General features: G+C 43.6%; 1 protein-coding gene across 1 annotated transcript; it reads right to left on the minus strand.

The window, feature by feature from the left end:
• Positions 1-7,472: 7,472 nt before the first annotated feature.
• Positions 7,473-59,375, minus strand: LOC146189836 (fatty acid synthase-like). Its single transcript, XM_084605355.1, has 24 exons — positions 59,237-59,375; positions 48,519-48,845; positions 46,719-46,919; positions 42,099-42,221; positions 39,270-39,503; positions 38,630-38,931; positions 36,314-36,700; positions 35,528-35,717; positions 34,430-34,659; positions 33,673-33,876; positions 31,259-31,525; positions 30,463-30,670; positions 29,407-29,661; positions 27,488-27,661; positions 25,301-26,525; positions 24,810-24,964; positions 24,019-24,219; positions 23,437-23,766; positions 20,196-20,315; positions 18,604-18,959; positions 17,076-17,429; positions 14,181-14,424; positions 9,896-10,138; positions 7,473-7,684 (listed from the first exon to the last, which is right to left on the minus strand). The coding sequence occupies exons 1-24, from the start codon at positions 59,373-59,375 to the stop codon at positions 7,473-7,475; spliced, it is 6,681 nt and encodes a 2,226-aa protein (XP_084461481.1).
• Positions 59,376-72,089: the final 12,714 nt, after the last annotated feature.

Here is a 72,089-nt window from a genome sequence, read left to right on the forward strand (position 1 = left end):
GTTGGAAAAACGGCCCTGGGAAGAAGGTAACTTCCACAGTTCCGGAAGGGGTAAATTATCTTGGCTCTCTCCGCACGGTTTGCAGTTTCGGAATATTTTCCTCCATTTTTTAAACGACAGCTTATACAAATCGTACGGTCGAGACGATGTCGGCATCATAATGGTAATTGGCGCCGCGTGTCGGAAATGAATGGACGGTGCTCAAAAAAATTACGTCATGGTGATTTGTGCTTCTAATGATAGATGATATTTTGGCGTGCGATAGGCGACACGGTAATGAAATAATTGTTAGTAATTATTAAATAAATACACAGATAGGACTATGTAAAAAACAGGAGAAAAAGGGGGGACATGTTCAGAATAAAAAGTCAGTGCTTGAATTTGAACATTGGCAAAATTTGGAGACTGAAATTGGTTATTTATTGCGTTGAAATAATTGAAAAAATGAAAAATACAAGGGTGTTGAAACACGTCGAAATGTTCAGAATGAAAAGACCACGGTTGATGGTGATAATGAAGATAATTTAAATTTTGGAAATGTTCAATAAATTGATAAAAAAAATGAAAATTGGAGAATTGGGTTCAAGGGTGTCTAAATTCTCACAATAAAATGAAAATGCTAGATGTTGCCAATTCAGAATTTTAGTGCGCAATTATTCAGTTAATTTGCAAAAATTGGAAACGTAAAGAATAGGGAAATGGGTTTTCTATGGTTTCAAAATGCTCAGAATAAAAAGGCAATGCTTGTTGATGATAAATAAGTAATTGTAGAGTGCGTAATTGGTCAATTAATTACTAGAAATATTTAAAGAAGTTAAAAACTAGTTCATAGGTGTCAAACTGCTCAGAATGGAATGCCACTGTTTGCTGACGCTAAGCATCGGTGTATAAAGTAAAAGAGTTAAAATAAAATTTACAAAGTGGCAAACATCGCCCCTGTATCTGAAACGCTATCGAATCATGCCCTTAACGGTGGTGCTTAAGGGTCTCCCTAAATGTTTCATTCATACTGTCCACACTTAAAATATAATTGGCTATTAGTATTAGTATGAAAGCACTAATCCATCAATCGCTCTTCTCAAGTTTGCTATATGCCTCCATGCCTGGTTGCCATAACAATGAACACCCCAACAGTTGCTACAGCGATTATGGCGCCAGCCTTGTCGCGCCACTTAAGCAGGGATAGGACGACGGTATTCCGAGCGGATATCTTTGTGGCAGGTTATTCAAGCGTACTGCTTCTTGATGGATATTTGCTCGTAGGACATGGCAAACGAACCTCCAGTGGCTCCAGGATTTCGTTCTCCCGTAGAAAATGTTTGATGAAACGACGTATACGCATGCAATTGTATACCGTGGAATAGATTTACCACTTTTCCAAACTCTGTGCCAGCCTCTCGGGGCTACACCACCAAGTAAAACGTTTCGGCTGTGTCGACAGATCTTCAAGATTCGGCTAAGCGACGAGAACTGTAGAAGAACGTGATGAGCAGAAGGTATGAGCTGCTGAAACATATTGAAATAACGTGATCTGAGGCTGGAGGCTGGCCTATGCAATAGGAAGCATACCCGCTGTTCAACCGGAACATTGCACCGCTTTCTCAACATATTGGTGTAATCCCGCTTAAACCAGCCTCACCTTGATGCTCTGAGTTCACATACACGCATGGAAAGCATCATGTCATACTTCATGAATGATTCATGTCAAGCTAATGTCGTTTATCTTAAAGCTTTCGCATCCGTCGCAATTTTCGGTCATCCAGCAGCTACTGTACAGGTGTTAGTTGACAGGTGACATGACCAAGCACTGTTTGGTCATGAGTTGAGTGGTGTAACGCGACCACATTGCATCACAAAGTTGGAAGGGACTCTCATCTCGGATTGCTCATATCAGGTGGGAGAAGAATTAACTGCTCAGATACGGCTCTTGGATGCTCAGTCGGACATCCAACTTTAGGGCATGCATAGGCATATTCATTCATACGGCGTAATCAAAACAGTGATTGTAATTTATATCGTGTCTCCACTTACGACCGGTACTTCGATAAAGGGGTAGCTCAGGATGATAACCTTAGAAAAATGTGAGCCATTAGATCCATGAATTAAGGGATCGGTAATTAATCCAGCAGAGACCATGTGTATGAACGTACGACATAAAGTACAGATTCAGAAGGAAGCCATTAACGCTATCCTGCAGTGCCCTTAAACGCTGAAATTGTGTGGCCTGCATTTAATTTGTTGTACTCTACTCGATGACCTATACTTCAAATTTTAACTTTAGATACAGTTCAATTTTTTTTTACATATTGATATGTAAGAAGCGGTGCCTTCTCCATCTCCTTCTTTTATGTCGAAGCCATTTTGCATTATATGATAAATTCCTATAAATGTTGATTACCATCTCGTTATTTTTTCCTATTCTGTCGGTTGTCTTCATTCTTTAAAAAGTTGCTTCCTATTTACTGTTCAAATTATTTAAAATCCCCTTTTCCAAATGGAGCTACCTTACTTTTTCCAGAATGTATTCTCCTTTTGCCGTGACTTCTCGCTTCCATTTGGTCGCTCTGTCACTCCCAGCATGTTATGTTTGAGCGAGCCACCTCATTAATAGGCACATATGGGTGTGACCGCATCTCGAACTCGTTCTCCATCGTAGGTTTCGAGGCTGCGCAGGTTCTCTGCCATCTTTCGAGGGATGCGAAAACATCGCGTTCAGTATTCCCTATATACTCCACAGAGGGCAGCACCCAATGCACAGAAACTCGCATTCAGTTTTATTCGTATACAGGTTGCAAACTCTTTTCCTTATTTTTATGTGCAATCTAACAGTCGTTTTGGACACAGATGGCACAGATGACGCTCGATTAGAATTTCTGTGAGCCGCTAAACCTTAAAATTTATCAGCTATTTAGACAGAGTACCATTTAAACGCACAAAGACGGCATGATTGGTTAGCAAAGAAAAGTAGTTATATATTTTTGTACCATCAACGCAGAAATGAAAGAAAAAAAAGTTACCTGCTGATTTAACTCTGGTTTGGGGTTTAACTCTGGTTAAACCTGTAGGGAAGCGAAAGCTGCATGTAAAGAGCTACGCTCATTGCCAAGCTTGAATTAAACACACTGTACGTTTCTCCAAACATTAAGCCTCTTCTTCATCCTTTTCAGGGCTTCATTCCGACGTGCCTTTTTACATTGCCACGCACTACTGCAGCGTGGTGTTCGTCCTCCTCCATCTCGCGCAGTGTTGTAACCTATTTAATATGTATCGCCCCTCTAAAGAACTCTACTTCGACGTCGTAATAACATCACTTCACGTGACCTTGACCTTTACAATGGTCAAGGGCCATTTGGTGGTCTACGTGACTATGCCCCAAAGTCACATGGCGACCACCAAGGCACGTGACCTGGGCCTTGAAAGCGTTCACGGGCCAGTTGGTAGCCTACGTGACTATGTCCCAAAATCACATGGCGACCACCAGGCTTAACACAGAAGCTTGACCACTAGACCTCTACAAGGAGAAAACCGTGCATACTCGCCGGCTCGAACTACTTGGCGTAGGGAATCTTCTAACATCGGCCGTCATTCGCGTAGAAAAGGGCAGCCAGATAGCCAGACAAACTTCGATTAATCAATGTGCTGGGGAAATATCTTCGAATTCTAGACGTTTCAAACATTCAGCAGTTATAAGAGAGCGGGAAATTAGCTCAACAAGTGTCTCTAGGCGTTTTCTTCTGCGCTGCTTCTGGTGCTAATTAATGTTTGCGGTTCTTTAATTTAGGTGTTTTCTTGCTGCTCTTGCTGTTAAAACAATGTCCGAATGCGATGTTTCAGCCAGCACTTGTGGGAATTATTTGTGTGGCCCCGCGCAGTGTTTAGGGCACTCGACTGCTCTACGCTAGGGTGATGGATGGAATCCCAGCCAATTTTTGTCACGTGAAAAGCAAAGCACCCGTGAGCTGGGCGATGGCAGTGCTCGTTAAAGATCCTCATGTGGTCGGAAATGTTGGAGCGCTTCACTACGGCCTCTCTCAGAGCTTGAGTCACTTTGGCAGGTTAAACCCAACAAACTAAATCAAACAAACGAAATAATCTGTGCTTCAACAGTGATCGGAAAGTATAATCGTGACATATTTTTGGGGCTATGCAGGTAAGGCTGCCGGCACAGCATTTCCTCGCGCTCTTACTAAATCGCGTAGTTCTGAGATATCAGGCTTTAGTATATATGATTTCGGTTTGAGTATGACCTTCGCGCAGAATTATTACATTTAAAGACATATGCAAAACGTTGTTCATTTACTCTAGTGAAGGCCCGCGTGAACGTAAATTTGCGACCATCCAGTAGTCCACACAACGTACGTTGTCTAAATGTGTACACTGCGAAAGCATACAAAAGCCGGCGGCGAAACTGAAGTAGGCTGCCCCACTTATGCCTCTAATGACACCCGTTCGCTAGATCAACGATCAGCGTGGGCACGGAGTATTGTAACACCATTATTATGCTCTGTGTTGAATCTGAACTGATTAATATTGGACTGTAACGTTGGTGTAATAATAACGTGAAAAATTTAATGGTGCGATGTTTTTTAGCATGGTTTGCGAAATTTCTTACGGAACTCCATTCGGCATCATTGTGAACAGGTCGGTTTCGGTTCTGCAGCTTTCCCCGCAAAGCCACAGAAACCTACCACAACCTCCTCGAGTGAGTGAATTGTGCTCGCGTTTACAGCAGTGAGAGACAGCAACGCAGCACTACGTAGTTCTCACTAGAAGCGCTGTGTTCCTCGAAATGTTGGGAAATGTAAGCTTAGTCGATATCTACACAAGCTTCGTTTCTTTTCCTTCCTCTTGCTTCAGAGGTGATGTCACAGACCCTGAGTGGGTAGGTGATTTGCCAGGGTTTGGTGCAGACATCACCAATGATTTATAAACTTTTTTTTTTTATTTTTGCTCCTTTACATGGACTCAGCGTTAATTTTGAACAAGATGGTTGCATGACCAGAGTTATTTCGTTAATTTATAGGGTTCCTTCGCCATTTTTGCCGGTTTTTTATAAGACTTTTTCTCACCAGCATGATCAAACAAATCGCCTTGTATGGTCGTTTTCTAGCTGAAATATTCTTAGAGGTTAAACCTCCAATTTGCTCTTTAAAACATGGAAGTTTGCAATATGACAATTTTGTTTTGCTAAAGGTTACTATCGCGTTTTTTCTCTTCTTCTTTAGTATATGGGAACCAGCTGTATTTTTGCAAAGTATATAAAAAGACAGGAAGAATAAGAACCAAAATATTGTTATTTAACTGCGCACTAATTTGTTTCATTTTTATGCATATAAACGAATTCTAGGTCTCATGATTTTGGACCTCTAGAATTTAACAAAAGGCTACAAATTCAGTTATTCTCAAGGTGGTGAAATAGTTGATACACTTGTGCACGGCTTTTCAATTGTTAAAATGTGCTTTATAGGTTTCGAAAATTGTTTAACTTCGACCAACTTCTATGAAATAAAGCCAGGCTGCATTTAGATGGATGCCAAATGCAAAGAATACTTGCGCCATGTGAGACGTCAGCGCACATTAAAAAAAAAAAACGACATGCTGTCGATTAGGAGCATTCTGGTACAGAGTTTCTCAAAAAGCTCAGATAAGGCAAGGAGTAGTAAATGGAAAATACGATATCGAACAGAAAATACGCGACTGAACAGCGCACTGAAGAGGGGGCAAAATGTAATACATTAGGGCCGGTTTTCGTGAGAGAAATTGAACCATCTGCTATTCCGGAAAACAGTTATACTTTGTTGAGATGTTGCCACGTGGGTACTGCACAGATAACTGCACCTTGTTACTGCAAAAAACCCTTTGGATTCCTTTGCGTCAATTTCAATACCAAATGACAAAATCTTCATTTCATGGTTGTTGGAGTTCTAAATCTATACTCTATCATCGAAGACTTCTCCCCCCCCCCCCCATTTAATTCATAATCTCACTATACGCCTCCTTGAATGTTACATTCCTTTTATGTATTTGAAGCCTGTTTGCAAGGGTGATATACAGAATAGGATATTAGCGGAGTTGGGAAAACAACGAAATGATCTTTTATGGTCATGAAAAGTTTTCATTTTGTCTTATGTTATCTGTCAGCTCTATCTCTCCATTCATAACATATATAAATGTACGCTTTTGAAGCGGCAGTCTTAGACTCGTTATCCAGAAAATCCGATGTCAACGTCAGCGTTGGCATCGGCGTTAAAAGCGAAACTCACGGGCTTGCCACCTTCCAGTGGCTTGGCGTAGTCGACTATCCATTCTTTCATGGCTTGTGCGTCTTTACGAGACCATATGATATCAAAAGGTTTGGAGCAGCTACCAAATTGGGTTCCTCATTTCAGTTAGGAAGTTGGCATATACTGTAATACTGTATTAGACTTCGGCGTTGGATTTGAGTTTTCGACCTTTAACATATTTATGAGGGGTAGGAATGAAAACAACAAATGACAGAATAAGAGCTGCAATCACGGCATAGAAAGTCAGGAGAAAATTATAGGTTTGAGCACGTTTAGGTCGAACGCGCAAGCTTGCGGGCATGCTCTTCGGAGAACCAGGGCTCACAAAGATCTGAGTGCTGGTGCTACGTGGCACATGCCTTGAGAGAAGTTGTGCTTTAAATTTCCCCCATATAGCTTTTAATCATGGTTGCGACGCTCGAAATGGTCTGAAGAGATTGCGGCTAAGCAGTGGAGTGTTTATCCTAAATGATAACGCATCTATATTTGCGACAAATTGCATTTTAATTACGTTATCTTAAGTAAATCTATAACAAAAAACGCGCACTAATGTTGGTTTGACCGCTCGTCGCAAAAAAGAACTAGATATCTCAAGACACGATACATACCCTAAGTGATGAAGCATACGGCTTTGGGCAGCTTCAGCCCTAATACACAGGAGATTCATTACCCATTTACAATGTAGGGACAAAGCTGGATAAAGCTAGAGATCACGTTCCCATAACCGTGATTCTAAGGGTAAATACCGGCTTTTCAATTCACAAGAAAATATCGCTTAAAGCAGTTTTCGCTTTACAGGAGCGCAGATTCTTGTTGAAAAAGGCATTTGATTAGTTTAAGTATGCGAGAAAGTCAGCACAATTTCGTAAAGCTGTTTTTGCAAGGTATAAGTAATGGTATCAGTATTTGTACAAGGGAATCGTTACCAGTGTAACTAGTTGATGGAAACTAGGGATCCTCGGTTCACATATTCTGCTGCTCCATAAAGTGCAACCTCTAGTTTATTTTTTAGCAGAAAGAAAAACTTGAATCCCCAAAGCTTTAATTGGGGAACAGCAGTCGCATGCTGTTTTATTTTTTGAAGCCCCATTGGAAATGTTCACTGATTTGAAACGTGATTCGCCCAACATTATCACACGAACACGTCAAACTTGAGGAATTTATTCACAGGTGGTAATCTATTTATTGCTACGGGAGCTTCTTGTCAGTGGTTAGGCCTTCGATAAGGACTCCCCTGATCTCCTTCAAGCGACTGAAGGTAAGTTGCCGTATCTCTGACATGGAAAGTGGCAGGTCGTAGTCCCGTTCTAAGGTGCGCTGCACTTCTACGCCCACCAAGGAGTCCATGCCGAGTTCTCCAAGAGTCATGTTCATGCTCAAAGCCGATGGATCCTTGAAGCCTGCGTCATACCACCAGTTTAAACATTCCGATTAACACTACGTTCTCCCAGAGAGCTTGACATGCGTCCCAGTCTACTGCTACATTAATGACTAAACATACAGTCATTATGCAAGAAATATAATGAACGAAAATGTAATAATAATGCTTCTGCAATAGTATGAATTAAAAGATGTGCTATATGAGTAGATTCTTCATGAGGCGGATGACAAGAAGATGAAAATTTTCTGCAAGCCTCATTCTAGATACGATTCAGTGCGTTAGACGATGTGATGCCGGTCTTTTTCAAATAAACGTATTGAAAATCAATATTGTAATCCACATAAACTGTATTGCTGAGAACATCAACAATATGCAATGAAAGCACGCGAACATTTTACCTATCGTTTCAAGGATGCCAGTTTGTAATTCCCAAAGCAAGGCTTCCTGAGATATGAATATCGCTTCCGCTGCACAATCGCAGCAGTGCTAGTAGACACCAGAATAAATGTAAATAACGTTAACTATTAAAATGGCATGATATATTTATATTGCAGCTCTTATGTGACAGTTCGGGGCTTTATGCGCGCGGCGTTGTTCTCGATGGAACCGAGCAAAAAATGATTTGCGAACCATGAGAGAGTCCGGTTCTAAATAGAATTTCACAGAATATGAAACAAACACAAACAAACAAGATTTCCACCGTTTCCTCGTGGCCCATCTTCATCGGGGGAATTCTTTTTAGATTGTGAGCAAAAGAGTGGCTTAGTATGGCCTACATACATACGATATACAAGCATCCCTCAAATACATTGCACCAATATATCGGAAAATAGATCAAAATAGCTTCGCTAATGTTTCGCTCTAGGGGGTATGGTATTTGTCGTTACAATTTTGTTATTAACTTTTGAAACCATAATTTGTAGTCGCAATTAGTGATTTAGTCGGCCATTATTAATAGTGATATCACCGTTTGAAATTTCGAATAAGTAATCAACATCAACCCGGTGGCTTGACAAATGTTGACATTCATATGTGAAAAGACGGGCGCATTCGAAAAAAGTTCGTTCTGTAAGCACTGCGCTAGCCCGGTTGTCTATCATCAGCGCAGATACCGTGCGGTGTTCCTCGCCTCTGGATGCTCCAGCGCAAGTGAGACGAAAAAGGTCACGTGGCGCATGGGTTGTTGGTTGACGGTGCTGGCGCAGGGCATGGAGCGAGGGTTTTTAGAAAGAAATATTAGGAAAAACTTTATTCACTGACATCGCTCCCGTGTGCTGTACGATGTCAGTGCACGTTAAAGAACCCCGGGTGGTCGAAATTTCCGGAGTCCTCTACTACGGCGTCTCTCATAGCCCGAGTTGCTTTGGGAGGTTAAACCCTACAAACCAATCAAACCAACCAATCATTCGACTCAGATAATGCGGCGAGGGTCCTTAGTTCAGCAGCCAGGAAGCGTTCGTCTTTTGACGCGAGATATCAATACTCGATGAATCAGTGGATGATTTCACAGTTTTAAAGGCTGATATGACTATTTAAAATATAGGACGGCTATAAATTTATTATGCAAAAACATGCGTAACTAAATCTGTTAGAAGTAAAAATTAGTTATGCAGCTTACACATCAACATTTCCTTGCGTGCTCATGCCCAGCATCCTCAGACCATACAGTGCTGTTGCTCTGCCACAGAAACTTTATTCATGTCTGGTTTCCAAAAGTCGTTTTTTAAACAAATCAGTAGCTGGCTTTCTGAAACATCCTGTATATAGTCTCTTTTCATTTGTGTGCCGTTCATGTCTCCTTTTCTTCGTGATGTTATTTGCAATAACCAATGCTTTCTGGTAAAGGGAACTCATTTTTCCGCAGAATAAGTTGGAGCGGGGCACGATTAGTATTCTTAAGGAGCACTATCACTGAATATTTAGATGAGCTATAATTAGGCTCCTTTCACCGCCGCGGTAATGCAGTGGCTACGGTGCTCCACTTTCGTGCCCAAAGAAGCGAAATGTAATCCCGTCCACAGCGGCCGCTTTTCGATGGGACGAAAAGCCAGGCGCCCACGTGCTGTGCGATGTCGGTGCATGTTAAAGACCTGCAGGTGGTGGAAATTTCCGGATTTCTCCAATATGGTGTCTCCGATAAGCTGTGTCACTCTGGGAAGTTAAACCCTAAAACTAAGCTGAACAAATCAAGCTCCTTAAGAGCCTTAGCAATGGCACTTCGCCCACCTACCCAATATTTGCGCAATGGTGTCGACAAGATGACTTGTCCTGATCAGACTGTTCTCACTTTTTGCGATCACATCTGCCCTGACCAGACTTGATACGACGGGCTGATTCTGGTTCAGGAACTGGTCCATCACGTTCATGCAGGAACGGATTTTCTGCGGAGCGTAGCCACCGACGTCCATGTCTCCACCCTTCTCCCGGTGCAGAACACCTACTTCACCAACGGGGCCCCACTGGATGGCAAGACCTTGGAGAAAAAATGTCAGAATTTCCATCGGTTAGCGGGTAAGAAAATTACTTTCGCTTTTGCTGCTCCTGCTGCTGCAAAAAAGCGTCATATGTTAGGTACCCTGCTTTTGATTCTTTGTGCAGGCTACAATGTATACTGAGAGAGTGACTCAAAAGGCGAGAGCTGATGACTGTTTCAATGCATCTTTAAACCATGCGCTAAAATAAAGTAACATGTCAGCCCAGTCTTTCTACCGAATGTGCAGTGAAGAGCTTTGCTGAAGAAAGCGAGTGGCATCTGTGTCTCGTCAATTGAGAAAAAACTCGAAAGGCATATAGTTGTGTCTAGCCTCAAAAATAAACAATAAATGATACCCCACCTACTTCAATCGCTGTCATATAGGACTAGACACAAGTCAACAAAATCAAAAATAATTACAGCAATTGGTCACGCAGATGCGTTCGGGAAACACGTGTTTGCATTTCTTATGCAAAAAAGGCCTCTTTGCAACCGTGAACCTTATCCTCGGTAACGAAGGGATAAAAATGACATGAAAACCGACTTCAAATATCGAACATCTCCTAACCGGACCAAATGATCGCGACCAGAAGAGAAGACTCAAAGCGCAGTATGCAAGATCTCCTGGCTGCGTTTCTTAGCATTACGTTGTAAGAACTCAACCGCTTCCTTGATTGGGTGAAACAGCAGAAAGATGGCAAACAAACAGGTATCGAAGCGCGGTAGACGAAAACTGAGGCATATGTGGCCGCAAGGCTGACATTTAAAAACTATTGTACTGAAAGCCGACGCGTACTCATGCAGGGATCTGTTGCTTGAGTAATGAAATATTCACCAAACATATGCCAATTTTAACGAAATACTAGAAACGCTTTCGCTATCTTATATGCATGGTCTACGATCAATGGCCCTACAGATTATTTACGAGGTCGAAAAGACTGAAGTAAGCAATTGCACACATTGAGAACTGATGAAGGAGTCGGATAGTTCTGAAAAAAGTGGTTTTTCATTTCATTTTCATTTGGTGACATTTAAACTAAAAATAAGAGCTGTGCATAATGTTAATGAAAATCGCCAGAACATATATTGTATAATTAGGTATCAATGCGAAGTTGATTGCTATCAGGCGACTAAAACAGCAAACGCAAAATTTTGATTGACGCGACGATAGCTAATTTATTGAAAGACATAGCAGTGGACGATGTGAGCGAGCGTTTCAATTCTTCGTCATTTTATTTTTGTATTGTTAATGCTTTGATAGAGAATTAAGCATGCTAGTGAAGGTTAGTCTTGATATTGAGTGCGACTGTATACATGCTTTTCCCGGCGCATAAAAATCTAACTATATGCACAGTTATGATCACTGAACTCGAGAAAGATTAGCGAATGCTTTGCACATCGTGAGTACAATTCGTTTACTTCGCTCTAGACAACGCCTACGCCATTCCCTAGCGAAAGAAGAGCGAAGCTCAATATGTCTAACATTCTGGCTTTCGGCTTGAGCAGCGTAAGCCCTCACGGTGGCTAGCCGAAGTGAGAGCCCCGTTCATGTCCTAGTACGCTTGCCCGCGACAAATGCGTAGGGCGCCAACGCCCAATCTGCCTGTGCGGTATGGAAACACTTGCAGATATTAACAGCAGGGGAAGATAGGGGTTCTGGATGTTACCATGCCCCGCCCGAGCAATGATATGAACGGATGGTTGCATTTGGCCTTGTTGAGATGTTGAACGTCTAGAATATGCAACACCAGTACTGCAGATCATTTTACGTCTATGTCTCCTTTCGGCACCATAAGTGGGCGGGTTTAATAAGAGCAGCTTTTGTTGCCTGGCTTCTGCTTCAAGCCAATGCATGCTACAGCGAGCTTGCTAATACTCGAGCATGCAGAAGATGGTGGCGTGTGGAGGAACTCGGGAATCTCAGTTTTCAAAATTAATAACAATCCTAGCGGAGCACCCTCTAATCGAAAGGTCCCAAAAAGCGTTCGATCAATCGATGGGACGAGTTCATTTAGGAGTAGTCTTGGGTATACGACTCAAATAATAATCCTGTGCTTGAAGTTATAACTAAAATAATTTTGAGGCTAACTGCTCGGACCTGATTTGGGCGACATTTTAACGCGCTGTTCTCAGCCGCCCACCTCCATTTTGTGTAAACGAGGAGTCGAGTTGAGCCTTTTTTCGGCGTGCGCAATGGATATTAGAGAACAGGAAAGAGCAAACTCTACCTGTTTCCTTTCTGACGTTTTTTCTATAGGGCGCAATAATATGTACAGTAGCTGGCCACATGCTTCTTTTTGATGAATGATGTTTGGCTTGCAGTAACGTTTTATTGATTTCTTAAGATAGAAAACATGAATTCTGAAAATAAGATTGCTTCCTTTTACTAGAAAAGTGGTCCTCAAACAAAATAATAATTGTGGCCATTACTACTTACTCGAAAGTCCTAGCGTATGAAATGACGGATACATCTACAGGCACGTTTATTATATTGAAATCATTGGGCATAGAAGGGTGCACAAACATGTTGCCTTCTATATCAAATTTCTATATTTAGAAAACTACCAATAAAAACTACCAAACTACCAATTTGAATAAAACACAGCTATGTTGACTAGTTTGCATACAATTCACGCGCTGTACTCCTTTACTGGCCTCGGGGTGTTCGACGTTGTAATGGGCGACTCTAACAAAATTTTCACAGCAAAGAATTATTCATGCTTAATGCAATAATAATGACAATACTTTTACACTGTTCATTGAACTATAATGCATCCCGTTAAGCCGCGAAACAAATTGTGAGGTTACTAGGACGCATTTGTTCTATTGCTTCCATATTTTAAGTGAGTAGTGGTTTCTTACAATTTCAGGTGCTGCTACAGAGCGATTCTTAATGGTAATTTTTGCTTTTAACCAGGTGGGAATCATAGCACGTGTGTAATTCAACGTGTCTTCTGTCATTTCCCCGTGCTTGTCAAGCGAATGTTAAGCTGAGCTCACAGCTTTCACCCTGGCCTTGCTTTCACATGGAATAAATTATCAATGTATCAGTTGGAGCTTTACTTTGGCACGAATATTTTTTCACATGTTTAGCATTTTGTAGGTGAGTATTGTTTGCAATTACAGCCAAATTATGCAAAAATCATTCAGCTAAAAAATTGATGGTATATGTTTATTTATTCTATATTTCAGGGCTGTCATTTCCGAACGGGTTAAAATGACGTCATGCTTTTCCTGTCACTGGAATGAGCCATCACAAATAGAAAACGTAAAGGGAGTCACATCCTCCCAGTCAATTGCAAGAAAAAACAAAAACGAAGAAATATTAAAACGTATTGGCTGACTAACACTACAACACCACTAGTGACGTTTCTTGCGCGGTGTGGCAGAAAAGCACTGAAATCTTAACAAGATAATCTTGCACAACATTACGTTTCCTCTCGTTTGTAAGAACATATCGTCCACGATGGTATTACTGCGCGAGCTCTAATGTTGTAATGCATCCGGTGCGGAATTTGTTGTTAAAGTTGGAAAAAATGAGACAGGAGAAGCTACACAAAATTTGTCAAACTGCTTAGAAAAACTTATAGGAAAACTTCCCGTGATATTGGATTTTCACATACCATTTCCATCTGTGCAGGCTACTGTATAATATTTCTATAGATGACACTCACTCTGGCATTTTAGGCTGCAAAAATTCTCACAAAGCGGCTTGCAAGTCTCTCTATCAGCGGTGCCTCCAGAAGGCTTCTTTTGCCAAGCCAGACATATCCTAGTGGAAAAATAACAATTTATTCACACAGATCTTCCCCTTAAGAAGAAGCTACTGGTATTGCTTAGGGTAAGCTAATCGCTCAAAATATGACAACTGCGGCTAATATAAGACAGTGAAGCCAATATTTTTTAACGCTCAACCTATGCATATGGGCGGTCATCCTTTGAGCAATAAATAAAGATGGCACCGAACATTCCTCATCTATAAGAAATATTACGAAACTTACATTCAAGCAGAAAAAGGTCCCATGAAACAGTTAAAGCTAACCGGGTAATCCGTCGACGACCCGTCGCTCGCAGATACGTTCCATGGCTGAGTTGGCGTAGCCGTAGTTTGTCTGTCCGGCATTGCCTCGACCGCAAGACACGGATGAGAAGACAACGAAGTGGTCAAGATCCGGGCATAACTTTCGAGACACTTTGTCTAGGTGTCTGGTGCCGTCGACCTTCGGCTTAGAAACGTATTTGAAGGACTCTGCAGTCTGAGATTCAAGCATGGCATTGCGGAGGACCTGCAGATTTGAGCAAACGCCCCAGCTTTGCCAGCTTCCAAGAAACTTTCTAGGCTCCAAATAATTTCATGCTGGCTCGCGAGAATGATAAGCAACCCTTGTACAGGATTAACTTCTTAATCGCTTACAAACTTGAGTTTAAAAAACTAGAAGAGATACGTCTATGCTGCAAAAGCCAAGGGTTTTGGAGCAAGCCAGCATAGATAAGTACATGTTTCAGCATTCTGAGTATGTGATGGAATACCTATATTGAATAATCACCTTTTTACCTTGAAGCACTAGTTCTCCGGTTAGACCTAATTTCAGGACACATATAAGTATGTGCATGTGTATAAATGCATAAGCACTGTAATCCCATGAGTGAACATTTGTGGATATGTGCACCTGTTGAACATGTACAGCCGGCCAAATCTTTACCGGGCGTACGTACGAAGGCCGCATTTTCTGTGACTTTGAGCATTACAGAGCGGCTACGCTGCGAAAAGTTTAAGCAAAGGCAAAGGCGCACCAAGCCCTTGCTTAATCATGACCTTCCTTGAAGTTTGAGCCGCACTGGAGGCGCAAGTGAACAGAAGAAACGGCTGTCACGCACGACAGTTTGTGATTTGGCCGGCTGTACTCTTATTTTTCATGGTATTTTATTTAGAGTATGTTCTCGTCTTTTACGTAAAGTAGCATGCTTCGTAGAGTATCAGAGCTGTAATTGCCAAAAGCCGGGTTGGAAGGTCTGCAATTGCAGCTACTCATATCTTTGGTTCGGGCCGTCGCTGCTAGCTTAACTCTAACTTATTATAAAATACATGCTATACAAAGAAATGTATCACCATCAGCAGCAGCACCAGCATCAGCAGCAGCTGGATTATACCTACTGCAGGGCAAATGCCTCTCCTGTATTACTCCAACTAACCAGGTCTTGTGCTAAATGCATCAATTAGACCCCTGAGAACATTTTAACCTCATCCGCCCACCTAACTTTCTGCCGCCCTCTGCAACGCTTACCTTCTGCTTGAATCCGATTCGTTACCCTTATTGACCATCGGTTATCCTTTTTTCGCACTACATGCACTGCCCTTCTTGATGCCCTGTGCTTCTTTATTTATATTAGAACATCAATAAATCGAGTTCTTACTCTGACCCACTCTGCACGCTTCATATCTCAACATTACACCAACCGTTTTCTGTACCATAGCTCTTTGCGTTGTCCTCAGCTTAAGTAGAATCCTTTTGGTTAGCCTCCACGATTTAGCCCTATGGGTGAGCACAGGTAAGATGCAACTGTTATATACTTTCCTCTTGAGCGATACCGCTCATGCTTCTAGTCATTATCAGCGAGAACTGGCCAGATGCGCTCTATCCTAATCTTATTCTTCTTGTTATTCCCTTTCATGGTCCGATTCTGCTGTTACTAGCTGTTCTAAGTGTATGTAGCAAGTATAACTGTATAAGTAGTAATGCAGGGTATGCTTCAAGCTATTGTCCTTTCCGCTAATACCAATGCAAAGCTGCGTGTAATAAGCACTAACTGTTTTAAACTTTCTTTAGCAACGAATGCCACATGCGCACATTTTTAAAGCTGATATTCCGTCTTTTCAATAATACATTAAGACGGTTGCCCAGCAAGCCGACGTTTCGAGACTAAAGCACTGGCAGAATTTCATGCACTTACTTTCGCATGAATGTCTAAAAATACCGCCCAATCCCAGCATTTTCGTATGCTCATGCCGCAATCGAGTTCAACACAACATTTCTGTAAATACCTCACTGCCTAACGCCCAGGTTAATCCCTCATCTTACTAACATGTCAAATCTTCCAAAAAGCGTTTAATCACTTTTATACTGATCGTCCATTTAATATTTCTTACGTTAAGCCTGGGCTCTCATTTCAGCGGTAAACAGGAATGTGCAGATAGGAAAAGTGAATCTCTAAAGCACATTCCTCCATAGTGAACTATACCGGCGGGGATACTCTGTTTATGCGTATTTTTTTCAGATAGACGTTGAGAATGCACTGTGTTCGTTTATCGCACTGAACAAGGAACCGTATTGTCAACAGCGAACATGTGCACCGAAGACACTAATCCAATACGCCGTCAGCCATTCGCTTCTTTTTAGGTGGAAGCAAGCAGAGGTTAGGGGTTAAGTGAAATATGCGTGAACGGAACTCGGAAGACCACTGTGCAGCCAAGTGCTCTTGAGAAGCTCATTTTCCAAACTCCAAACTTACACTTCAGTAGTATGCGTTTTCGTTTTGAGAGTCACTAAGCATTCCTACTATGGATATAAAAGGTAATATATGCATTTATTGGAATATTAGGTCACTTAACAGTATGTAAGGCTTAAAGTGTTAACCTCAACGGGTGTTTTCACATGCCAAAGCTAAGTATTTACTTGAATGACACAGCGTGGAAATTTCGTGTCGAAAACATTGAATTGAATAGGAATCAAGAATAGGGTCCCGATGCGACAGTCTTCTTTCAAGACAATAAAACCATCGTTGCTTGCATCATTGGCAGTATTTATATCTGCGATCTTCGCGACGTATATTGGATGCGCATTTATGCATGAACGGAGCAGTAGATGGTAGCTTTTGATAAAGAGGCATATCAGGTGCGCGCAAATAAGCCTAATGTTGTCGAAACATTGTCACTTACCACGGCGAGGTTAAAGATACCACCAACAGGTCCCATGTTCAAAGCTCCTTCAATCACCTTCCGAGCGCCTTCCTCCGTGGAAATGTCGGAGTTGCACACAATAATTTGAGCACCACTGTGCTGCCATCTTTTGAGGCAGAGGCGCTGGTATCCCGTCCGTACTCCAGAGCGGGAAGTGAGGAAGAGCTTGCGACAGCCGCGACCCACCATCCAGTCAGCAAGCTCGAGGCCCATGCCACCCAGTCCTCCGACTATAACGTATGACTTCTCTCTGTCGAAATATGTACGTGCCGCGGCCTTCAAGGTCAGGATCGAAGGTAGGCATTTCTTGCGTGTGCTTTCCTCTGGCCGCACCTAGCCGGAAACAGTAGCGTAATCTATTGGCCGCGAGTACAGAAACTATGTGTCTACAAGGAGACACATGCATTTGCATTTTTATTTTTTATTTTGATATACTGTCAACCCGAATGGGGTTTTTACAGAAGTGGACATGCAACTGCATGACATGGACATAATTGCTGATGTGGCCGATTCAATATGGAAAACCTTCATAGAATAGCACAAAGAACACCAAAAAATCAGTTATACAATATAAATCATATATCGCCGGAGCTTTGACACAAATTCAGACAGCTTCATGATAACCAAGTAGGCTCGGCAAGCTCTAAGAACTTTTGGACTGTAGGTTGCCTTACAACTGAGGCGTCAAGTGCATTCCAATCGCGCACTGTTTGCGGAAAAAAAGAAAAGTAAAAAGTGTTGTTGCTACAGAAAAATTCCCCAAGAAAGAGGGGATGTTTATGACGTGTTATTCTGGACTGGCTTTTTTTCACGAAGTCTTCGGGGTTAATCTTGTATGAATTGTGCAGCAGTAGGTATAATAATTTCTATAAGAAAGAAACAATAGACTGTGGGGCGATTGTTCGCGGTGATAATTATACTTATGACCTACTTTTCTAGCTCAGAGCAAAATCTGAGCTAAAGAATGTTTCTTACACTTGCTCCGACAACCTGAGATGGTAAATCACAATAGACTATTCCTCAGTCGTTCATTTTTGAGATTGTTGAGAATAATTTCTTGAGATTTTTTGGGCCTGATAAAAAGAACAAGAACTTGAGTGAAAGAGACAGCAAATAAAGCTTAGGCAGATTGATGGGTACTTTGATGTTGCGCCCGAAAAAGAACCTATGAAAAATACGAAGCTTTCGCAAGAAAGCTGACGTTGAGTTCTTTACCTATAGCACCTAACACCGCCGTGTTGTCATTAGCCAAATGATTAACAAAATGAATAGACAGCTCAAAAATAAGCACGGTTCGTGCCTTACCTCATCAAGAATCTTTTGTTTTAGAAATTACCATAGCCTACCGGTAGTCGTAGCCATCGCAGCTAAACGCTAATGTCTCACTAGTGCGCATATTTAGCAGCGAGGGTTAGGTCTGCTGGTTCTAAGCTTTCTTTCTCGAGCTCAACTGTGAATGAACTAAAGTTTGTGGGGGCATAAATAGGACTTTAAAGGACACGGTTACCTCAAGCACAACTTTTCTTGAATGCTCTTTGGAGCCCATGAAGCGGAATGCCTCCTCGGCTTGATCCCATCGGAATCGTTGTGTGTCCAGAGGCCGTACTGCCCCACATCGAATGCCTTCTAAGACGTGCTGCCAGACACGATGTTTCTCTTCTGTGCTTACAGGATCATCATCGTGCAGCGTCTGTAGCGATATGCCATGAATGGTGATGCTGTTCGAAGACATCGCCTTTCCAAAGGGGTAGTCACTTGAAAGGTTGAACATGCTGATCTCCAGGAAACGGCCATGCTTGGCCAGGCATCGAATGCTTCCCCGATGCGCCTTACCGGACTCAAAGCTCAGCACTAAATTTACGCCTGTCGAGAGTGGGATAGAGAAAAAGAGTGCAAAGGAAACTCAGATACGTTGTAGCAGTGATCAATGATACTCGTCAACGTGTGCATCGCCGGTGCAGGTTCCTTCAATGAAAATGAGATAAGCTAGAAAATACAGTGCCTTGGACGCCTTGAAAATTGTAGGTCTTTCTTCTGGCTATCCTATGGCATTTAAATGCACCTTCAAAGCGTGTAAGGAGACTAACGTACACATTTAATTGCTGTTCACTACCAACTGTCGGACAATGAAAACCCTTTATTTAAACTTTTCTGTTTTAGAACAATACATATACTACTAGTGCTGCAGAACAGGGCCTACCTTCATTAGCCCTGGAAGGCCATCTAGCGCTCCCAGGGTCAAACTGGGCCTACCTAGGGACAAGTCCTCTTAAAATAGTGTGCTATGGATAACTGGTGCCCGACTGGATAACTTACTGGCCGTTTATAATCACATGACGCACTTACTGTTTACTAAAACGCATCGGAATAATTACAGCTAATTAGTTATTCTTGAATAAAAAGTAGACGTTTAAGGGCATTAAGAACTCATGTATCATTGGACAGCCTCTGCCGAGTATCGCTGCACCGGGCCAATTTTAGGTGCAATTATCTTTACTTTAATGATTGAAAACACTTTACTTTGTGGTACAGAATTAGGTCGCACATCGTTATATAGCTTATGTCAGGTATATATGCACGGACTAATTTTAAACCCAATAAATACTTTATTTAGCTGTGGTTAAAACTGAAAAATCAAATGTAGGTTACTGCGTCACCTCACATATTTTTGGTTAGCTTGAATCGAGCGCAACTTTACTAAAATAATTGTAGAGCTCAACAATTACTGGTATTTAGCTAAGTGAATAAAAATACAACGTCATCAAATATCATTAAAAAGTTTTCGATGAGCAGAATCCCGAAATGAAATATATATCATGGTACAGATTCAGATATATCTTGTTTGTATCCAGGGCTAAACCCTCGTGAATTTTTCTGTTCTGCAACTTGTCCCGCTTCCACGGTGCATATTTTAGCTTCGCGTAAATATAACAAAATATTTGGTCCGCTTGCAGCATATTTCAATAAGTGACTGTGATCTTGCACTAACAAACATTTTTATTTGATTAACAGATTTCTTACCAGCTGGCCATGCATTTTTGTGTTATGGCCGGGCAGTATACTGCTCGGCTCGCAACTATAGTAACGAAGAGTACTTACCTCTGCCTTTAGTTTCTCGAAATATATGTTCCTTGGTCGACCCCTTAGAAGAGTTTACAATGTTTAGACGGGACAGTTGAGGGTAACGAGCTTTCAGATATTCTTCTTCTCCTTCAGAATCTACCGGCCGGAAAAAAAAAAATCAATAGAAACTGCGCTGTCAAAGCACATATATCAGACTACGGTGAGAACAATGGCGCTTAGGGCTAAAAGCTAGAAACGTGGTATGTTAATGAGAGGTGCCTGAAATAGCTGAAATAGGGACTTCTGAAAACCGATTATTTGTATTTTATTCTTACCATAACAACTATTTATTCCGCAGAAATTGGGTTTTACGCTCCGCGCGTGTTTCAGGCGAGAGCTGTGATATACTGGCTAGTAACAAAGGTTTTCAATCCCTAAACTGGACAGAGAATTGTATTGTTGGCAATATTACATTACTGAAGAACTTGCGTAGCAGCATATATTTTTCTAGACAAGCTGAGCGCTTTGATATGACCGCTAAGTAAAATGTGTCAAAAACCTAGCTTAAAATACTTTCATTTGAGGCGACATCAGCTTGCGCATCAAACATCACCATGAAATTTGCCAGAAAAGTGCGATAATCTGCAACAGGGGAAAAAAGTATCTGCCTCTGCTCTTAAACAGTTACGATTGAATCTGAAAGATGTAGGAGTGTTTTGTTTAACAAAGCACAATCGACGCACAAAAATACGCTAAATGATTTTCAAGTGCATACCATGAGGACGATTTTTAATGGTCGATTTGAAGTTGTGCGCTAAATATAATTTAATCAAGTATGCTACAACAGTGAAATTATGAAACAAAATACCTAATAACAAATGATTCAGTTAATAAGTGGCATATCTAGGGAGTATGCACCTAGGGTGTAGTGGCGGCCATTACGTGGTGCATGAAGCAACGCGAAAGGCTGCAGCCATATTGAATCAGTTTATCTGCTCTGGCTTCCTCTGTAGAAGGTGCGTTCTGCACCACAAAATGGCGGCCGTGACGTCACTTGAATACCTCCTATAGAGTGCTGCGGAAATACGGTATCAGCATTTTCGTTATGGAAAGATTTATCAGTACAAAAATTTAGTTTTTTACTTATATATGCGAGAGGTACGGGGATCAACACCCAGCACCTCCACCACAATGTTACGCCCTTAGCGTCGAGACTGAGACGTTCTAGCCGGTTCAGTACGCCAGGTACACACGGTCAGCGGGGAGCAACCCAGGTGCCACAAGACAAAGGTCGAAAAGGTGCGCACACTTCTTCTTCCCTTCCTTCTTCCCTCCTCCGTGCTCTGCTTGAGAATAAGTCCGTAACGATATTATCGGTAAAAGAACTTTAAATGATTGGCTTGGTTTATGGAGTTTAAAGTCCCAATGCGACTCAGGATAATAGAGAAGCAGTAGTGAAGGGCTCTGTAAGTTTCGGCCATCTGGGGTTTTAACGTGCACTGACATCGCAATGCGCGCGGGCGCACGATTTTTGCCTCCATTGAATAGTGCCCACCGTGGCCGGGAACCAATCTCTCGTCCCGGGGTTCCGCACCCGAATGGCCTATGAAATGACAACGGTGGCGTGGCCGTGAAAGAATAATTGTGGCGAATTTGGGACGAAGCTAATATAAAGCAACAATTCCTTAATCATTGCAGTTAGCAGCTATCGCTCTGTTTAAAACATTGCGGTGTTCGCGTTTTTAAAACCTCACTGTGTTCGTTAAAAAAACACAAGCACCATAGTATTTCATGATATTTTGCCTCTAGTGTGGCACAACAGTCGCAGGAAAGCTTATTAATTATGCTTCTTCACCTGAAGAGTAGAAGCGTGAAAGGCGCGCCATAGGCAAGAGCTGTTCACAGCATGGAAGAGTTTTATGTGAATTACTTTTTCTTTAGGTGCGTAATTACAGTAAATCAATAGCAATTTGAAAGCATAGACGGTTGAAACTTCAGCGTCAGAATAGCCCTAAATTTAATACTTTAGTGATCTCATCGCGTTTAATTCTAGAAATGCTACGCGCAGCACTTGTAGGCAATGTATATTTTTCAGGTTATATATAGGAAAGTGGCGCATTATTCTGAGAGTTGAACGTTTTTCTCAATAGCATGATGACATAGCCTAAGTAAAAAAAAATATTATCTTTCTTTTGTGCGGTTTCCACGCGAAAACTCCCAGAGCTTTGTCTTCAGCCTCACTTGAACAGGATGTACCAGAGAATGCATTAAAAACTTCTTAAAATGTATAGTTCTCTATAGAGACATGTATAATTTCAGTGAAACAACTCGCAGATGACCCAGACGCAATTACGTTTAAAATATTTTCATATCATTAGGAAATCATATATCTATCCGCTAGCCAACTTCATTAACAAAGTAGGTTATTCAATGTGAATGCGAGTTCGAAGCTATGGGGGATAAGACAATGCCCTCTCAAATCTCTAAATTAAAAAAAAAAATATTAATTTCTGCAAACCCCGCAGGAGGACGACATCCGGTGCTTTTTGCGCACAAAGCCGAAACCGAACGCATACAGTGTACAGGAAGGTCGCCGGAAATGGCATGTCCGCTCATTAATTGTGGCGACGACTGTGGCGCGTATTCGAACTGCTTGTTCTACTGTACCGAGCCATATGTGTACATTCATTATCTTGGTCGTTCTAGAAAGTACCGACAATGTTGTTGGCATCAATATTTATTTTATTTTAACAATGAACAAGGCGCAATAATCCATAATGGATAATTGGAATAACGAAATTCCCAATAGCCGACGTCACATATTTTATGCAGTCACTTTGATGACAACTGCGTCACCAATCAAGATGCGCAAAACACGATTCTGCAACCTTTTCTTTAGGGCTAGTGCTACACATATTAATACTTTAGAAACGCCTTCCTGCTACTTTTAGATACAATTGATGCGCTACCTTGCATTCGGTTGACGTATAGCTCAAACTCTACCCTTTCTTAGGCCAGTGCTTGTAAAGCCACTCCTATATCCCCCAGTGCTTGCCAGTTGATCTTGCTAGCATAAGGGTTAAGCTGACGGCAGTCACATCTACGGCTGCGGTACAATGCTTACATGCATGTCAATACACGTAAAAGGGAGATCACACTCTCAAATTGCGCCTAGAGTAGTCTTGAAACAAATTTCTTTAAATGCGTGGTAAAAGACCGCTAGTAAGCACGAGAAAAAACTCTCAATTAAGTAAAAAACCTGTGCTCAATCACTCACCTACGGTCGTAAAGACTGTACAGCCCATGGAGAGTGCGACAGAGATGGCGGCTTGTCCAGCAGCTCCGCCGCCGGATAGGACAAGGAGCGACTCACCACGCCGCATATTACCTCGCCCCAGTAGTGCATAGTAAACAATGCAGTATGCAGCGGGAACAGTGGAAGCCTCCTCTAGGCTCCAGTCTTCGGGTACCTCCCAGAGCCAGTCCGGATCGACTGCGACGGTCGTGCTTATTGCCTTGGCGGGCACCAAGCCCATTACACGGCGTCCACACGGATCGCGACCCGAGAACTCCAACCCAACCAAGCTGTCAGAGGTTGTCGTGTCACCTTTGTAATGAAACGGGAGAGCACGCTTTTGCGGTACTTGCGCTGAATGAACTCAAGAAAACAGGGCTAATTTATGTGTACAATGCAGAACCACACAAAAAAAAAAAAATTATTTACGCATTTGCATGGGCGCCGAAGACGACCGAAAGGCCCTTTAGTCACCTGTAGGCCTTTCGATTCACTATTAGATCAGCTGCCCCGGCAGATTTGTATTATTAGGCAGAAAAAGACTAACGTATTTCAAGCACTTACCGGTAAACATACCCTGAGGAAACCTTCCCGTCGCAATTGCGTCGTCGCTTGTGTTGAGGGGGGCGTAGTAAACGCGGCAGATGAGCTTGGCGTCGCTGCTACGTGAGGAGGAGTACTGTATCGGAGACTCGCACCACTGGAGGCTGGGCTGATCAGCATTTGGGCGAACGTTGAGAAAGGCGCATTCAGTGGTCTTATTGACTAAAAGGAGGAGAAATATAGACAGGTGTTTTTGGCCAGCAGTGAGGATGTCCTTTGCAAAGCTACGAGTAATTTTCTTTAAGATCTGAGTAAATTCCCCTATTTGCTCTTCCAGCGGGTATTTTCCTTTTTACTAAGTGAAATAAGCAATTGACCGCAGTTTCTGTTGCTAATGGCGAATGGGATTTACTACTCAGCAAGCCACGAAGTGAATAGTGCCTTACAGAAGAGAACCGAATTTCTCGACAGTGGCCACACGAAACTGAGAAAGTCAAGCCTTCCTTCCTCCAGCAAGAAGTCTTAACATAATAATGCATCCTTGGTTAGCTCACTTTCCTGTCTAATGAGTCGTGTTATGAGTTGAGAAATCTGAGAGCTCTAGAAAGCCAAAAGCAAAAAACCCAACCAATGTTCACGTATTCCACGCATCGAAATGCGAAGAAGGAGATATGCTTAGAAATGCTTGCTCTTCTACAGCATTCCTGAAATATTTCAGACATAATCTTGGCTTTTTCATAATACATTATGTTTAATCCATAAGTAGATATGCCGAGAGAGTTATAAGAAAGCACCAGGGATTCGGAACTCACCTGAGCGTATAGTCAGATGTCTAAAGCAACCCCACTGGTTGTTGCGGTAGACGTTCATTACCAGATCTTTCTCTACTAATTCTTTGAATGCTGGAGAGCTGGCCGTGAAATCCATGAGATATCTCGAGTCAGTCAGACTTGCGTCGAAAGCGCATCTGCAATGATGAACAAACAGCAATTAATGAAACTCTTATAGACATCTTGGGCTTTCATGCTGCCTGGAGTATTGGAAACATGAGGATTTCATACATTTATGTAGTGGCGAAATCACTGGGAGTTTCATTTCGCCAGTAGGAGGTCAATACTATGAAAGCTTTTTGATTAGCTGAAGATAATCCCAGAATAAGCATTGACTTTTATTCCTAGCTGAAGTTCTGTTTGCACTGATGTTTAACGTTGCTATTTTATCATTTAGAAATTCGTTACTACAAATGGCGCTGTACAAACAACGCATTTAAAAGCAAACCCTAACGAGTCTCAAAATAGTTTACCTTATATATCTTGATCCCATTTCCATTAGGAGGCAGTTCATCAAGCCAACGATACCGCTGACACCTCTGCTCTCAGCAATCAACCACAATCGTCTCCCCGCAGGCTTTTTTTCGTACTCATAGGCCTTTGCTTTAAGCGTCTCCAGCCAATCGAAGTTCTCGTCGCATATCCTGATTAAGTCCTGTTGCGTTGTTTCAGAAACAGTAGTAATTTTTCTCACCAAAAATAAAGCTGACGAACTGTTACTCCTAAATGCGATTATCCGAAATCCATTGCCTGTTAACAGAGACATCATCGTTTCCTTTGTTTTTGTGATGACCAGATAATGGCCCATTTTTCTTAAAAATTCCTCGGCGGGTGAGAGGGCTGTGCGGACACTTATCAGAGCAAATGAGCGCTCGTTACAGTGGGCAGATATCTTCCGCAACAAGGTTTCAACAACATTTACATCACTTGATGCAATACAAGAAATAACCAAGTCAGCGTCATGAACTTCCTTAATAATGGCAGAAGCAGGTTCCCATGACATCTTCCTGACAGCTTCTGGTAGATGCTGCGTCGTCTGATTGCGTGAGCAGGGATGAATTAGAGTGCACTCGGTCTTGACCACCCCGGCGACCAGTGGCAGTAGTTTGCACACAAATGGTGTTAATAGCAAGCTATTTTCATCGGTTGCTAGTTCCAGAATCCGTATCATCCTAGCGTTGGTGTTTTCGACCACGACCTCTAGGATTTCTCTCAGTGGATCCTCTTCTAAGAGAGCTGTGTTAAGCATATCTAGATTCAAGTCCTCCTTGTGAGTAGCCAGTGCATTTTCCGCGGCCTGCACCAAACAAAATGAGCCTCTCTTGGCGTCCTTCTCGATAGCGGTGAGCACGCGTAAAAGGCTGGTGTTCTTGACAGGGTTCTGTAGGTGTTTATTCAACAGTCCTTTGGGAAAATCGCAGTGACCCCTCGTCGGTTCAAAAAACAGGGTCATGTCCTTTCCGCAGGTCTTAAGTATCCGGCTGACGACACCACTGCACTCGTTGATGTATTCTTGCAGGCGACCCTGCCGTTTGATTTCAGCACCCACGTCGTCAATGTACGGCACGAATCGGTACTCTTCCAGACAAGCTGCCTGTTCATGGGCTTGACGGACCAGAGTGGTAGTATTCATTCCTCGAATCATGACACCTCCTGCACGGCAGGTATCCACGCGGTGGTCGTAAACGACGTGCATTCCTGCAGAATACAATGCGATAATAAAGAACTGGAACAGTATTTTTGTAGGTTTCCAGTCAAAGCATCAGCATCATCAGTAGTGTGAAATAAAATAAATCCTTCATATGACAGAGTCAATTCACACAAATGTATGGCTTTTTTTCACATGGAATATTCTTTTTTGTGTTTATCTTGTACTGGTGCATTTTGTCCTGTTTCTTGTCAGTGACTAGGTCAGACACGAGATATGAGGTAGCTTAGAGGCAGGTGTAGGGTCATGGATTTGTGTGAAATATTGGATGCACCAATTAAGGGATTATCACAGAAGAGTTGAGTAGCAAAGGGCCTGTGTGTTATCGAGGCTAGGTGACAGGAGGCGCACAAGGTTGATTAAATTTATTGCCCCATGGACACAAAGGCAGACCTTAAATGTTTTCACAATTTTTGATCATGCACTCAGTGTTTGTTTTGTTTTCTAATTTTTAGAAACAAATATCAACTGCTAACTGTATCAAGGCAGACCGAGTCTATTTAAAATCGCTATCGGCTATCCTCGGACGCAAAAATAGAGCAAATACAATACGCAGAACGGTATGTGCAAAAATAAAGGACGGTAAGCCGACGACATCGGTATTTTCTATACTCGAGTTGGATATGTGCACCAAATGTCCACTCTACTCTGATGCGTCACGAGTTTCATAACTATCGTGAAATGGACATTTTGCTGCGTGCACATTTTCAAAATTTCGCAATGAACATTATATGCCATATTATACCATATTAAACTCTATACTTATGCTTCATAAAAATTTCTTCACGTCTGAGGAGATTTCCACATGTGATTTGTCAACTTTAAGCGGCACCGTAATATTTTATTTCTTTCAACACTATAAGAAAAGCTGAGACGCAAATATTGCTTGCTTTTCTTGTTTTTCCTTGCCAGCACAACTCAGAAGATTAAGAAGGGACTTCATGAGACTCACCTTTCTCTCCGGTGACCAGTAATACCTGCTTGTGAAGGTGAGGATCGATGCGGCATGATTCAATTTTTATAACCATCTTCAGCGTTCGCTGCAGGTCGACGAAGACGTAAAACTGGAGTAGGCTGTCGATAAAGGTGACCCAGTTGTCTTCCCACTTTATTTGGCCGCACGGCTCTGTATTGTAAACGGAAAACAAAAACTGCTTGATACATCGTTACATTGCATCAATTGGGTGCAACTGTTAGAATCAGCTTCAGCGACAGAGATGTTATCGCGCAAATTAAAGTCATAAAGTCATTAAAATAGCTGCTTGGCTTAATCACTTTACCCACGAGTGTCTTGCCAGTTAACAGAATTGTAGGTGCTAGTGAAGAAATTTCGGAGCACAGTCGTAATTCATTATAACCCAGGATTAGCAACATGCCGTAAAATGAAGCAGTACTATGTGGTGGCAGTAAAAAAAAAAAAAAAAATTATCAGTTTTTTATTTCGCTGTTTTTTCATGGTTTGCGAGAGGAGACTGGTAGGCAATCCGTGTTAATATCCCGCTTTTGCAGTGGCCTGATTACAGATATGCCGAAATTTCTCTGTGAGAAATTTTCGTTTCTTTTTGAACTGAAAAACGGAACGTTCGCGCTGCGTCGAGAAAATCTGGTTTCTCCAAGGGTATGGCGACAAGCAATCGCATGACCACACACTGGGTGGCTCAAAGATCTTAAAATTATTACACAGAAAAACAGGAATGGCACCATTAGTTACGCAATGCTTCATTGGTATACACGGTCATGACGTCACTTCACCGTTACTGCATGGTACCTCAGAAACTTATAGAAATTGTGCAGAAAAGAAAAATTATGGAGCCGGCAGTCGACCCATTGCCTCTTTGGTCGTGAGTCAAGCGCTACCATTCAATCTGTAAGGAGCAGCCAATAAGTGTGACAATTTGAGGCCTTGTGCCAGCACCTCGATTATAACAAATATTTCACGGGGCCTCACGCCGTTTAATGGACACCTTAACGCAGTTGATTGATGCTGCTGACGCAGACCTTATGTGACTTCCGTGTTATTTTTTTCCCTGAAACAACTTGCGAGTGCTGAAAAACATGCTAATTTGACGTACTTTCAAACGTAAAGGTATTATATCTTATTCTCCCCTTCGCAAGGGTGTGCATTTTGGCACCATTAGTGCTTATCCATAGAGCGGTGCAATAGTTTAGAAACAGCAATATTACCATCGTAAGGATATTATTACCACTTATGTCGCCAGCGTGCTCTTACTAATGGCATGGTCCTCGTAATAAAGGCACTCTTCTGAAAGCTTGACTGACATCACGAGCTTTGACGTATTACAGCAAAGGAGTTTAGTACGAGTGAAATGAAATGAATGTAATGCCATTCAAGTTTCAATTGCTGCTGCTTCGTACTGCTATAAGAAGGCAGATACATCAGTATTTTTCAATACTGGTTTCAAAACTTTGTCGCCCCCTTCATACCGCTAGTCACATTCAGAACAGAAGAGCATGACCATGACGACTGTGCCAAATAAGAAGCCACTTTCACGCAAGCACTGTAACGCTCTCGCTTGGCGGGAAAGCTTGGTCGGCACCAGGTCTGGAAACGCTAGATTCGTTGGGAGGGGTGTTCTGTCATAGGCAAAAAAATTCAGATAAAAGAAAAACATTGGAGGGCTATCTGCTAGAATCGAACCATTTCTCCTTGAATATTGATCTGGTTGCGCTACGGGCACATTCCTTAGGAGCACCTTCATGCGGCTCCCTTACAGTAAAGTTCAGCCTCTCCGCAGTTTTTTTCTCACGCTGTGTGAAGCCGGAATACGTATTACCGCTTCACGCAAACTCTAGTCCAAAATCATACTCGCAATGCGCAATGTACGACAGATGCAATAAGGTGTGACTGACCGTGCAAATCAGCCTTCAGAATGCTCTGAAAACTTCCGCTGTATTCGTAACCTCGAAGTCTGAATTCTTTGTAGATGTCCTCGGCGTCGAGTTGGTATATCGTCGCCTCAGCAGGTGGGAACGTTTGGTTCTCGTCGATTATCCGTTCTCCTTCTTCGGCCATATAGATGCGACCACTCGCCACCAGGGTACCATCCTCAGTGACTTCAAATTCTCCAGAAGATGGCATGATGTTCACCAGAAATTGGAGGGAACCTGCGCTTAAAATTTTACTCTGCGAATTTTTATGGGTTTGATATGCTGGCTCTTGCATTGTACAATCTGTGTATTAGGTCAACAATGATATAAAAACATTTAAAAAGGAAAGAAAAAGGGGCACCACAAGTCCAGATTTTCTGAACGTCAAGAAAGAGGGCCACCTGTCAGCCAACTATAATAAGCACTTCGTAACCGATCCAAGCTCTTTTCAGGCATTTCTTTCCTTCCCTCCTTTTGTGATTTGTTAACGTTTGCTCTTTCTTTCTTTCTCTTGCTTTTTGATTTTTCGCGCTTTTTAATTTACATTTCCATTCCCTTCATTTTATTTTGTTTTTTTTTCTTTGTCGCTTTCATTTCGTGTTTTCTTAATTTCTTTTTTGCTCTTTTCTTCTTTAAAATAACTCAACACAAATGAAGGAGAAAGCAACGACAAAAAAAAAAGTCTGCAGGCTTTAATATGTAATAAATAGAAATTTAACTGATCGTAAGATGGTGCTTCAAAATACTGACACTACTCCCTTCAGAGCGTTAACCGTAAAATATTTCCTGCTAAGCATGCGCTATATTTTCGGCTAAGAGAAATCAATAACGCATGTCCAACATTCGGAATTCCTGCGCTTTGGTTCATTCTTGAGCAATATTCTGCGCTAGCCATGTTAACTAAATACACCTGGCGCGACTTCCTAGACGGGACATCTCTTTTTTTTTAAAGTAAGGGACTAAGGTAGAACCGCGCTCCTATCATTCTTTCTTTTTTTTTCTGCACTGGGCATGCGTCGGAAGAATAACAAAGCTCACCAGGTTTAGGCAAGGCCACAGCCCTGTGGAGGGTGAAGTCGTTGAACACAACGGGAACCTCTTGATAAGATTTTCCACACCGTTTTGACAGAGTCTTCCAGGCAAGCAGCATGTATGCGGCAATAGGAAAAAGCACTCGCCCATCGATTTGGTGTCCGGCCAGGTAAGCGTCGTGTTGATTGGACTCAAGATTAATATCTACGATGTAGTCTGACATCGGGGAAGTGGCAGGGCGCTGGCATGAGAAAAAGCAGTATGACAGATAAGTGGTGCAAACTCGCAGGAGAACAAGCAAAATATAGGTGAAAGGAGAGAGTTACTTCTGAAAATGTCTGTGTAACGATCTTTTTCGATGCTTTGAAGGATGTGATATTGTGCAATAAATTGGTCAGAAGATTTATTTACGTGATAAACTTTCGCACATCGCGAAGCCAAATAAAGAGATTTGAGGAAAGTTTAAGCTACAATAGCTCCCTCTAAACAAGCTAGCGCTGTTCATACACAAAAATAATCTGTGCGCCTTCAGGATTTTAACCGTTGTTCGGTGGCGTTACCAACCTAATGCTTCCTAACCCCCAGGAATCATTTATGAATCTCAACTGCGTCGTTTCAATAAAAATGCCATTTTTCTGAATCGGAACACGTCAGCGTTTTATATTTTAAGGCTTACTCTTATTTCCAATTCCTGTAATTTTGTTAGGAATTGCATCACACTTTCCGACATACTTGGTAAGAATTTCATTATTGAGTTCAGAGTTCACGAACAAAATGAAAAAAAAAAAAGTATGCAGTGAATTTTCCTCACATGTCTTGAGCAAGCAAACTGATCCCATTGGGCTACAGTCCACCGCTGTGAGTGGTCCCAGCTGACAAGGTGCCCGATACTGGGCGTCTCGCGAGGCACGGGGACTGGCACCGAAGGGTAGAGTGGGGTCAGATCCAGCTTGACTCCCAGTGTGTGGAGCTCACCAAGTGATTTCAGGAAGAAGGTCATGTTTTCCGCGTCGCGTTTCATCAGGCCGAGACAGGTGGCATGTGTGCCTACCACGCGCCGCAGGATGGGCTGCGATGTGTTTAAAGCCAGAAAAATTTTCCTCACAAAAAAACAGTTGCTGTTGGTCACGAGTCACAAAGCAAATATTAAATTCGCCTCTCCGGATGCAGTAAGCGAAAGTAGTAGTTAACGAATCCACAGTACGCTTAAAGCTGCTTAAGTCGAGGTTGACCGGCAGCTTTAGTGGCATATATTTTTTTTTCTGGGTAGATCAAGAGTAATGTTTTGCGCGTGACACGGCATTACGTGTATTTATAGCGTACTTGGTGTATGCTTAAATTACCACTAACCCAATTGCGTGGAACGGACAGTTAGAACCATCACCAATTGGCGCTAAAAATGAAATTAACTTTCGCTACTAGCTTTATACCCAGCACCTTCTGCTCAAGATTGCTACCTAATCCAACAGTCACTTCCTTCTATTATCTTTTGCTCGATGGCAACCTTCGGAGTGGCAGCCATGGCACCCACCAACCGATTGCGCCCGGTAATTCAACTACCCTTAAACCGAAGCTATGCACAAAACAGATTTCCAGGTTAGCCTTTTCGTTGGCTTGGGCCCGGGAAAACACCCGTGATGCATGGCATCAGCCCTTGGACAAGCTTCTGCAGCATTCTGCGGCCACTGAGTGCGAGATGGAGGGTCTGGAAAAATCAGATCATGAACACCGTGGCATCTGAGTCAATCACAGTTCCCCCTATATTTACGAATATCGGCTGCACTTGTAATTTCACACAATTTTGCTAATAAAACAAAAGATCTAACCACCTGATATAATGCTAAAAACTGATGACTATCAGTTAATACCTTATTTATTACCTGGCTTGGAAGTGAAAAAAAAAAAGACGGTAATTAGTCCCTTGCTCTTATTTACAACCAGTTTGATGACGTCCAGCACGACAGCACGAGCAATCACACAAAGCACACACTTTTATCTCTGGACGTTTCTTTAAATTAAACTATTTTCCGGAAACAGCTTGCAATTTAAAATTCAAACGCGCTGTTTCAATGCAGAATACTGAATCCAATACGCCCCACGTCTTTTTTCAGTGCTCATAATAAACATTACTCTGTTTGGAATGTGTGAAATGATGATGTTGTCTGCATCAAGATAATATGATTATACCATAATAAACGTTTAAATTAAATTGAGACTTTATTTACTTGAAAATAGTGTAAGGAGGGGCGAGGCGGCAAAATGTGCTGCTCGGCGTGCAGGAATATCTGATTCTCTCATATTAACTCTGTTGCATGGTGTATTTCGAAAAGCGGATGAAAAGACAATAGTAGGTTTCCCACCAATTCGAACCTATGTCCTCGTAGCACATTCAGGGAAATCGGAGCAATGAAAATAATAATTTTTTACATCTCACTGCTTTGATCTTTAATAGCAGTTTGTAAAGAAAAATCCGACAGGAAAAATGGCTGGTTCCTCGGGGTCATTCAAAAAATAGTGGTCTCAAGAACTGCTTCAGGATTAGAAAATATAAGCTCGTTTCCTATTAGACATGTTCGCCCATTTTTGGTTGCAGGTTTTTCAAGCTTTACAGCCATGTCCAGCCTAGACATTGTCCTGTCTTGTTTGTGTAGCGGGCGCGTTAATCTCAATTCTTAAAAGAAAAAGAAAGGCCAGAATCACGCCTACTGGCAATCAGAATAGGAATGCGAAATATTTGCGTGATATTGTAACAATATGATTGGTAATGTGAGCCCTGATATCAAAAACATATAATGAAATTTCTGCTTGTGATCAAAGAGGAAAAGCCTGAAGGATAGGGGTAAATGCAGGGAACACACCCAGGGATTTGCCTCATCAGCGCTTTGGAGAAGCAGGCGATCTAAGCTTTGTATACGACGAAAACACGTAGACTTGCAAGTTAACAGTTACTTCGATGCAGGTATACTTCGAAATAACATTGACTGACTTTCTCAAATATAACGTGATGATGCTTAGTCGGTCATGTGCTTCCATTAATTACCATGAAGTATTTCTCTACTTTGAATACCGCCATTACGAAAACGACCGGCTTGTTGTCTTGCGCGCATCAAAAGATGTAATGATGCTTAGAGACTTACTCAGACAGATCACCTGTTTTCTTCAGGATACATCGTGTTTTCATATTTACCACAATGAAGATTTAAACAAAACACTTGCCAGCAAAAGGCAATGGGGCGCTATCTCGACGAAGATGGCGTCCTTTGGTATATGGAGTAGAGCTTCGTGAAATAGCACGGGTGAAAGGAGGTTGTTGACGTGGTACTCCGCCGAACAGTCTTTAGCAATGGACTCCGACCATCTGTTCTGTGGCACAGAAGTGCTGATCCAGCGCTTGCTGCGTCCCTTAGGTTCTGGAATTACCTGGCCAAAAGGATACAAATACATCTTCTCTCTTTTCTCTCGAATGAAAAGTAAAAACATAAATGGCATCTGAAGCATCCTTCTCGAACCCAAATTGTGTGTCACTGCTTACAGCACGTTTAATTGTTATATTCTTCTTTTTACAGCGCCCACGAATAATGAAACTAATTACGTATTAAACTATTACCGGTAGTAATAGTAAACATGTGGATCAAACGCAAAAAGGCAAACCTAGTAGACGTTTCATGTGAGTGCCAAAGAAGAGTGGGATATAAATTGTAAGTTGTGATCAATTTATTTAATACCATTGCGTTTACCGTGGTCTTAATGTCTAACAATGAATTTCTTTTCGTGGACATGCCAAATGTGCGACTGTTTTTTGAAATTGACGTACAAGTCAGATGCTAATTATGAAGTTCACGTGGGCCGCCATCTTAACAAAAGCCATGGTTTAGTTTACGTAAAGCCATCACATTTACACATTCAAGCCTGACTTTGGCTATGCAGAATCGCCCTTCGTATGATCCAATTCTTTATTCGTTAGCCGGTTCACCTTCTGTAGTGCTTCCCTGAACGCCGGGGCAACGATCTGCATCTGATCGCTGTGGAAGGCGACGTTCATGCTGTCCACCTCCCGGGTGAACACACCTTCGGCCTTCAGCTCCGCGACTAGCTCAGCTACGGCCCCAGCAGGACCGGACACTGTCACTGAATCTTGAGCGTTGTGGCACACCGGGACAACTCCATTGTGACAACGCGTTATGGCCTCTTCCCAGGTTAGACCTGCATAGAGTTGTCATATTAGAATGTTCATAACACCGCTTTACAATTCGTACTCCAGACAGAAAATGGGTATGTGGGACCTTATAAGGCCGGAAAGTGGAAACTGAACACGTATATGTATTTCTAAAAAGCAGACCATGGTCATCATCGTCACTGGAGCATGTGGTCGTACAAAAGTATCTTCTATTAATCTGCATAAAGCTACATTTTACGTGAGCTACCGTGACGATGTCGTCAAAACTTTTCACGATATTTTATTTTTACTGACTACCTGGCACGTTTTCCTTGACTTGAAACCTATTCTTTTGCCCTTGCAGATCTCAGGCTGCTTTATGGTTCGATTACGAGCCCTACTTGTGTACGTTGCTTTAATATTGCTGCCAGGATAACCCTAAATTTACCTAAATGTATGTATGTATGTATGTATGTATGTATGTATGTATGTATGTATGTATGTATGTATGTATGTATGTATGTATGTATGTATGTATGTATGTATGTATGTATGTATGTATGTATGTATGTATGTATGTATGTATGTATGTATGTATGTATGTATGTATGTATGTATGTATGTATGTATGTATGTATGTATGTATGTATGTATGTATGTATGTATGTATGTATGTATGTATGTATGTGTGTATGTGTGTGTGTGTGTGTGTGTGTGTGTGTGTGTGTGTGTGTGTGTGTGTGTGTGTGTGTGTGTGTATGTATGTATGTATGTATGTATGTATGTATGTATGTATGTATGTATGTATGTATGTATGTATGTATGTATGTATGTATGTATGTATGTATGTATGTATGTATGTATGTATGTATGTATGTATGTAGGTACGTATGTATCGATGAGCGTCCTGCTTACCTACAGCGGCCATGGCTCCCTTGGGTAGATGGCCCATGTCAATGCAAGAACCTCGCCAATATGCGCAAAGTACAGTCTGTTCGGCCGTAAGGCAGCCATCGGCGTAGGAGCAGCTGATCTCGCCCGCCGAATGGCCCAACATGCCATCCGGCTGTACCCCCATAGCGCCAAGCATGTCAACCAGTGCAATCTGTTACAAGAAGAGAGAAGGACAATCGACTTTCCTTGCAGGCTAATTTTTAAGCCCAAAAGCCCTCGTAAGAACTTTGGTGCAGTTTTTTAAAATATAAGAATTATTTCTACAAAAGTGGCAAATAACCCATTGCTACTTGCGCGAGCGCCTGGCTGCGCTCTTTGTAGTGTCCATGGTTCTAATGACCACATATTTAAACAAACTGTCGTAAAATCACCATGGCTGAAGATCCTGATGTGCACTGTCCAGCATTACACTTTGACTCTCAGTCGTATAACCAAACTGGCGCTGCAGAGTAGCCGAGCAGAAGCCGTGTGTTCACACCAAGCTTTGATGAGCCTATAAAATAATGTAAAAATATATGCCTACTCTAACCTACTAATCTATATTTCAGGAAGCGCTTCATTTAAAGGATCAGTATCTTCACCGGAGGAGAAACAGCTACGCTGCATGATTTTTTTTTTGCGGCAAACAACCCTACAGAAAGAAAGAAGAAAACCTGATTGCAAGCCGTGGTTAGGGGGGACACATGACAGTTTTATGGTCTGACCGCAATATGATCACAAATTGCAGGTTGTGCTTAGATCGCCCACCTGCACTGCTGCTATGCTGGCTTGCACCGATGCCATCTTGTAGTCGGCCTCCTGATTGTTGGTCAGAATGTCAACGAGAGAGATGTTAAACTGCTTCAAGGTCTCATCTGACTTGAGGATCGATCTTGAAAAGATGTCAAAGTGCATCATCTGCCGTGCCATACCCATCCACTGACATCCCATGCCTGTGAAGACGAACCACACAGGTCTCTTCTCAAGTGGTGCTTGGCTTACGATCTTCACAGTCTCCTGCTTTGAGCCATCGGCAGGCACCACGACAAAGCCACGGTGCGGAAACTGCTTCACGTCTGGCTGCCCAACTTGATTGAGCATAGCGTACGCAGAGTCAGGGTATGGGCCTTCGGTTTCCACACGATCCAGAGTACACTGCAACGAATCCCGATAACACGTATATAGGGAAAATGGTATTGTGGCGCACTCATTACTACGACACATGCAATTTTTCTTAGAGATAATTGCTTATTTAATTCATGATATATATAAAATTCTTTTCTATTTTTTGCTACTCTTCACAAAAATTCTTTCGCGCTGTCAACCACCGGCCGTTTCGTAATGTCTTCAAGCAATTTCGGAATTACGAACAACATACGAATCTATGCTGCCTCTTTTCTTTCCCCCATATGTGAAAGCCACCATATATACGCTTAGATTATCTCGGCAGTCTTTATACATGCGCTTGGGTCTATATTGTTAAGTATAAAAGGCAACAATCATTTGAGTGCGCCAGGTAGACAACTACCATGCATCAATCACATGCAGCTGGGGACATCTCTGGCTAACAGATACAAAACGTGGGCTTGGAGTCGATGCACTTAACCGTTTTCGTAGATGTGGAGAGAAAAGCTCTTTCTCAGCCAAAGCCGTAGTTCGTTATAAGTAAACGAAGGCATGCCAATTATAAATTTTAGTGTTCTCCTAGTGCCAGTTTCAAAGTATCGGCGTATATCGAACAGTGTCTTCGACCATCACCACTTATACTAACTAGAGATCCGTTTGCATATTCATAGCCGTTCACATTTGATCTGCGTCCGCCCCAGTTGCGAATGAGCCAATTGGACAGCTGTTAAGTCAAATTAAGTGAACATTTTAAAGAAAGCCAACAGCTAACGTATCCAAGGACGGAATAGCGCTGCGTTTCACTAGGCGAACCGTATTCTGTCAACAAGCTGCCGCCCGGAAAGTGACGGGAATAATGGAGGCCTGCAGTTGACCGATAGGCGCTAGTTAATGAATAAGGTGTGTATTTGATGACGAGTGGTTTTTACTAAACCCGCAATTGATTCAATAGTAACTAGAAACTAAAAATAACTAATAAGGTAGCATATAGATATAAAGATAACAAAAACAAATTAAATACTGCAAATGAAGAAAAGTCAAAATAACTAAAAAATATTCGCTGACTAATTGCATCGTTGCGCATCGTAGATAAAATATTTAAAGTAAATTCAGAAATTTTGCCGTAGTCAGGCGTACTAAAAGTATTGAGTCATTGAAATTTAGTCTGGTTTAGCTGAAAAACTAAATGAAGCAAATAAACTAATGCTATTACGTCTACTGTTAGGGGCTGCCAAAATGTTCTCGTAACTTTTTTTCTTGCGGCTAACATAGATTAGTAGTGTCGCCATTTTATGAAAGAATAATAATTGAATAAAAAGGAGAAAATAACACTGCCAACAGCGGCAGTGTTATTTTTTTCTCCTTTCGATTTCATTTTAGTTCACACATATGATGCTTACAGAACTCAAAAAAAAAAAAAAGATCCGCTAGGCCTTTCTTGGCTGCTCTTTTGAATTATTTGATTTTTCATGCCGCTAGTTCTATGTACAAATGTCTGCATAAGGGGCAATTTAACACATTAACATAATTGAAAATTCGACGAACGACACATCTATAATGATCAGTTTTGTGGCTTGGAGGCAATAAGTAAACCTAGGCTCTAATAATGCATGACCATGCTATGAATGGTGCAGTATTGTGATGTTATTTGTAAATAGATCACTAATTCACATTGTCAAAGAGCGGCACACACATATCTAAATTGCATGAACAGCAACATTACATATTAGACCTAATGATATGAACGCGTCTTATAGAGTTCAGAATATTTAGCCTCACATCTATTCGCCATCGAATCGATTCTTTTATTGACGAAATATTGACAATGGGCGGTGAGGAAGTTTAATCTGATTATTTTTTAGTTTGTGTCAGAAAAAATAAGAAACAGGGGAAAATTATACGCCAATGAATTCGATACAAAATAAAAATAAAAACGATGCAGTGCAGAAAAATCCTCACCAGCAGGGACTCTCTGCTGCGTCCAGCAAATAGAACAAGCCTCGGAACAATATCCTTTGCTCGGGGAATATCGTCCACGTGAGGTCCATGGTACGGCTCAAAAATGGCGTGCACATTGCTTCCTCCTATGCCGAAAGAATTTATGCCGACAGGACCCCCGGGGAATGGAGTGGCTTTGTCGATTATCTCAATGCTTCCATTGTGTAGAGCTGAGAAGTCAGCGTTGGCTTCGGTGAAGTGGAGGTTGCCAGCAATGGTACCTGTCTCCAAGGCCAAGATTACTTTGGCTATAGAGCTCAGACCTACGAAAGGATGGCAAGAAGATTGTGAAGTCTCTCATTTGTATAGTGCGGTCAGATCAGGTCCCGCTAAAAAAAACGCACACAAAACTGGTTTTCGATGCTCATCATTGAAAACTAAAATTGCGTTGCAATATAGAGTGGTGCTTTAATTATTTCGTCACTCTAATGAGATTAAACTGACTTTATTATTATTAATAACGGCGCATCGCACGTCGTTATTTTATAACGGCTTGCGATGAGCTGCTATTTTAGAATTAAGATGCGATGGCATCTTAATTCTAGAATTATGCCAGGAAAGGTGATGAAAGCGCACTGGCGGAGATGCGAGTTTATTTTACCTGAGGCAGCTTCTCCGTGTCCCACGTTGCTTTTCACGGCGCCAAGCAATAGCGGTTTATCCCTTCCTGGCTGAGAGAACACCCTGGTCACGGCGCACAACTCTCGGCTGTCGCCAACTTGTGTTCCTGTTCCATGTGCTTCTAGATATACAACCTGATGGGTGTCCAGCCCCGCCTCGGCGTAGACCTCCCTCAGAAGCTGTTCTTGAGCAAGGCTTGAGGGAAACATGACTCCTAGGAAATTGCGGAGAAGATTTCTCAGTTACTGCGCCATGTCTAACATCACGTAGCATGGACCATGAACTTGATTGGTGGACTACATACTATCGTCAGTGTTGTGAGAACTAATGATGCAGTCATAGACTGTGCTTACTAACACAGAAACAAAATATAGGGAATTCCAAGCGAATTATTCCACCTTGGTCTTCCAGTGGTTGGCCCACAAGCGCCCAATTGACAGGCGCACAATATTAAGAGCACCTAGAGCCAGTAAAAAGATACCCCTCATCTACAGTGCCCAGTAACGGCGAAACAAATGCACATACGAAATGTAGTTCCTTGTGGTGAATATTCTTAAGGACCTCGCCCGGAAAAAAGATAACATTTACGAATAAATCACAAATAAACTTAAATAAAATGCTTCACAGTCACGCGTGCGTTTCGATCCCGAGGCCATGCTAAAAGATCTGTTTCAGAAGATCGCCGACTAAGAACAGCTCAGTCATCTTCCAGCCTGAGCGCGCATGGCACATGCCTGCCATGGGTGATTGGCTAATATTTGGTGCATGCACGAGCAATGAATAATTCGCCCTGACCTAGGTCGAGCCGTACAAAAATTATGAATTAAGAAACTATTTTGATTAGAAATATTTTGGAAGAAATTTCAAGCCATAGGTATAAGAGTGAAAAAACAAATTATCGGTTGGACTAAGCACCATGACACCAAATCAGCCTTTCTGTCTGGGGATGATTGTTTCTAGAGCCATGCATGCTGTCTGGAGGATATTATTCAACGGAAGAACCACCTGACACGGTTGACAGGGAGCCGAATAGAGACCTCTCTATACTTTCAGGAGACAGTGAAGAGAAAAATGTACTCAGATATAACAAAAAGAAAAGTATTTAATATGCTGCGCATTATTATTTAAGTCAAGCCGCATGAGCGTATGTTTTGCTTTGCCGTCATGCCAATAACAGCGATACCGATTAATTTAATCCCAAGTTTACCTGCAGCAGCACAATAACAAACGTTTTATTTACTAAATGTTATCAAAGTCATCGCCATAGCACCACTTCGTCACCTTTTGTTTAAGAAAGTGTACCAGGGATTAATTCTTGCTTTCATTTCTTTGCAGAATAAAAGGAAATAACTAGCGCGTCGTAAATGCACACAACTCATGCAATGACATGCTAGGTCTAAGAATATTTTACAAAAGGCCCCGCAGGGAACATTGCCAACCTTTTGATGATGAGTATGAAATATCTTTCTCTCCGATCACCACAAGATTGTTCAGTCCATTCCAATCAAATTGGCTTGATGGCTAGTATAATGTATTGCTTATTTTTGAGAGTACAAAGATAATAAACCCTCTCAGTCTAAATCAGGATAAACCTGGTGAAGATCTTTTCATTTAAACTTGGCTTTTTGCATCACATTCACAGTCAAAAGGATCCAATGGTCACTGACTCCGAGGAAAGCTTACCGGACGTTTTCGTTTATATTTTTGTGTTAATAGATACAAAATATCAAAGTAATAATAGTGATAATAAATTAGAAAGGAAAAGGAAAACAAACACGCACCGCCATTGGATCCGAAGCCGTGACTTTATATTTCCGAGCTCTGCGCACCACCGCATTATCCGATACTATAAGAGTTTTGCCTACAATGGAAGCTTGTGAAGTGCGATGTCATTGTTTTGTGCTCATGGGACTTTTTAGCCAGTGGAAGAGCCACGTGACAGATTGCCACGCAGATCCATCACGTTCCTCAAAGTTTCTGTTCAGAGAAAAGTGTGCTACGGTGCGGGGGTATACGCTGCGCAGGATCATTAACCTCCTGCCTGGTTACCTTTACTATAAGCGTGTATATGTCTCTCAGAATTTCAATGTGTGGGCAAAGTGAGAGCTCGATGCTGGTGTGATTGTGCATGACAGGTTGCGTGATGAGACCTGGTTAAATCGGGCTTGAAGTACTTCTATGCAATAAAGAAAAAAAAACGGGGACGGTTGCTCAACTGAACATCTGTCGCCATACCTCTGTACAGAACTCAGGGACGTAACAGCCGCCGCGGCAGTTCAGCCGGCACAATGCAGACATTGAAAAGTTTTTGTGAAACAAAGGCAATAAATACAAAACAGCAACATAAGTAACTCAGTACAGGACGAAAAATTTGGAGGCCCGCCTCAATAATGTAGTCAGTACTTTTCTACTTTTAACTCGATTGCGTTCATGATTGCATTATTATTTTACATTCAGGAATAAACTTAAAATGGCGTAATCTCTCGTCGTGCGTGGCTGTCGGCTTCTAAATCCCTCATTTTCTCTGCATATTCTCACTTTCGGATAATTGCAAAAGCATTTCCATCTTACCATCTTACCATCTTACCAGCATTTCCAACTTCCCATTTAGGCTGAAATCAACGCATGTAACGCATTGAACAAATTTAACACTACAGTCACTTTATCTCACTCTTTCAATCCGAAGTCAGATCTCAGGCATACATCGGTGGACCAGGCAATATGAAATTTAATACCGCATACGGTGACTGGTATCTGGTGTCGCGGAGAACACCAGCAGATACTTCCATTCTCTTTCTGACAAATTTACCTTCGCTCTTGTATCCATCGGAGGATGCCTTTATATGAGAGACTTTGGCGTAGACTCGACGAGCTTCAGATTCCCATTGAAGAAAAAATGCTCCCACAGTCTCACTTCGGACATAGCCGTTCCCTGCATTGCAGTACAATTTTACTCCACGCCCCTGAACCGCATAAGCTTCTTAGCAGATTTTAACAACAGGGTGTGGCCCTATCGCGTGAGGCACCCTTCGTCATTGATGCTAAAATAAATTTTCTAAGCAGTCATTAAAAGCTGAAAAAAGGTGAACTACTTTTACAGCGCTACATGATGACCGCACGTTTGCAGAAGTCACAAAAGCTAGATAGAAAAGGGCTCAGTACTCACTGTTCTCAACAAACACTTGTTGGAATTTGTAAGGTACACGTTGAAAGCATTGCACAATCATTTACTCTGCCTTTGAAGAAGTGCATGAAGCTACAATCGACAAAAGACAATGGTACTATTGCGGCTTGACAATCTGTGAGCGTGAGTTTGTTGTTAAAATTGTTCTGGTCAACCGAGTTTAGGTGCACTTTTCCGGTTCTTTATTCGCTCGTGGTTGTAGCCTAACAGTCGCAAAGGGGGCGACGCAGTCGATTTATCTCTGGAACCAAGCATGACACGTGGTAGCTTGTGCGGCTTTGAATTTTAGTTGTCTGTGCTTTGTGCGGGTGAAACATCGCACACGCGAGCAATGTCACTAAACCTATTCTCCCATTTTAATACAATCTCGTGCGCAGGATAGCAGGCTGCCTAGGTGAAAGCCATTTCGCAAAGAAGTTATGAAGATTACACAAAGAGAAGAGTGTGCTGTCGCAGTCCGCACTCCGAAGGGCTTTCCAAGATGCTATATAGCAGCTATACACGGGCAACCGGTGTTCTGTGTCTGCTTCTACCTCTGGGCATTTTTCACATATTACCAGTCGTCTTCCTTTGATAGAAATCCAGCACCTTAGCTGAAGTGGCCGAAGTGAGCGTTTTTTTTTTTTTATGTAATACGACATTGAGAACCCAAGACTTTTCCTAAATCGAGGTCATTACACGGGCAGCTGATTTACCTCGACATGCCAGAATGTATCACTCGATAGCATGTTGGGGTCGTTCTGTCGAAACGCCGTTGCCGTATCTTAGTTTGCAGCAAAAAACGTGTCGGAAAAATTGTGGTCTGTTATGGTGCGTATCAGGTAATGGTGTCGTATACAGCGTTTCTTGATTGATTTGGGATGGTTGATGCGGTGGTTAGTGACAGCTTACTGATGGTTAGAGATGCTGATTGGGTAATTTATAACCGATGATTGGTTTTTTGAGACTGGTTTATATGTGATGAGCGATTCCAGATTTGATGTTTGGGGGTGATTGATTGATGACTGGCCGTCAATGATTGGTGATTACTGCCTGATGTTTAGATGATTGGAGATTATATGACTGATGACCAGCGGTTGAGCAACATTCGACTAGTTATTATTGGCTTGGAGATTGGTGATTGGAGATATAGCGTTGGTTGTTTTATGCGATCATCCCGATATAAAGCATTGGTGTAGGTGGTGGATAACAGAAATGGATATTAAAAATGAACTAAGGTTCAGCTCACCTAAATTGATTAAGACATTTGAAAGCAGCATTTAGCAACGTTTGGAATGTATTTGCTTGGCGGTTTAGCATTTGAAAGAATGGCATAGAGTAGCGTACAGGGTTAAATGTCTTTGGTAGGTTTTGTTTTGATGGAGACGAAAGGCGCATTACCTCTCTCTCTCACACTTCTTTGTTGACCCCTGCACCTCTGATTGGCGGCATCGATTGGATGTACGTATGTAGTTGGTTCGAATCCCTGTCATGAACTAGCCTCCAAATTTACTAGCAGAGGAATACTAAACGCGAACAGAAATGGTATGACACCCCTGTCAACGCTGAACATCTAACGAATGTGTCCTAATTTAACACATCAAGTTTCATTTCTGTTGCCGTTCAGCCTCTACACTTTCGCACACACCGAACATATAAAAGTAAGACCCTAACCATAAAATGTATTAATAAAGTATCAGGCAAAGAAGCGCGTCTGATTGAGCAGAAAATGATAAGGAAATGCGTACGCATGATATCGCACCAACATCTAAGGCTACGCTTAAGCGTTCCTTAATATTGTCTTTCCTAAGGAAGCAGAAAATTGCGTAAAGACGAACACTAACCTGCGCGAACGCTTAGATGTGCGCTAACGAGGACAACGAACCTAGGGGTTTTCGGCTGAATTATTATTTTTTTCACAGCCCGATGAATACCACAAACCCACCTTCGCTCCGCTTTCGCTAACCTAACCTTCATATCTTTTAGGCGCCAGCTTTGAAGCCAAACATGAAAGGTGGGGGAGTGTCACATGCCATTTATTGATAGAAAGATGGAAACCACAACCACAAGCAAAATCGAGCAAAACTATTCTGGGGACCGCCCCCACTCTCCCGATTGGGAAGACAAAGGCGAAATGCAAGCCAAATCGAACTGCGCTCCAGTGTCGTCAACCGTCGAAAACATAGCGAGCGTTCATCTGTCGTTTACTGCGATCAGCGCTTCGCCGCGGTGCCGGCAGTCCATGCCTTGCCCCGCTGTCCAGCCTGTGTACGACGCTTGCTTACAGTTGTATGCGCCGTTCTTTGGAATAGATACACGCCTAATCATGCAGATACAAAAGCAATATCTTGCGACGAAACACGCTGCCGTGTTTATTTTAAAGCGAAGGCCTTTCTAGTCTCATGCAACGAAATCCCGTGCGCGAGAATTTTGCGGGAAGTCTCTCATTCCGCGAGAATCCCTGAGATTAGGTGTTTTATAGCGTTCCTGTAATCTGCAATACCACACTTGAACTCACTCCAAAGAACGTCACGCGACAGGAGCGATGGTGTACCATCCAAACTCACAGTTGCCGTATAAATTGACAGATACCTCGTCTTTCGTTTCCTGTAAGCCAATTAAATATATGTAGCGTGGTTTTTTGGGCTTGTTGGTACATAATTCCAATACACTATAGCGCAGCAAAAGACGCGGACACAAGAGACGAGAGCGCTCGTGGTGTTCGTCTCTCGTCTCTTGTGTCCTCGTCTTTTGCTGCGCTATAGTGTATTTAAATATATGTAGCCCTCCAACGAACGCCGATGAGAGGCAAGCGATGGGAAGCAAATGATAGGAGAGGAAGGGTAGGCTACCGCGTATTATTCTCTTAAGAGACTTGTAAGAGACAATTTAATTTTGATTTGAAGGAGTTCGAGAATACTTAGCAGCACGGATGAGAAACTAGTTGCCCACACTGATATTGCTGCGATAGTATAGAGGAGAAAAGGCGGAAAACCACCCTCTGGGTGTGAAGAAGGGCCCTGTACGTTGCATAAAATAAAGAGAGTCAAATTCTCAAGCAGGAGTCCGTTAAATTTTCATAGAAATCTCTGAGTTTTCTTTCCTAAAGAAAATCGCTTATTTGTCTATTTTGTTGAGTAGAAGATTTATCATCAATAAATTCTTATTATGTCAGACGCTAGTTGAAGGAAGTGTTCAAACAATATCGGAGGCTATAAGCATTGTCTGTAGTCTGCTATTAGCCGATTACCTTTTCAAAGCACTTCACCCTTGCTAGAGTGACTTACTAGTGCAGATTTCTGTGCACGTGCTATGGAAGCTGCTCTTACCTTCAGCAATGCTTATGTGATGACCGAATCAATATTCAACATTCTTGCATTCCCTTCCATATTGACTCAAATGTTGATGATATTAGTTAAAAACTTCTTGAAGGCAATTTCACGACTAGTTTTTAACAGGTACAAAGTGCACTATTGTTTAAATTATAAATAAGTGACACGCTTTGCCTCACAGCGAAAAGGCGAACATCATCATCATCATCATCATCATCATCATCATCATCATCATCATCATCATCAGTCTGACTATACCCACTGCAGGGCGAAGGCTTCTCCCATATTTCTCCACTTAACCCGGTTCTGTGCTAGCTGCATCCACTTGACCCCTGCGAACTTCTGAATCTCATCCGCCCACCTAACTTTCTGCCGCCCCCTGCTACGCTTTCTTTCCCTTGGAATCCAGTTTGTTACCCTCAGCGACCATCGGTTATGCTCTCTTCGCACTACATGTCCTGCCCATGTCCATTTCTTCTTCTTAATTTCCACTAGAATGTCGGTAACTTGAGTTATTTCTCTGACCCACTCGGTACGCTTGCTATCTCTTAATGTTACCCCTACCATTTTTCGTTCCATAGCCCTCTGGGTTGTCCTCAACTTAAGTAGAACTCTCTTGGTTAGCCTCCACGTTCCAGCTCCATTGATGAGTACAGGCAAGACGCAACTGTTGTATACTTTCCTCTTGAGCGATACCGGTAAGCTGCTTGCGTCCTTGTATGCATGTGTAAGTTCTGGCTAATTGAGATTACAATGAAGATCCCGCGCAGTTGTCTCTCACATATTGTATTGTGACTGCAAGTGAAACACGACTTATTAGGTGCTGTACTGTGCAGGTAGAAAGCAGCGCCTTTGTGTTGCATGTCTTTTGAAACATAGCACCAGGACGTTTCCTGGACGGTTAAAACGTCAATGTACGTAGTCGTAAACTCACCGCGAGAATCGAATGACTTGCACTTTCCATCTGGCGACAGCATTCCCAAGCGCAGAAAGCTTAAGGATGTGGAGGGTTTCAGAGCGACCATGCTTCCCCCCACGATAGCTCCGTCGCATTGCCCTGAACGAAGAGCTTGAACGGCTTCATTCAGGGCGGTCATTGTGGAAGAGCAACCTGTGTCTACTGTAAAGCTCGGTCCTGAGAAGTAAAGAACAATTATGAGCGTTTTCAACATAGGTGCTTAAAAATCCCTGTGTTCGAATCCATTTGACACCAAACTAATAAATTCATAAACCAAGAGTCAACACTTTAGTGACTTAGCCATACTCACAGAAAGCAGTGAAAGTCGACAAGATGTGATGTGTGCATCAAGGACGAGGAAATGTAGGCGAAATACGAAAATATTTTCCGATATGAAACTGAAAAGGTAAATTTTGCTTCCCGATTTTTCTCGATTCGTTGCGCTTTACGTGATACTGTTATTTCAAGTTTAATGCAGGCAACTTAAACTCTCCACGAAATATTTTTATAAACGTTTGGTAGAGACACTTAAGCCCCTACCTATGAGAATGCGATAGCATTACTCGCTGTGACCACAATGTATCTGCAAATGTGTCAACGTTTTTTGTGGAAATGAAATACGTCTGCTTGTTTTTACGCACCAGACCAGCGATGACTGGGTGCTTTCGATGCAACCATTTTTTAGCAGGAAGCATTACTAATTTCGTATGCCTGGCTACATCCTTGCGATGTTATGCTTCACTACACTATCGCTGCGGTTATTCGAAGTCGAACAATTTGTGAGGTCCGTCTCGCGGCGTATTGCTTCTAGATGGTTTACAGACCGCCGCGCATGCATCATCATCATCGTAATCATCATCATCAGCCTGACTATACCCACACCAGGGCGAATGCCTCTTCCATATTTCTTCAATTAACCCGGTGCATGCATGACTGTCTGCAGATAACTGTTGTAGCTGTTACTACAGCTTATTGTCGAAAGGGGATACTGGACGCGTGTAATTTCGGCCAGAGTAAAGGGGAGGGTAGGGAAGTAGATGGACAAGGGAATGTGCGATGACACTGACTATATTTGCGCTCCTACACTAGCGATACAATGCGGCACGTCTCTTCCGCGGAAACAGTTTCCTACTCCCCCTTTACGGATGTTCCAGTTCATGTGCTGAGACTCCAGTCATCAATTACTCAGCCGCCGCGCTCTCGTTTTTCCTTCTGTGGGCATGGAGAGGCTGTCGTTTTGGCGTACCACACAGCATTCAATTTGATAGAATAATTTTTGCCTAATGCGGCTGTAAAGATTTCATCCTAGTAGAGGCACACTCATGCTTTTCTCTAAGGCTAGGCGGATAACGCCTCTAACATTGCCTTTTCATTCCTAGAATTATTTACGTTTTATCGAACCATGTATCTTGTTTTGTAGGAAAAGAATTGTAGAGTATCTGTCACGCTTCTCGATCGGCACATGAAGCGTCCATTTTGGTGGAAAAGATGACAAAGTATCTTTCTCACTTCGCGATGGACACCTGCACTCGAAATTAACGGCACGCTATCAGAGGTGGATATGTCACTGCTTCGAATATCTATCGTAAGCAAGCCTCCGAGTTGATATAGTGCTTGTTGGGTTCCATAGAACGATATTTCAGAAATTGTTGGCCAGCTGATGTCTCGAAACTCCGTTCGAAGGCTGCGATTAGCGCAGCTTGTTATATGTGATATGAAACAGAAAACAAATCATAGAAGGGGGACCATAAAAATGTAAATGCTGAATAAACTCACCATGGAAGTCTAACGCGTATGACAGCCTGTTAGAGAACATTGTCCTCGAGCTCCCAATTAAGCAGTATCCGTCATTCGCTTCCGTATCCAAGTTGAAGGCCTCATCCGATTCGGAATCACAGCATCCGATGAACACGCCGATTCTACGGCCGCGCAGCGTAGCGGGATCGTAGCCAGCGTCCACAATAGCCTCGTACGAAGTTTCTAGCAGGAGCCTCATTTGGGGGTCCATCACGTGTGCCAGCTTCGGGAGCACGCCAAAGAACTGTGCGTCGAAGAGGGACAGGTCTCGGATAGTTCCCAATCTCTCTGGGAGACCCATGTAACCTGAAAAGAAACGCGCACTGCTTTGGAAAGTGTTTTTGAAGGTGAAAAGTTTAAATAAGGGTGAACTTGAAATCATTATAATTTCAATGTACAGGAAAGCCTTGCGAAGTGTGGTGGTGGTGAAACCGTTTATTATTTAGAGTTTGGGTGGCACCGAATGGCCCCGTTATGGTCGGTGTCCCTACTTCGGGATACCGCATGACGAGGTCTCGTCTTCCGCCTGTTTTACCAGAGCGAGTTGACACTCCAGTCAAGAGCAGTTGAGAAGGCTATAGTCTCCTAATCCCCTTGGGAAACCAGTTATTCTGAAAAAAGTGGGTAATTCTCCACTCATCGCACTTCTGTAGGCATAGGTGCTCTCACGTAGAATTTATTTCTCAATAATTCGAAGGCAATTTGCTATTTTTCGCTAAATTGAAAATGTGTTGCAGCAGCCATGTGGAGAGGGCTGCAAGACCAGTGTGATGCTTAGAATTTTGACCTCATCAGAAGTGTGCCCACTACAACGTATGCGGCCCTTGTCACCAACTAAAATGCGAACCACACTCATTGCTACAAAAAGGAATTTAAAAGGTATGATAGTACTATTGTTTGGAGAGAGAATGTCACTCTTTTTACAGGCTAGTGGAGGCAGTGAAAGATAGCTGTCCCATATGGCGGCTTGTTTGTCGCTCCTGCAGCCCGAAATCCGGCACTTCGTCAGGGCCCGTCAGCAGCCAAAGCTCTCGTATGACTTTCAACAGCGTCAGTGGTATGTGTTTGAAACCTCTATAGTGAAGGAGCCACTTTCGGAAGCCATGCTTTAGCGTTCACATTCAGCATCATGCCCTTTTGCCTGCAGGATAAGCAGCACGCTGGCCAACGCTCGCCAGCGTGCACACGAGAGATGAAAGAAGACTTTCAACTGAATTGAATAGTCAGATCAACAATACCTTTTGTCATGACATGCTTAGGAGTTTCACCTTGCTGAAGCCTGTTGCGGAGCTACCTCGGTAGAGGACAGCCTCTATCTCGGAATTCTTTTCTTTGCGATCAAATGTCAGGCCAACATTATACTCTATAAAACACTCGCCACCACAAGCTCTTCAGAACATTTGCAAGTTAGTTTTAGTGACGACTCTAGGGGTGAGCCGTTCCAAAAGGCTTCACTTGTGTCTCACTATTTTAAGCTGCCGAAACAACTCCAGGAAACACCTAGGCAGCTTGGCATCAGGAACGGTATACAGGACGTGAAATGGTACTTATCTGCAGAATCTGATCTTCTGGTTCACTTATGTATCCCGGTGTATAAAGTATTGGGTAAAAATGAGCAGGACCCTCAAGGGCTTTTAGAGGCGTGAAATGACACTTCCCTCCGTAATGACTTCCGTTTCCCGCATCCCTTTGCGGATCGCGGTTCTAGTAGTAGCAGCATGAAATTACTAATTTCTCCATTAATCAGACTTCTTTAAATTTTGCCTTTAATATTGAACACAGGCTCACCAGCATACCATCGTAAGATGTGTGGATATTATAATAAATACTCCCAGACATCGATAATAAGCCACGCTCTAATCAACCCGAAGGAACGTGCCTGCGTGCCTGGGGCAGCATGTCTAATATCCTTGTCACACGGGCATGCTTAACCGCGGTTACGATAACCGTAGTTATTGGTAACCGCGGTTACTGTTGTTCACACGGCGGAACCGAACGCGGTTAGCCCGCTAACTACGGTTGGCGCGAACCGAGCTTGGCAACCTCGGTTTCATCGCTCAAACCGTGAACCAGAGTAAAGATGGCGGCGTCTCTGAGTGGTACGTGCGTTGTGCCTCCTGCATCTCTGGCATCTCTGGCTGCAGCTAGGAGACTTCTGTGGTCGCATGAAGCAACGATGATTTTAATACGACTGTTGGAGGAGAGGCTCCACGCTTTGCGGGCCTGTACGAGAAACGCACGCATTTATGCGGCGATTGCTGCCGACCTGAACGCTGGCCTGCAAGCCATGGACGAAGGGCCCTATAGCGCAAAGCAGGTCCGCCAAAAAATAGACAACCTGCACAAAAAGTATCGGTAAATGAAGTTGTAATATCTACTTATGCTACTTTCGAATGCGGGCCTGGGGCTGATAGGCTGCGTAGCGGATGGGCTGCCTAGCGGATGTAGCCATGTGTCGTGCCTAGTTTTACTGCTTGCGGTTGAGCGCGAGAAATAGAAGGAGATGCGTGTGCCCGTCCCCAACTTCGACACCTGCTGCTCTGATGTTCTTAAACTGTTTTTGCATCACGAACGCCGCACACTTTATCCTAATCATCGCGTATTTGCAAAACAAAAACCCTCATTACGGAAGTGCAATTTTCGATGCCTAGATTTTGATCTTTTGATTGTTCAGAATATCGCTGAAGTGCCACATGACCGCTTAGCGTGTACAGCCCTGACTTGATTTTATTCAGCATTTAAAATCTCAACGGATATTTCTGCACTTTGTAAATTGCTTGCATGTGTGCAATAATGGTAATTATTTTATTGCATCCAGGATGCTGAAGAGCTGCGGCTCTACCACTGGCTCGGGCAGGCAAGACTGGCCATTCTACTGGCACCTCCACAAATTTCTGGGAACACTTCCCATGAGTGATGATCTCTTAATTGAAGAACTGAAGAAAATGTGGAGGTAAGCTGTGATTTATAACACTTCCTCAAACTACACTTTACAGGAATCATTGTGCACGCTGTAATAAGTGCAGATTACAAATAGACTAAAGCTTGAAAAAAATAGTTTGCATATTACTGTCAGTGAGTTTTCAATGTAAAATTTAATTGTGCCCCATTAATTTAATGAAAACTAATGTGGGCATCTTGAGATCATTATTTTTTCTGAATGCTAAGCCTTTTCATAGTAGTTTTGGCTTGTTAACATGACATCTCATTTGCTTGGGCATCGAAGGGTGAACATGCTCAGAGTGCATCGTGTCACATGTACTTTCGTCACATTAACATTTACAGTTTCAACCACATTGTCTGCAGTGCTAGAGCAGCACAGAGAAAGTAAAGTAATACTCTAAGGCAGGTACGGATCTTAGCTGATAAAACTTGTGCCCCAATGCAGCTACAAAATCATGCAAACCGCACTGACACAAATGCATTGTCCCTGAATGAAGCAGCTGGGTTAAGAATTGACTTACTATACTACACAGCACACTGACAAATGTGATCAAGCCTGTGCAGCAACAAAGTGAAACATTGCTGTTTCATTGAGCACTTGAATGCAGCCAGAAAGTGCAGATGGCACAACGAAGGAGAACTTTTTCATGCTCTCGAGTGCCAAGGTGCTCTTTTGACGTGCCTTTCCATTCACCTATTTCATGAGCAGCTCTGCAACTCCTATACTGAAAGCCACAACTGGCACCTGTTAGCATAGCAGCTTTAAAGATATTGTTACGAGGCACGTCGAGATATTAGGAGGCGATGGTACGTCGTAGCCGCAACAGTTCACCGTCAGGGACACACTCACAGGAGAACCAGACGTAGCTGCAGCGTCGTCTTTCTCCACTAGCCCAGCACTTCGTCATCGTCTCTTTCACTGCATACCGTAACAATACCCCCCCGCGGAAGAAGCACAGTCCCGGTGCGTAGACTACACAGGTGAGCGCGAGATATAAGGTTTGAGACGGGCGACATGCACGACTTCTGGATGATGGTTTGCAGGAGAGTGGCGGTTCACAGGGATAATCTCGTACGTCACGTCGGTAAGTTGCCGCAAGACCTGGTAAGGGCCCACGTAGCGGGGCAGAAGGTTCTCGCACATGCCTACACGTCGAGCAGGGAGCCAGAGGAGTACGAGGGAGCCAGGAGGGTAGTAGGCGTCACGGTGCTGGAGATCGTAACGGTGCTTTTGAGAACGCTGGGACGCACGAAGCCGGTCTCGAGCAATATGACGGGTGGCATCAGAAGCGTAACTGCAGGAGGAATCGTCAAGAGGCAGTATGGTGTCGAAGGGAAGTAGAGGGTCGCGGCCGAAGAGTAGATAAAAGGGAGAGTATCCGGCGGTATCATGCCGTTGAGGAGTTATAAGCGAATGTTATGAAAGGTAAAGAGATGTCCCAGTCACGGTGATGGTCAGAAACATACATTGACATCATATCGGTCAGGGTACGATTAAGGCGCTCAGTAAGACCGTTCGTTTGTGGATGGTAGGCCGTTGTGAAGTTGTGGCGCGTAGCGCATGAGCGCAGAAGGTCATTAACAACTTTAGAAAGGAAGCAGCAACCGCGATCGGTGAGCAGTTGACGAGGAGCACCATGAAGCAAGATGACGTCATGCAAAAGAAAGTCTGCAACGTCGGAGGCACAGCTGGTGGGGATAGCTCTGGTTATGGCATACCGGGTGGCGTAATCGGTCGCTACGGCAATCCATTTGTTCCCTGAAATGGATGTGGGAAATGGCCCAAGCAGATCGAGACCAACTCGAGAAAAGGGCTCAGTTGGAACTGCGAGTGGTTGCAGGGGCCCACTAGGGTGAAGAGACGGGGTCTTCCTGCGCTGGCACAGCTCACAGGCGGCGACGTAGCGACGAACAGAGCGGTAGAGGCCAGGCCAGTAGAATCGCCGTCGAACATTGTTGTATGTGCGGGACACTCCTAGGTGCCCTGCTGTAGGAGCATCATGGAGGTGCGCAAGAACAGCAGAGCGTAGATGTGTCGGGACAACAAGCAAAAGGTCTACACCATCTGGGCGCATATTGCGCCGGTATAATGTATTATTAAGCAGCACAAACATACTGATGGGCGGATCGGTGCTGTCGTTGCGCAGGTGATCAATACTGGGGCGCAGGGAAGGATTACGACTCTGTTCGACGCCAATGTGGAGAAAGTTCGAAATGGACAAAACGCAGTCGTCAGCAGTATTGTCAGGAAGTTCAGGAGGGTCAACGGGGTGGCGGGACAAGCAGTCTGCGTCTTGATGTAGGCGGCCTGACTTGTACACAACAGTAAACGTGTATTCTTGTAATCGCAAGGCCCAGCGACCTAGGCGGCCAGTAGGGTCCTTAAGTGATGACAACCAACACAAAGCATGATGGTCCGTCACTACGCTGAAGGGCCGCCCAAACAAATAAGGGCGGAATTTGGTCAACGCCCAAACAAGTGCAAGGCATTCGCGCTCCGTAGTGAAATAATTGCGCTCGGACTGAGATAGAAGGCGGCTGGCATAGGCAATCACACGAGAGTGGCCGTGCTGGTACTGGGCAAGGATGGCGCCAATACCATGTCCGCTAGCGTCGGTGCGCAGTTCTGTAGGCGCAGACGGGTCGAAGTGCGCCAGTACAGGAGGAGCGGTGAGCGCGGAAATGAGCGTTGTGAAGGCCTGAGCTTGTTCACGGCTCCACGAGAAATTCACGTTTTTCTGCAAAAGGGAGGTAAGGGGACGTGCTAGGTCAGCAAAGTTCCGAGTGAAGCGACGGAAGTAGGAGCAGAGCCCGAGAAAACTTCGCACATCACTTGTATTACGTGGTGTAGGGAACTCGCGGACTGCACGAACTTTATCTGGGTCGGGCTGCACACCATTTCCGTCAACCAAATGTCCCAGGATTTTGATCTGGCGGCGGCCGAAGCTGCATTTTTTTGCGCTGAGTTGAAGACCGGCGCGGCGGAAGACTGCCAGTATCGTAGAAAGCCGTTCAAGGTGCGTACCGTAACAATATGTAGTCGTGGTAGTGTATTAAAGGCTTAAAGATCATTTATCTAGGGCTACGAAAAACCCTTTTCATTCATGTCCTATAGCAGCATTATTTCAAGCATTGTAATAGGTGAGCAACTATGTCATCATGACCACACACATCGACTGTCCGCATGGCTGACTTTGTTTAGAGAGTGCATCGTGTATGCTGTTTCCAATTGCAAGTTGTGATGAGAGTACCCATATTCACTGTTCGGTCATCGTAATTGTGATATTACAGATGAACAATGAAATATAAAACTCCTGAAATCTGCCCTGGGCAACTCAGATTCACTCATATTAATATGCATAGACATAAGCATGCGCATGGGGGGGGGGGAGAAAGGGGGGGGGAGTGCAGCCGCCCTCTCTAATGCTCTCAGTGGGGCGCCAAGTCTGCCCCATACCTTTACTCTGCTGGACCATCTGTTATTTCCACAATTTATTTTTTTTCTTTTACTATACTGTCGGCTGACGACACGTGGTGCTGCATTACAAGAACTGCTCATAAGTGGTTGCCTAACCATGACATCTGCCTTAGTGTATCCAGTAATAAGACAGTGTCTGGGTTCACTGTACACAATGTTGAACATAACCATCACAGGAATACAGGCGCTAGATTTCAGCAAGTTTATTCGATGTGTTTGGAACTAAAGAAGGCTGTATAATATTCCAAGTTTGTGCACTCACATGTAGTATGAACATTTTCTTTGATTTATAGTGAACTCAATTTGGACACTCGAAAGCAGTTATGACTGCCTTGCGTCAAGTAAATATAGCATGACAGCAAAAAATGCATCCGAGTAACAATGCTCTCTGCTATATACTTGTTTGGTGCAGGTGCCAGTAGTGGATGAGGTGCCGGAAGGTGCTGAGCTGCTGTCATGGACAGAAGCGGACAGCGCCGTCCTTCAAGATAGTGCTGGACCTGCTGCCACTACGGAAGGTCAACAACAAAACACTGCAAAAGAGGTCAACAACAGTGAACGCACTGCTGATGTCAGTGCAGCACTCAGCAACAGTGCTCACTGTGAGCCAGTTATTGCCTGCCCAGCCAGTACACAGCCTGCAGTTGCAGGACCAGCTACTACTAATGCTGGCAATAGAAAGAGGGCATCCTCATCAGCTGTCCAGCAGCTACTCATAGCACACAAAGAGGCAGCGGAAAAAGCTGAAAGCGCTGCTAAAAAAAGCAGGAAACTGCGAAAAAAAGCTATTCGGCTCATGGAGGAATCGAATGGGATTCAAAGTAGGATGGTTGAAATCATGGAGGCATTTTTCGTTAACAATACTCAATAAATGCAAATTTCTTTGGTATGCGTACATGTCACATGCTCATTTTGTGCAACAATTCATCACTGAGAGTTCTGCGTATCAGTTTCCTGAATCACATCCAGTCTTGTATCACAACACAGAGCACTGTTGGCAGCTCTCAATTAGAAAAAATGTGATCTGCTAAAGCATCTCGAACTGCTATTCCAGGCGCATCATGCCGACTGCTGGTGCACACTGGCTGAGTGCGTCTCTGGTCTTCAGACTGAGCTGCATCGAGCCAAGCGACATCACAGCGATCTGACATTTGTTCACACACATTGTGAAGTACACAGGCAGCACGAATGGCAGTGTTCACATTGTGTATGTCGCATTCCAGTCCCTTCAATAACATACGACAACGTGCTTTCAATCTCCCAAACTCAATTTCCACAACGCGCCTTGCAGATGAAAGGCGGAAGTTAAATAACTGTGTCGGAGATCCTTGTCCTCCAGGTTGAGAATAAGGCTTCATAATGTGTGTCTGGAGAGGAAACGCTTGATCAGCAAGCAGGACAGGGCCAACTGGCACGCTATTCAGAATTTTCACTTCTCTACTGAACAGTTCACTCTGCAACAGTTTCGGCAGTCTGGAGGCTCGAAATACACCAGAATCGTGATTCCTACCTGGTGCACCGACACAGCAGTACAGCAATTTGTACTTGTGATCTTCAACTGCCAAAAGAATGGCACTATACCAGCCTTTGTAATTATAGTAATCTACTGCGTTCTCTTCAGGTGGACACACCTCGATGTGGCATTCATCAAGGGTGCCGACGCCTTGAGGAAATCCAGTCACTGCGGCAAACTGGCGCATGTGTTCGGCCAAGTCGCGAGTTGTCGGGAAGCCCACAAATTTCGGTTCCAGTAGCCGCACAACCACATGGCAGAATTCCCAGAAAATCTCGTTCCCTGTGGAGCACCCCGCACCAAAAGCATTGCTGACGCTTGTCTTCACCGGAGGTGGTAAGATGGTAAAGGCCGATTGCAACACCTTTGTGCAGAGGTACAGCCATCCTCATGTTTGTGTCCTGCCGTCTCATACACTCACATGTACTTAACAGGTAAAGAAACGTGCTGCGATTCACTCTAAAATGTGTCCTGAATTCGCTGTCGGGAAGGTGAGGCACCGTCGTTTCATGCCAAGAATTTCCTCTCGGGTACGACCATAACCTCCTCTCAAGTGGGCACAGTTGTACCACAGCTGCAGCGAGCTGACGGCACTGCATCTCGGCACACATTCGCTCTTCCACACACGCAATCTCAGCTTGGAGAGATGCAAGTTGGGCACTCTGGCGTTGAAGCGCAACTTGCTGCACTACGAACGCGAACCAGAATTCATGATATTCACGATGTCCATTTTGTTCAACCGGTTCGCTCGCAGCCATCTTTGCGGCACTCACGGAAAACAAACACGCTGCACAGGTCGCGAATATGTATAACAAAAACACGGAAACGAGACACAGTACGACGGGCACAACACGAACTTAAGGCCAAAACACTGAAGGCAGGCAGTGACAGTGACAGCGTGGGTTGCAGCGGGGAAGCTGGCGGAAGTTTGGCTTGGCTGCTATCTGGCGATCTGGCTACGAAGCTGACTGCACCCAATGTTACGAGACTGCACTCAGTTGGCGTCAGATTTAGGTGAATGCGCAGAGCATTTACGTGTAGCTGCACAACGTGCATATACCTTGTGGATAAAAAGATTACCGTGTAGTGTTATTAAGTCGTTTATCGTAAGAAATTAATGGCAATTTGGTTGTCTATTTGGAAACCACGTGATCGCTGTCAAACCACCGAACGGTGGGCCTAATCCACGTGTGGCAGCGGCGAGATGACGGTTTCCTGTAGCCACGGTTCTTCCGGCTAACCGTAGTTAAGCATAACCGCGGTTAGCGTGTCCGTCTGACTAGGGTATAACTCAGGAATAAAAGACCCTGGCGGTCTGATTCGGGTATCAGCCTCCCATCTCAAAACCGAAGTGCTAGTCGGTTTGTGCCTAAAACATGGACCATGTTACGTGGTCTTGTGAAGTCAAACAAGTCGACTACCACTTAGAGGTCGCGCTCATGTTACCAAATAATTACAACCAACCAGAGCCATGTCCTTGAATTTTTTTCACAGCGCCAAACCCGAATTTTCACGAATACGGACTTAGAGGAATTGCTATTTCTCGTTAGACATCTCTTTGTTGTTCACCTAACACTCGCATCGCTTTATCGCCTTGTTTTACTGGTGACAGCACGATGAGCTCATTGCCGCGAAACATAGCCCATCTGGGTGGAGATCTAGCGGTGCAATGCTCCCATCTGTCCTGAATAGATAAATCAGATCTTGTCAACTGCACTTCCCACAAAGCAGTGCACTGCTCTCGGTACTTTCTACTTCATGACGTCAAGCTCTTTTCACTGCACTGCATAGTCACGCAAGGAGCCAATTTTAGTTTAGCGCATTCGTTATTATGCTGATACTCTAATAAAACTAGCCTGTGAACCAAGCTGCTTCATTTGGCGTGCGCGAGTGTTACAAGAGCTGCTTGAGATACTTTTTCTATGTTGGACGTCCTCATTGTCAAAGCTGGTGCAGGCGCTGACAACGCCATCCCAGCGCCCTCAACGCCCTAAAGAAAATCGCTTCCACTGGTGTCTACATAGACGCTCTTAGCTCGAAACGTAATGCTTTCGATTTACTGTCCTATATATATTTTTTTATTTATTCAGTGATTGTGTGAGCAATACATGGTACTGCCCGTGGGGCAGGACAAAAGGAGGTAATTAGTCTCCTGACGAGGTCCTGGCCCCACTGGGCGCCAGGACCAGGATAAGCCAAACATTGGACAGAGAGCCCCGCGTCATGCACCCCTGAAGAAGGAGCCGAGCCGGCTCCGAAACGTCGGGTTTTATAAAATAAAAGTGTTGGTTGGAGAAATTTCAAGTCTTATTTAGTTATCAACCCAACCAGACAGGCAAATCTGTCGAAATGTTTAGCTTTCATACCAAGTCTGCGCTTACTTTCAGACAACTGAAGGCGGCCCTAATGTATTACCCAGGTTAGTTTTGTGTATTTCTCTGGTTACTTTTTCACCAAGTACCTGTAAGGAACATATTAATTTGTGGTTCGTACTCCATACCTGTTTGGAAAATGAAACTATAGATCGTTCACACACTACCATACACGGAAAGAATCGACGTAGGACAGGCGCTATCCTGTGATTTGTGTCATAGCGCAATTCCTGCGACAATTCTTTGCGTCTCTGTCTTTGTATGCATGTGCTATCATTTCTTCTCCAAAGCCCAAATCAGGGTTCTCTCCATACCAGCCTGTTACCAAATGCAGGCCAAATGAATCGAGATGTAGATATTAAACTACAGTCTGGTAAATATGGATACGCACCTCTCGGCCACCGTGCGCAGTCATCAGGGATGAAGTCTTCCCCTGCGTACAGCTTTCTTTTGAACTCGGCGAAGTCATCCGCCTGGGAAAATCGGGCTGAGAAGCCGGTGATCACAATGTCTTTTTTGGTCCGAGCCATTTTAATCCGAAAACTACTCAACACACCTCCATGTTACGGCATTCTTAACAGGCACCGAACGCAATCTGCAATAACATTATGATGCGCTGCTAAGCCGCATATATTATTAAAGCGGGAATTTAATGTGGCTCTTCAAGATACCGTCCAGCCACTAGAAATTTAAAAAATCTAGAAATGCTTAACAAGAACAAAAATTGCTCTCAGTACACGTCTCTATCTGAAAGGCTGAAAGTTTTCATAAATTTGAGGCATTAATGCACAGCCCCCCCCCCCCCCCCTACAAAAAAAAAAAAAGCTATTTCTTCCTAGTGCCTACTCATGATTATTTTCAACGCACATCTGGATGCTAGGAGAATTATACCTTAACAGAACCAACAAAATATCGAGCTTTCACTTTGCTCAGCTATAAAATAAACGCATGGAAAGCTATATGGGCACTTATATTGTTCCCATTTGTTTAGCAGGATCGTGTGCTCATTTTTACATGGCTACATCTGACTTCGAGGGCCCGTCGAACGCTAGCTGTAAGCTGGTATCGTAAAATGTTTCAGATAGACGCAGATGGCTATATTCAAAGAATAGCTATGCTTCGCCGGTATGTTATAAAGATTTGCCAACTTTGTGCTGCGGCTGAAATAGAAGAGGAATCGTCGAAACAGTTGCCTGCCCTACAATAAAGCAGACAAAACCATAAATATACTGGAAAGTCGCCAACAGCTGGTCATAATATTATTTTCCCTTCATTTGTTCGCAAAAACTCATGAAGTCACGATACATTTTAGGCATACTTGTTTGTCCTGATGTTAACAAAAAAAACATAACGACCAAAACGACATGTTTAAGACAAATCACCGGTACTCCTTTTCTTGGACGCATTAGCTGTCCAGATAAAGGCTTTGTGACATGTTTTGCAAATATTTCTCCGTTTATATGGCTGTTATAGTATCTTGTGTCAAATTGACACGCAATGTTTCTGGAAACTCTGTAGTGGACTGTCGAAACTTTAAATGCCTCCTCATGCTTGTGCGTCATTTTCACCAATTTTGTAAGCTTGGCAGAATCACGACTTAACCCCAAGCGCTAAAACATGCTCCAGAACGTGCCGCCTCTGGAAGGTCTACTTTTCCCTTTTCACAGTAAAATAATTATAGGACAAAATGAGTGAGCTGGCATATGCACGTTTTTAAAACGAGGGAGCCCCAACCTCGAGGAAATGAACCGTCGGCTTCATCCTTGTGAGCGATACATCAGGGGAATGCCTCTGACTGATGGTAACTGGCTGCTGACAAGGCCTGTCATTGACTCGTTTTCGGACAGTGCGGTATCACAAGGCCATATTATACGACCTTGTTGGCAGGGGCTGCCAACGGGGACTTCTTGTGTAAAACGAATGAGTAATGTAAATTCCTTTCAATCCGGAGCCCTAAACGCTACCCCTAGGCCACGTAGGGCTTAATATCTATGTTGGACGCACTTTCACATCGGGCGGTAGTTTACGACTGTGCACATTGAGCCTATTCCTTTTCTAAAGCAAAATACAGATACAGCTGTGGCGGGGTCCAGTTACGTGATGTGTCATGTGCCACGTCTGACGAGAGGGAGCGAGCGTTGCGACGGTCGGAGCAGCAGGACCCGCAACTGTGAAGCCCGCAGCTGTGGCAGCGGCGCTGGCGGCGCGTCTCCCGTTCGAGGTCCTTTCCAAGCCCGATTTAACTTCCCGCTCTGCACGCTAGAAGTGGAGCTTTACTCGAATAGGCAAACGCATTAGGAATTAGTGATTATGCATGTTCAAAAGCATATCTACGAGAAGACGGCGCATAGAAAGAGTAGGAGATGGGAGCAGCTAAAGCTGTTGCGCCATACCCTTAAATGGGGAGCATAACCATCCCCGACGTATTTTCATAATCTTTCTTCCGGGTAAATCATACCAGCAATGAAATGCCTCAGTTCATTAAAACTAGAAAGTCATACGTGCCACATTTACAATCAGAAGGAATCCTTCATGGTTTTGTTACTTTACCTTGTACAAATTACACAACTAAGTTGTCGCATGTGACCTTAGACCTACATGTGCCATAAAAATATTTTTGCTATTAATTTTGTTCAGAGTAAATAAATTTCTATTACCCTGAGCAGTAGAAAGGAAAATATGTGTCTTAGCAAACTATATATTTAAGGATATTTAAGCTAAGGCTTTAGCTCGCGAGAACACAAGAGAACGCATTTCAGTTTGCATTGTCTTTCCCCAAGCTCCGCTCCAGAGGAGTGTAAAGTTAATGTATACTTGCAGGCAGCGGTCGCGTAGAGGTAGAATATCCGCCTCGCATACAAAAGGACTGCGATTTGAATTACTGGGCCGTGCAATTCTCCACCAGATACACAGGTTTTGGGGTGCGACGTGATGAAGGTTAACACTTTCGGCAACGCACATCCTCACCAGAACAGAAGCTGGCCACCCTCGTGCAGTATTTGGCCATAACATCCTATAATTAGTCCTGTAAAACTCAAGCCCTCAGTCACCAGCGCTGCGGAGCAACTGATCACGGCGGCGGTGAGACTTGTGACGCAGCGTGGGGTGCGAAAATTTATGGCTGCGCTGGACAGGTCACCTTTAGATCTTGACCCTGCAAAGTTTAATGCTAGAACGCTAGCTAGTGAAGCTAGTTTAACAGTGCTGTTAGAAGAACTAGAGGGTATGAAAAGGGATATCATAGGGCTTAGTGAGGTTAGGAGACCAAATAAGGTATCTGATGTACTGAAGGACGGCCACATACTGCGTTATCGAGGTTTACTGGAGAGGCGAGGACTAGCAGTAGATTTCCATGTCAATATGGATATAGCTGGTAATATAGTGGAATTATATAGCATTAATGACAGAGTGGCAGGCATAGCAGTTAAGTTAATAAGTGGTACAAACTACAGATTGTACAGGTTTACGCACCTACATGTTGTCATGATGACTAGACAGGTGAAAGCTTCTGCGAAGATGTAGAATCGGCAACGCAGAAAGAAAAGATGCAGTATACTGTACTAATAAGCGTCTTATGTCAAGGTAAGGAAAAAGCAGACAGCAGACCAGGCAGTGGGTGACTATGGCATTGGTTCTGCTAATAGCAGGAGAGTTTCTATTTGAGTTTGCAGAGCGCAATAATATACGAATCATGGATGCCTTCTTCAGTAAGCGCAAGTACCGGAAGTGGACATAGAAAAAGCCTAACGGAGCGACTAAAAATAATATTGACTTCATACTGTGTTCTAATTATGCCATTATGCAGGATGTAGAGGTAATCGGGAAAGTGTGCTGCAGTGACCACACGATAATAAAATCCTGAATTAGTCTTAATCTGAAGAGGGAACGGTACATATTAGTAAGAAAGAAGTTCATCAAAGAAGGGGGAGGCAAGAAAATGTTAGGATCACACTACATAACAGATATTCAGCTCTACCTGAGGATGACAACATTAGCCTGGAAGCAATGGACAACAATTTCACAGACATCATTACTGAGTTCGCTGTGGATAGTGATACACCGGACGTGTTCAGAGCCTGCAATTATGCAAAAATATGTTCCGTACAGCCACAGAAAAAGGGTATTGAGGTTTGGCTAGTAGTTAGTATAAAATGGTTACTTGTTTTTACCTTATGGAACCACGTAGCTTATGTTGCAATTTTGCACTAATATGGGTTTATTTCAGCAAAACACGCTAGCCATATTATTAGGGTTGCAGTTCTACACTGATCGCTGGTGGTGTAAGGCTTTGGCAGCCAATCAGGCAGTAACTAATATATAACTTCCACCTGCCAACACAATCTGAGAAAAGGTTTGGAGGCACATTGAAAAAGCCTATTGAGTTTGTCAAAATACATTAGGTTCACTCCATTGCTACTTTGAGTGGACTGATTTCACTTATGGCGGTTTGTTAGTCCCATGGAGAGCTTTGTCTGTAGACTCCCTTTCCCATGCTTGCGTTTGCCCAGGGTTCTATGCCATAACAGGGATGAAGTGTTGTGTTAGAGCGACACGCTACCGAGGAGTGAATAATTTTACTTTGTAGCCCTGAGGAACCACCCTCGTGGACCGTAACAAGCACTTACTTCTGTTAGTAGTGTGCTTTATTTTCATGGTTTTTCTTATATACACTACAGTGCCATTAAAATCAGACAATTTAAGAAACCAGCACGAAGCTGCATTTCTTTTTAATTCTGTAAAGCAAACGCTTGGCGAAATGTGGCTTTCGAACAATGAAGAAATATTGCAGACCACGACTGAATATTAATCCGGCATATACACATTGTAGCGTTCTTTTTTTTAATAGAATCATAGATGACTAAATAGTCCACTATGCTAAGAAAGGCACAGCCATTATTTTCAGTTCTCAACCATTTATTGCACACTTGATTTTTATGGTCAGTCGTTTAGACCTCATGGCATGTCAGGTAGACAGGAAATTTCTTTTAGCTCAAAGCTCGAGCTCTGTGGGATTATTATAGCTTTTGCGCCAGAGGAGCGGACACTCCCACGCTGCACCGCTGTGGTCCAGAGATATGCTCGCGGTTTTTTGAGGCTACTAGGCTTAAACAGGACAGCACCTTGGGCAAGGTGGGTATCTATTGGTGACCAAACAGAGCGTAGCAACTAGTCTTGTTCCATTGCTAAGCGCTGTTTTCTAACAACTAACCTTAATGGCGATGGGGAGGGTTGCAAGGTCGCGTGCGTTCGATTTCGATTCTGATCTTATCCTACCATGTAAAACGAGCTGCGTCCGTTCATCATCATCATCACAACTGGACTATACTCAATGATGGGCGAAGACCTTTCCCATTTTCTTCCAATTACTACGGTCCTGTGCTAGTTGCATCCACTTGAGCCCTGCGAACGTCTTAACTTCATCCACGCACCTAATGTTCTACCGGCATCTTCTACGCTTTCCTTCTGCTGGAATTCGATTGGCTGCTCTTAGAGACCATCGGTTATTCTTTCATCCCACTCCATGTCCTGCCCATCACCTTTTCTTCTTGATATCGACTGGAATGTTAGAAACTTCAGCAATTTCTCTGACCCACTCTGCACGCTTCCTATCTGTTAACGTTCTATTTACCACTTTACCAAACGACCGACCAAAATAAATACTTCCACGTTGTAGCTCCTTCCCGATTAACAACGCAGTCTTGTCGCGTGACGTCACAGAACGCACGGACCAATCACACATCCGGATACCGCCATGAGCTAAAAAGAAATGTGCGTCGGTGCGCCGTCACAGATTTGACCTTTGACTGCCCGGCCATATGATCTCCTATCTCGAGCCTTACAGAGGGCTGTATAAACGTTTCGAGGCTGCTATGCTTAGAACTTTGAGTGCAAGGGTCCGCGTGTTCGTCATCTGCTTAATCCCAGCTGTCAAATACATGCTTGTGATTTTTGAGGCTGATATATTTGTTACAATTGGTGCAAGAATCCCAGGGTTCGTCGCCTGCCAACAGTTGCCTCTAAGAGGCATCACATATCGTGGTATTTCGAGGAGGTTGCTAGGCCTTAGACGGTAGACCCTGACGCCGCCAGATATTTTCACGAACGTGAGGCTAGAAACGTTCCCTCACTGAGGGCAATGACAATATCACATAGATGTGTTTTTACTTTTTTTTACACTATGGTGAGCACAGCTGCCAGGCCCCTATTGTTTAACTTATGTCAACTTATCGCGCTCTGTCACAGAGCTCTTTAGGTTTCTACACTGTGAAGTCGTACAGTGCCCTCTAGAACTGCCACAACACCTGTGCTTAAATTTACAACATGCCACAAAAAACCGCTGCAGTGCCGACATTTTAGAAAAAAAGGTTCATATCCATCCGCGCTATGCGCGTTGCCGTAAGCTTTTTTTTTTTTTTCCTTTTTTTTTTTTTAGCGTTACCTGTCTACATGTCAGAAAGAGCAGAACTGGAACATCAGGGAAACATACAAGCGTGCTGTGCCTACGCTAAACATTATACACTTAAGCTTGTAGGGGATGTTTTGCGCCGGCAGTGAAAAACGGCTATGTCGTTAGCGGAACGTCGTGACGTAGGAAATCTTATTTTGCACGGCCTCTGCCAAAACACGAGGCTACGTTAACTGATGGCTTAACGAGGCAAAACAAAAATGTAGCATAATATACCCAGAATCAAGCACGCCATGTTTTTCATGCAGCACAAAGGATTATATGTTCAATCGAAAGAGCGTTGTCCATCGCCCAATAACGCTACATTTGACGGATGCTGTATAAACAAGCGGGGCAGAGTAAATTATGGGGACGCTTGACCTTCACATTGAAGAATTTGGCGTGATGACTTCAATAAGCCCCGTTTGCTAATCAACTAGGATTATAATTAAGGCACATGTAGTTTTCTCGCCTAACTGCCATTTTCTAAATTGTGGCTCTAATATATCACGCATCCTAAATATCTATAGTCCTAAGCTATCATGTTATCCAGATACGAGTCGTAAGCACCGCCTAACGTGCAGCACAGCTTTTTACAAGCCGTAAGAATGCGCCATCGTAGTCTGGAAAAACATTGCTTTTCCTTGAATCCAAGAACACATGAAGGTATCTGCCTCCTACCTGGAATCAGCAACCCGGATTGGCAGCTCCTCCCATATTCGTTAGGGTACACAACCCATCAAAGAATGAGTTCTCGGCTATATTGGCGGCCATAGGAAAGGCCGTGATTTATTATCTTGCATCGCCAACAACTCCGACACATACAACGCCGGATTTTTTGGTTCACAATACGGCAGCCCTATTATAAGGTATTTTAACCCTATCCGAATAATGAATTGCAGGTTTTGGCAGCATGGCTTTGCCGCAAAGACATTAACGAGTAGTGCGTCTGTTGGGCACCTACTTTCGCCGGTGCTGATTTATTGATTTATAGGAAGGGAAAGACGCGGTAATGGTCTTGCTTTCTGGGGATCGCCTCAACCGCGCCGTAAGGGAAGGGAGGAAAGTGGGAGTGAAAGAGGAAAGAGAGAAAGAAGAGATGCTACAGAATTTTAGAAGGGGCACGTACTGAAAGCGTTCTTCTGCCAGCTAAGGAAATATTTTTATGGCGCATGCTGGACGAATCAAGAAATCGATAAGCAATCTCTCTACTGTTAAAAATGTCCCAATTTCTCGTTGCCAGAATGTAAAGGGCAGCAAAGCCTGCTTTCACGATAAATTTTTGTTTGCATTTTTGCACTTCGTTTCTCTGTTATAGCCAGAGAAATGAACGAGCGGGTAGGAAAGTGTGCAAATGGACGGATGGATAGATGGAAGATGATCCTGTAGAAATGGATAATTATCAGACCTAAAAGCTTATTAAAGGGCACTTTGGACGACTAAAGTGGGATGAAGCGAAAGCCATTATAGCACGGTGGATCGTAGCCCTCCAAACCGGGACCTCAATCTCTCTGTGTTCTATCCCTCCCACCTTCCTCTCTTCCTTTACGGCGTGGTGCATGTGTCCGTGGATAATAATAGCCCCACCGCGGTGGTGCAGTGGTAAGACGCCCGATTACTGTGCCGGAGCACTCGGATTCGAACCCGACCTCGGCGGCTGCGTTTCGATGGAGGTGTTGTTGTTGTTGTTGTGGCTGTAGGAAGAAAGAAAAGAAAATGCACGGGCCTGCTACTGGCTCTGTAGCTGAGCCACCTCCGCTGCCTCGTGCAGATAGAGGAGATTATAGATAAGAAGGAAAAGGAAGAGGGAAAGAAAGACGCGCGCCGCAACAACAGCCGTCGTCCACCACCAGCGGTGGCGTGTGCAATGACGGCCTAGAACAGATAAAAATTTGGTGGCAGGCTGGCCCCCGCCGCAAGCGGTCACGAAACGAAGAGGCGTCCCTGGGCTGTGTGCGACGTCGGCGCACGCTAAAGATCCCCAGGTGGTCGAAATTACTCCGTAGCCCTCCAATAAGGCTCCTCTTTCTCTGTTTCCGCTTTCACTCCCACCTTCCTCCCTACCTTTACGGCGTGGTTGAGGTGTCCACAAAAAAATTGGAGGACGCTTAAGCTTCGCCTTCAAGAGTGGAACGCGATAGCATTATTGCACCTCGTCGAGAAAACTTATTAAATGCAAGGGTATTGGGGCATCCTCGCACCGGTACCCGCGCGGCCCGAAGGGGAGAAGCGGGTGAGCGAAGATAGTGATCTAAAGAAAGGAAAGACGCTTGATTCTACAACCCGTGAGGGTGCACGGCGAAACGTCAGGGGCGAGCGGCGCGCCACGTGTCTGGGCAGCACCGCACATTGCGAGGAGGGGTTCTTCTGTGTTTGCCGCAAGATGGCTCTGCATGTGCGCAGAGCGCAGAAGAAATGTAGCGGAAACGTACTTCGCTACTCGTGTAACTGCGACATCTGTAAGTAACATGCTCATAATTACCGATATACACAGCAGTATAAAGTTCTACGGCACGTTTCTAAGGCAACACCGCATTCACTAGAAGCGCTTTTGTACCACTTCCAAGCATCGGTTCGTTCGTTCGTTCAACACATTTGGTTGGTTGGTTGGTTCATAGGAAGGGAAAGGCGCAGTATCTGTCACACTTGTAGCTGTGGACACCTGAACCGCGCCGTAAGGGAAGGGATGAAGGTGGGAGTGATGGTTGATAGAGAGAAAGGGGGGCCGTAGTGGAGGGCTACGGAGTAATTTCGACCACCTGGGGATCTTTAACGTGCGCTGACATCGCACAGCACACGGACGCCACTTCGTTTCGCCTCCATCGAAACGCAGCCGCCGAGGCCGGGATTCGATCCCGGGAACTCCGGCACAGTAGTCGGGCGTCTTACCACTGCACCACCCCGGCGGGTTCAACAGATTCATGCTAATACGAAGCTTACCCCGCCGGGCTTCCGATCCAGACGTGCGTGCTGCGCTTTTCATTTGTCGCTTCCTCGAACGCCGCACCCCACAGGCAACAGAAGCAAACCCAGATGTCTGAGGCGTTAGTACAGCAGGCATTAGCGGCGTTTTAAATTAATCTACGGGATAAAAAGGCAAAGTATCTGTCACAATTATCTACGGATTGATTGATATATAGGAAGGGAAAGGCGCGGTAACTGTCTCACTTGTTTTAACGCGGTAGCGTTAAGGAGCTCTTGTCGCAGAAAAGCCGGTGTCGGCGGCGGCGTTGGCCATGAGCGATAAATCCCGGCATGCACTTCATAAATAAAAAGCAACTTCCAAGATGGGCTGGGTGGGAATCGAACTAGGGTCTCCGGAGTGTGAGACGGAGACGCTGCCACTCAGCCATGAGTCGTCATATCTACTCCCCCTTTTTCAACACATTTATTTATTCAAAAGGGGGAGTAGATATGACGACTCATGGCTGAGTGGTAGCGTCTCCGTCTCACACTCCGGAGACCCTAGTTCGATTCCCACCCAGCCCATCTTGGAAGTTGCTTTTTATTTATGAAGTGCATGCCGGGATTTATCGCTCACGGCCAACGCCGCCGCCGACACCGGCTTTTCTGCGACAAGAGCTCCTTAACGCTACCGCGTTAAAACAAGTGAGACAGTTACCGCGCCTTTCCCTTCCTATATATCAATCAATCCGTAGATAATTGTGACAGATACTTTGCCTTTTTATCCTGTAGATTAATTTAAAACGCCGCTAATGCCTGCTGTACTAACGCCTCAGACATCTGGGTTTGCTTCTGTGTGCTGTGTGGTGCGGCGTTTGAGGAAGCGACAAATGAAAAGCGCAGCACGCACGTCTGGATCGGAAGCCCGGCGGGGCAAGCTTCGTATTAGCATGAATCGCCTGTTGACGTCATGACCTCTCGTGACGGTAAATCGCACGCAACTTGTCGAACACAACCAGCATTTCATTGAACGCATCAAAGTTAACCGGCGTTCTAATAATAATAATAATAATAATAATAATAATAATAATAATAATAATAATAATAATAATAATAATAATAATAATAATAATAATAATAATAATAATAATGGGGTGGCGCAGTGGTTACGGCGCTCGACTACTGTTCCCAAGGACGCGGGATCGAATCCCGGCCTCGGCGGCAGCTTTTCGGTGGAGGCGAAAGGCAAGGCGCCCGTGTGCTGTGCGATGTCAGTGCACGTTAAAGAACCCCAGGTGGTCGATATTACCGGAGTCCTCCACTACGGCGTCTCTCATAGCCTGAGTTGCTTTGGGACGTTAAACCCCACAAACCAACCAACCAATAATAATATGTTCACAGGAATGGCAAGACGCAGTATCTCACACTTGCTCTGTGGACACCTGCACCGCGCCGTAAAGGAAGGGAGGAAGGTTGGAGTGAAAGTAGAGAGATAGGGGAGCCGTAGTGGGAGTAATTTCGGCCACCTGACGATCTTTAACGTGCGCTGAAATCGCACAGCACACGGACGCCACTTCGTTTCGCCTCCATCGAAACGCAGCCGCCTTGGTCGGGTCCGAACCCGGGTACTCCGGCACATTAGTCGGGCGTCTTACCACTGCACCACCCCAGCGGGGCCACCGGCGTTCTAAAGTCGTTTATAGGATAGGGAAGGCGCTGTATCTATCTTTCACGGAATCCCGCTGTCAATCACGGTATTATGAAGGAATTATAGAGCGTTTCCCGATGTGCATTCCCTTACATGTCTTTATCATGTTTTGATGTGATTTTCCTCTTGTGTTATGTCGTGGGCCAATGCAGGCAATAAAGGAAGAAAAAATCCAGGGTGTGGCGCAGTTCGTAAAGCACTGAGTTGAGGATCCAAGGGATTTAGGTTTGATTCATGGTGGAGGCGGTTTATTTGTTTTTAAAGCTCGTTCTCGAAAGCTTGACATCTCTGCTGACAACCTTCCGTCGACAACGATGAGGTATTAAAGGCTTTCGCCTAATATTTACAGCTCCTTTGCTTTCATATCTGCAGCAAGAGGGCTTATGTACAGGAATCTGAATTTTTGGTATTATAGAGCTACGTCATCTAGAATCGAGTCGCGGTCTTGTCGAATAGACTGTTTCACTTGAAATTCCCGACGTAATGTTGTCGATTTATTGTTTAGTAACCCTTAAATCTCTAAACTGGCCACGATTTCTCGGCTAGTGAGTATTTGTAGACAGTTAACCTTTTGCGCGCGGTTGTATCACCATCGTTTCATTTTTTTTCGCTTGTATTCATCAGCAAGAAACTGAGCAGTCCCGTTTATGCAGCAATAATATACTATTTTATTCTCAGAATTTGTGCAAGCTTTATTTGAATTAGTATTGATTTTGGTATTACTAGAGTAAATTCTACTTCTTGCACTAAAGTCGTCATCCGGTTGCAAGTATATACCTACGAAATCGGCTTTTCTTGTTTACGGACGAGCCCATATTATGGCGCGAAATATATCTAACATTTACATGTTCAAAATATTTTTCAGGGCCTTATGGCACTCAGCGAGGAGTACATCGAAGATATAGCAACGAAATATCGTCTGGGATCAAAAAGCTTTTCAAACAATGCTTAATGTAGGGCAGCTAAATATCTGCATCCTAATTTAATGTCATATTAAGGTACATATTGCGTAAGAGACGAGAAATGCACCTATCAATTACAGAGAAAAGAACGAAAGACATTATTCCAGCATGTATTGAGAGGAAGGCAACAAAATGCAATACAAAATACAAAATTGGGGCCGTCGCAATTATGCTGCAAGAGATTGCCAACAAAAATGAATTGTTCCAGTACACCAGATGCTCATGAAATGCAGGGTTTACGGTCGGAATGTGATGCAACAGCACCAGCAAAACTGTTAAAAACAGAATCTACGTAGAAGAGCAGATGGCGTTAAAGCCAGGTTTTTTTCCATGCGTGCTTAAACTCAGCACTGAACTTTTCCCAAATTGAATTGCCCGAAGTTGCATTGTGAGGTAAAAGTGGCTGGGAGCATTCCCAATCTGTCGACGATACAATGCAGAATGGAAACGGAGTCACTTCAGGCCTGCTTGGGCTGAGCAGTTGGGCTTAGTGCACTTCTGTTTGACGTAATTAGTTGCCCGTTTCTTCTTTTGTGATTATTCCAATTTGATTCTTAGAGCATTCGTGCAAGTTAACTTGATGCAAGTTAACTCCACTTCGAAATTCAGTGGCTTTCTTAAGGCGAAAGCCCTTAATGGCTCATCTGTCGTGGTCAGAATGTGTCCCACTTTTGCGGCATTCTGATTGGCCGAGGCGGCATGACGTCATAGACTACTTGGTCAATCACAGAGCACAACAACAGTATGCGCAAATACGTGCCTTATATGTCCACATATCAATCAATGATCAAATATTAAATAATATAATAATAAACTAATTACCAATTGATGAATTAGTAATTCCTTATTTAGGTAATGTAATGATTATGTGATTATGTAAGTAACTACTTACCTAAAAAATAGCTAATTAGTTAACTAATAAATATTCCAATTATTATTTACTAATTAGTGGGCGGCTGCGTAGCAGAATGCGGCACTCGGACTTTCGCCTTTCACTACTTTAGTCCCTGAAGTCTCTCGTAATTATTGAAATTTTACTGACCGCACTATTTATTAAGATATTCGCAGGTCGATTAAGCTTCTGTGCGGTTTTTCCCATTCCGGTCTTCAACTGAGTGCATATGTTTTGTTTGGCGGAGCAGTTTTTAAAGAAATGTCACAACAATCGGCTTCCCATTAAAATTGGGTCGTTCTTTAAGCTTTAGTCTTACGGGCCTGATTTACT

Source organism: Amblyomma maculatum, chromosome 5, assembly GCF_055883805.1.
Source record: "Amblyomma maculatum isolate TAMU_Amacu chromosome 5, ASM5588380v1, whole genome shotgun sequence".
NCBI classification, from domain to species: Eukaryota; Metazoa; Arthropoda; class Arachnida; order Ixodida; family Ixodidae; genus Amblyomma; species Amblyomma maculatum.

Excerpts from the sequence above, each read along its gene's own strand:
- LOC146189836 (XM_084605355.1), bottom strand. The coding sequence starts at position 59,375 with ATGGCTCGGACCAAAAAAGACATTGTGATCACCGGCTTCTCAGCCCGA. Across the intron at positions 38,932-39,269 it reads ACACGGAGAAGCTGCCTCAG|GTCTGAGCTCTATAGCCAAA; the intron begins GTAAAATAAACT and ends ATCCTTTCGTAG. Across the intron at positions 20,316-23,436 it reads TACAGTCTTTACGACCGTAG|ATTCTGAAGGAGAAGAAGAA; the intron begins GTGAGTGATTGA and ends TCCGGCCGGTAG.